At 40.3% G+C, this 72,089-nt stretch overlaps 1 pseudogene; it reads right to left on the bottom strand.

Moving 5' to 3' along the window:
- Positions 1-29,514: 29,514 nt before the first annotated feature.
- On the bottom strand, positions 29,515-50,223 carry LOC119800699 (annotated as a pseudogene).
- Between the last annotated feature and the right edge of the window lie 21,866 nt (positions 50,224-72,089).

Genomic DNA, 72,089 nt, shown 5'->3' with positions numbered 1-72,089 from the left:
AAACAGAAAACGGTGATTATTTTGAATTATACTTTGTAGGAGCTACTGCAGAGTACCCTTAAATAGAAAGCTTGCTGTGCATTTTAAAATAAGATTATAGCTTACAAAAAAAGAAATGATTCATTCATGAGTTTTCTGAAATGTAGTCTTCATATTAGGCTAGGTACATATTTACAGCTCTGTCTTCTGTTGATGCCTGGATGACTTTATAAACAAATAATCAGGAAGAATATGGAGCCTAAGCAAATCATTATAACAATATTCTCTTGCTTTGTGTGCTGCACCTCTCAGGCTATTTTATATCTTTATAAGACAATACTTGACATGTTGGGTGTTGGAATTGAAGCATTTGGCTAGACTACTAAAAATTCATAGATACCCTTCAACTGAGGGTTCTTTGCCTGTGTGTGTGAAAACCTTTGAGGTGTTAAGAGTTATGTACTGGAAATGTGGCCTTGGTAAGCGTCCCTACAGTCTCTGGTGCTGGCATCTTCTACTTCGCATATGACCCTACGACCTACTATGTGATTTCTCAAGATATGTCTGTCCTTCGTACTATCTTTATGTTGACCTACAACTATCCCTGATGCTCTTCCTTTCTTTCTTTCTCTTTCTTTCTTTCTTTCTTTCTTTCTTTCTTTCTTTCTTTCTTTCTTTTTCTCTCTCTCTCCTCTTTTTTCTCTCTCTTTCTTTTTTCTCTCTTTCTTTCTTTTTTTTTTTGATACAGATCAAAATAATGTCAATGTTCAGTAACAGAGATGGAGGAAGAGTGGACTTTTTCTACCATTCACTGGAAACCTAGAAGGTAAACCAGAAGCCGAATAACCTGAACTCTACAGGCAGTCGCAGAAGTCAGAGAAGAGCAGAAACAAACTATGCTTAGCAACAGTCCTCAGCTCTCCATGGGACTTCAGGGTAGTCCAGCTGTCCCAGGCTTCAGTTACTTGAGCTCTCAGAGTCTAACTTAGGTTACTTTAAAATGCTTAGCATTATGTAAAGCTTTTTATAGCCATACCTGGAAAAACAGTAATCTACCCTTTAGCAAGGATCTTATTTTTTTAATAAAAGGGGAGTGATGCTATATTAGCTATACATAATCTCTGCTTTAGAGAGTGCTAAAATAAATTAATTTAGTAATTTTACTTTATGAAAATTACTAGATGAATTAGATCTGTCTTTGAGCACAAATACAAGAGCCAAAAGAACAGAAATGTAATTTCAGTTTCATTCATCTGCCTTCAAAGACCGAGACAAACTTGGATCTCTTCCAAAGGACCAAAGTAAACAGAAAGGAAATGTTGGAAGGTTGAATCAGAGCCAGGATAAATGAGGATTTCCAGTGTTTAGGATGGATATTGCAAATGGATCCAAAACATAGTTCAAGGGCATACGTTTAGTTCTGGAAACCAGGCCAAGTTGCTTCAATTAGTACTTTTCAGAATTAGGAAATTAATTTGTATCAATATTAATCTGTATGGGATAATACCAAGGATATATAAAAAGGCACTTTAACTAATAATGTATTTCTCCCTATAGTGTCATTCCTTACCTTGGGTCAATCCATTAACGCCATGTAATTTTTTGGCATATTAATAAGGAGGCTGTACTTGGGACAACTCTATGATTGCTTCTTTTGGGTTTGTCTTTGATTCCAAATGAAATGCACAAGTTCTATTTTCAAGAGAATTTAGAAAATACCATACACATTGTAGCATAGGATATATATGTATATATCAAATTAAAGGGAATAATTATAAACGGGGTCAACAAATCATTAACCCATGTCTTGATGTGCGATGTTTAATTAGATCAATACAAAAACAAAGGACAAAGAAGGGTGATGTTATTGGCCATGTGACGACAGAGTTCTGAAAAAGCTGCCCTTGTTCTGATAATGAAGACTGACCCTAATTATTCAGGTTAGCATCATTACTTGTTTCTGGTCAGATTGACTTAGAGTCATTCCACATTAAGAAAAACATGTATTCTGGCTTGTAAAATCTGGCCAAATAACTAGGGACTGCAGTATTCCGTAACAAGGAGCAGAACTAATGGGCTGCTGTCCGGTTCAAAGAACGGCAGCCGAGTTGACTGGCATGCTCAGTGGTGTCTGGGCGGCTTAGTAAGAGCTCTTAAAAGCAATTAAACTTTGCGTTATTCTTGATTTTTAGAAAAGTGACAGAACCGTTGAGTGAATCAGATTTTAAAATGGCAAGAGAAAACATGCTGGATATTAAAATGTTCTTATGCCTGAGAGTTCTCTTGGACATCCAGGACTGAAGGATTTGAATTCTGGACTTAACAAAAGGTACCAACATTGCTTGCAAATGGGTCTGCTATTTGGCTAAAGAGGGGCTAACCAGATGCTCAACATGGATGAGGCTTATTTTAGGATGTTAAATTGTCAGTTGCAAATTTTTATTATTACATTTATATGTGCACCATGTGTGTGCCTGGTGCAAAATACAGAAGAGGTGGGCAGATCCTCTGCAATTAGAATGACGTAAGATTGTGAACTGCCACGTGGGCGCTGGGAACTGAACCAAGGTCCTCTAGAAGAGCAGTCAGTGGTCTTAATGACTGAGTCTCTGCAGCTCCCAAAGTGCCGGCTTTTAAATGCTAGTATCTGAAGATTTTAAGTAGATATTTCTTTACACTAATTACCACATCATTCATAGCAATGTTACCATTTAATGGAAGGCAGCCTGAGGTATAAATGTCAACTTCTTTCATTTGTTTAATAAATATTCAGTGTACCTCCTGTTGTGAGGTCCTGGGCTGGACGACAGTTTCTATTCTTTCCAGTCCTACTTTTGTTAACTATAAATTTATATTTTACTTTTCATTACAATTCACTCATTATGGTTCTTATTTTGTGCCAGCATTAAAAGGAACATTTTAAGGCATTTTTAAAAGATATGTTTTGAGTTACACTTCTCTGTTGTTTTAATTTCATTTATTTATTCATTTATTTACTTACTGGCATACTTTTACTTACGTTTGTGACAAGGCTGACTTTGTACTCATTTTGTAGGCCAGGTGGCCCTGAACTAAGAGATTTGCCCACCCCCACCTCCCAAGTGCTGGGATCAAATGTGATCCTACCACGCCTGGCTCACATTATGCAGTTGGCAAGCAGCTATTCCAGCAGTTTTGTCTGTGTTCCTAGGATTCTGACAGGCCCTGGGATCATTAGGAACTTGTAACATGGTGTACTCAGATGCAGAAGAAGGATGGTGTACTCAGATGCAGAAGAAGTAGTATCCCCTGCAAGTCTGTCTGTAGCATTATTTTATGCCTTCCTTATCAAGGCCAGGGCTTGATGCTCTTTCCGAGGTTTCCACTAGCAACAGAAAAGTAAATTTAAATGGCAGTAGAGCCTAGTATTCAGATCAACACCTTACCTGTGGCCTTGTTTTCCTCCCATGTCGGTATCCCCTCAACTGACAGTACTGATGTTGTAGACTTATAGACGTAGAACCTAAGACTAATACAGAAGTGGATTTCACAAACTGGAGAACCTGTGACCAGTCAGCACCTGCACATGGTTTCCCAGCAATCAGAAGACTCCTTTAAAGGAGCCGAACTGAACCTTGAGGTTGCAACCACACACTTGTGCTTGAACTGTTGCCATGTGACCTGAGAAAATCCCTGCTCTAAACACCAGCAGAAGGGAGAGCATAGTTTCAACTACATATCAGCGTCAGATGGACCATGCACAAAAAATGTTTATCACAGTGTTTCATCTGGTTCTAGAAACCTATTGATAAAAAAAAAACAACCTATACCTGACAGATTGTCCCTCAGCACCATCCTCCCATGTTGCCTGTAAAAAAAAGTGGAGCCCTACATGGTGGGAGACATATGAGGTAAACGCATAGCTTTCGTAAAAATCTATGTATCATTGAATGATACTGAATTCATTAATACATGTGCTCCCTTCTATTTATGAGAAGGATAAAATTTTTATAATTTTAAAGCATCTTTTCTTGGTAGAACCATGCAAGTTTTTGCTTTATATCGAGACACTCATTAATACAAGACTGCAGAGAGATTAATAGCAGAGCCCCTGTACTACCAGAGTGACTGGATTTTCAGGAAGCTGCCATCATTCACTGGCTGTGTGACCTTGGGCTGTTCACCTCTCTGTGCCTGTATCCTCATCTGAAAATAAGTAGGGAGTGGTGTGACTTTTTTTTCCTCAGTATTGCAAAGTCTAAATACTGAAATGTATGTAAAATTCTTAGAACACATAGTGAATACTCAGTAAATGCTGCCTATTACCAACATGGCTCATTGTGAGTGATTTAAATATAGCAACTGTGTGTATATATGTATGTATGTGTGTGTGTGTTGAAGCTTAGAATTACAAAGTGCTAAATCAGGAAAATAATATTAGCATTGGGTATTCCATACATTTATCTCTCCCAGTTTTAATAATATATCCAATAACTATCTATGTTCAGCAATATAGTGTTTAGTCATAGGGATAATGGTGTCAGGTATAAATGGCACAATTAAAAACACTACGGGAGCTAACTTACTCAGAAAGTTGCAGGGCGAATATTCCTTTCTAAGAGCCTCACAAATGCACAGTGAGGAAGAATGAGGGCATCTTATTTTATTCCCTGATGGGAATCTATCCACATCAAATATACAGCATAATTCTGCTGGTGGGCAACCTCTGCTGAGACTCCCTCCCTCATCATATAGGCCTTTTAGAGAAGGAAATAAATGGGCATTGATTTCAATTTTTAAGGAGTCAATACATTATAAGTGTAAGTTAAAAGGGAAAGGATACCATGTGGTTCTTAGAGATATTTCGGGCTATGTCTAGTTTAAGAATACTGATATTAACACAGATTTGGAGCTAACTTTATGTGTTATTGTCAAATGCTATTTTTATAGCATCTAAAATGTTTCAAAATGGCATTTATACACTTCATTTCAGGACTATGAAATTAATTTGTTCATTGGTTCATTAAAAAGACACCCATTAGGTACTCATGCTATGCTAAGCACTTTCTTAGGCACTGGGATAAAAAGATGACATTTTGCAGACCTCAGGGCTACCTCTACTAGGACAGAAGGGGAAAATAAAGTAACTTTCAAACAATAGACATTGAATTATATTTGTAAGGAAGGATCAAGAAGACAAGAGAGAGGTCTCTAATTAAAGCTAAGAGTGTGAGTCACTAAAAGCTTTCATGAATTGCAACACAGAGTGATGGCCCAGGGAAGTCAATAGGTGCTTGTGTTGGGCAATGGGCTATGGGCCAGTAGGGGAGAGCAGGCAAAGTAAGGTGAAGGGGATAGTGGCATGGGTATGAAATGGCTCAAACTTCTTGGGGAGCTTAAGTATTCCCCATGAATAGAACATAGGAATCACTTCAGTTTCTAGGTGATTCTTTAGTGGCAGAGCCCTGTTTAAAGATCTGCAAGGCCCTAGATTTAAACCCTAACAGATCAAAGTCTATGCTCCTCCCAAGCCTTAAGAAACTTGGGTGCTGTCTTAGGACACAGGGAAGCATTGAGAGAGCCTGGGATATGAGAGGGTGCGAAGAGCCTCCACTTTGAGCTACCTTGGGTAAAGCAAGCATTGTGCTTACAAGACATTCTTCTGTAGGGAGAAAGATGGTGAGCCAGACACATTTGCCATCCCAGAAGGGTTTGCACAGTAGACTTTTATAGGGTCCTGGCCACCTCCTGAATGGGTGAGAAGGGAGCTGTTAGGGGCAGTGAGCTAGCTCAGGCACAGAGCCTGTAACTAAACTGATGCTTTTGGACTGTGTCCCCAAAGCCTCGGAGAGTCATGGTAGGGAGTTTTAAGCAGGGCAATGGCACCATTAGACTTGCTTTTTTTTCTTTCTTTTTTTTTTTTTTTTCTTTTTTTTTTTGGTTTTTCGAGACAGGGTTTCTCTGCAGCTTTTTTAGAGCCTGTCCTGGAACTAGCTCTTGTAGACCAGGCTGGCCTCGAACTCACAGAGATCCGCCTGCCTCTGCCTCCCGAGTGCTGGGATTAAAGGCGTGCGCCACCACCGCCCGGCTTAGACTTGCTTTTTAAAAGCTCTTCTTGGCCACTGCATCTAGATGGACTGCAACTTTGTGAGCCTGAAAGGACTGGCTTGCAATGTTTCTAAGATGGTTGGTCACCCAGGCTGCTGAAGGGATTGCAGTGACCAAAGACGGGAAGAGATTATCTGAGGAGACCTGTAAGGTGGCCAGAGGAATTTTGCTGGTTGAAGGAGAGAAGGAGATGAAAAGCAGAACTATGAAGAATCCGTTCAGTCCTCACAGGGAACCGGCAGTATGATGGTGTGCAGGGAGGGCCTCAGAGTAGGTGCAGGGAAAGAAGGGCTGATTTCAGGGGAACTGGGGTTGATTTAGAGGACTCTGATATAAAGAGAAGTGGAGACACTTTAAATTCTGTTGAAGAGAGGTCTATGGTGGAAAGTGAGGCTCTGCAGTATCGAGTCACCAACTGTCAACTTGACACAAACTTAGGGTCACCAGGTAAGGGGAACCTAAGTTGAAGAATTGCTTTCATCAGATAGGCTGACAGGACATTTTCTTAATGTCTAATTGATGTAGGAGGGTTTAGCCCACTGTAGACAGTACTAAGTCTAGGCATGGGCTGTATAAGAAAGCTATTTTTTTTTTTTTGTTTTTTTGTTTTTTGAGACAGGGTTTCTCTGCAGCTTTTTTAGAGCCTGTCCTGGACCTAGCTCTTGTAGACCAGGCTGGCCTCGAACTCACAGAGATCCGCCTGCCTCTGCCTCCCGAGTGCTGGGATTAAAGGCATGCGCCACCACCGCCCGGCTAAGAAAGCTATTTGAGTCTTAGCTGGGGTCATCCTTGTGGATTCCTTGGAATTTCTCTTGTGCCAGATTTTTTTGCTAGTCTGGTTACCCCTGCCTGACAACTGGTCAATCAACATTATATTGATCTAGTATGAGTGACAAATCTTTACAGTGTACAAAAGCATTATCCCAAAGCAATTGATTCCCTAGTTGTCCTCTGACTTCCTTGTGTACACTGACATAAGCATTCATATATGTACACACACAAGCATACACATACATTATAAATAGATAAAACAAAAACTTTAAAGAAATATTCATGAAGAAACCTACAGAAGCCATCTCTATGGGGGAAGTAGAGGTAAGATAGAGAAGATTTATTTCTCCTTAAATGGAAAGACTTACAACTTTGTAGTGAGTTAACAGAGAGCTAAAGCTATAGCTATGGATAAATAATTAATGGAGAACTATGTAATTAGGAAGGGTTACATTGGTCCAGGCAGACGCTTATCAAGTATACATAGAAGGCACTTCTAAATTCTCTATAGCTAGAGACACAAGATATATAAAGATATTTGTAATCAAGCCAGGTGGTGGTGGTGCATGCCTTTAATCCCAGTACTTGGTAGACAGAGGCAGGTGAATCTCTGTGAGTTCAATTTGTGGTAATCATCCTTAAGAGCTGAAAGTTGATTTCAAAACAGACATTTATTACACCCTATAGTATACTGTTAAGAAACCGGCCATTGGTGGACTGCCTTTGAGGGAGTGGGATACATAGTATATGAATACTGATCTTATATTACCTCAGGCCATGGCCTTGTGCAATAACTCTACTGGCCTTGTTAGGATTTTGAATAGAGCAAGTTTAAATCCCTGTTTCATAGGAGGGATATGCATAGCTGGTCCCTTACTTCCACAGGCTCATTTGTAATGCTATTTCTTTTCTTTTTCTCTTTTTCCTTTCCTTCCTTCCTTCCTTCCTTCCTTCCTTCTTTCCTTCCTTCCTTTCTTCCTTCCCCCTTTTTCCTTCCTCCCTTCCCCCTCATTCTTTTTCTTTACAAGTCATAATGATCCTCTTTGGCTATGCATTATTTCATTGTGGTTTTTTTTTCTACCTATAAGCCCTAAGAGAATAATGGACTACCTGTTTTGTCTCTAGTGTACAATGCCTGGCAAATAGGCAATAGTCAATATGATTTTCAGCCAGAACGGGCCATTTAAATAGCAGTCAATAGGTTAACCATGTTTGTGCCATACTGTGCAATAGTTACAGCACTGTGAAGACAGGGATCAAGGAACACGGAAAGAAGAGACCACTGGGGAAAAAAAAGAAGAAACCACAGAATGGTACATTTGAGTCATAGAAGTGAAGGCTTCCATTGACAAGATTCTCTGGACAAGGAACAGTTCTTTGAAATACTGAATTCTATGCAAAAGAAACACTGAAAAATCACTTGTGAGTGAGTTTAGGTGTCATCATTTCTGCCTAAATTTTGAATAATCAAGAAAATCTTCTGTTTATTGAATTTTATCTTGATGAAATCATGATGATTCACTACAAACTTGTAACTGAAGTAGTTCGTAAGAAATCTGATTTCTGTGAAAAACTGAGAATTCTTGTTTGGTCTGTACCATGCATTTTTCCTGTGACCATAGTAGTAATTCCATAGCCAAGGTCATACCCAAGTGGCTTGATTGCTTGGTCATTTCAAGACACATCAGCCTGCATTAAACAGTGGGACTGCATGATATCACAGCATCTGTGGTTGCCTGTACAATCCCACACCACATCAGCCCAGTCAGTAGTACTCCAGCATGGACGTAGGAGGGCATTATGAGACTCTACGCTGGCTGTGCAGGTACTAACTATCATAGGCTGCTGGGCAAGAGTCAGTTTCCTTCCAGTGGGTCCCAGAGTAAGTCTACCAACTTCCAGGGTATAGGAGTACACTCGAGTATATGGACAGCACAAATTGGATTCCATGGGTTATTGAAAGAAAAAGACAGACAGAAAGAAAAAAAGAAAGAAAGAAAGAAAGAAAGAAGGAAGGAAGGAAGGAAGGAAGGAAGGAAGGAAGGAAAGAGAGAGAGAGAAAGAAAGAAAGAAAGAAAGAAAGAAAGAAAGAAAGAAAGAAAGAAAGAAAAGATAAAATTTATGGGCTTGGGGATGGATCTTATTGTAGTAGAGGTGAATATGATTAAAATGCACGGGATGAAGTATGTAATTCTCAATGAGATAATAAAAATATTGAATTTAAAAAAGCATTTGGGTTGGTCTTCATAGGTAGGATAATGGAAACCTACAAACTTTAACCAAGGATCAAGCAATCTAATTAAATGTTAGCAGTAAAAATAACCTCATTTTTTGGCAAAAAAATAAAATGGTAGATGGTAGAGGACTGCGGCATAAAAAGCAAGCAAGAGATATACTCACTGAACAAACGGGACTTTGTTTCTTATTAATTACTAGATTAAGGAAATGACATTTACTGAGGAAAATAGGAGATCATTTAAGAGAATTGCCAAAGGTCTTTTAAGCCTCCAGAGAAAGGAAGAAATGAGCTAAATGATCAAAACTAATGTTGGGAGCCAGGACTGTAATACTTGCTAATATTTTTGCTAATTTGACAAGGCATATGAGTTTCTAAACAAGATAATGAGAGAAAAGAACAAACTGTAGTGGGGGAAAATACTGAGTTCCTATCACTTAGGTTTTAATCACCTGAGGGTATCTCCCTACGGTGATGAAATCATCTTAATGAGAACTCTGTTGAAATGGATATCACTAGGTACATGTGAGGAGACAATTTTAATTTACTCCTTAAATTTAGGTATCTGAATAGAATATTATTTTATGAGAATATAATATTACAGCTTGCATAATTACTATCTGAAGCCAGTAAAAAACATCTTTTCTACATTGTAACACATTTAATAAATAGATGTGCCATGATGATGACTCTTACTTGTCAATTCTGAGGGATTTGGAACCAACATGGAAACAGTGTCTGTGAGGGATTATCCAGATCAGGTTAATGGACCCAAAAAGGCAGCCTGAATGTGGGCAGCATTATCCTGTGGGCTGAGATAGTAGACTTCACAGAGAGGAGGAAGTGAGCTAAGAGACAGCACTCATCACTATGCTTCCTGACGATGAGTAAGACAAGCAGCTAGTCCTAAATCATCGTGTTTCTAAATGCACACCTAGCATAGATATTTGTATTTCTGGGGAACAATAACAGTTTAAAATGTATATCTTTATCCGAAGTCCACTAAGAAACTGAGGCAATATTTGTTTCTAACTGTAAGTTGCAGGCATCTTAGCTCTTGGTGTTATCTCCTTCCTCACTGATGAAGCAAGAACCCCATCTGCCAAGGTCTTTTTAAGCCAAAATACATTTCAAAGACCCCTCTCATGGGTGTTGTTCCTTGAAGAAACTTGAAGGTAATACTTCTTGGGGAAAAAAAAAGAAAGGGGAATTTTCAGCTTCTGTTGGTGGGAGAACTATGCCCCCACTGCAGGGTCAGCAACTGTTGCTCACAGGCCAACTCTGTTCTGCTGTATTTTATTTAAAACAACAATTTGGATCTCATCACATCCCCTTGTTAAGACGACTTTGTTTAGACTATGCACACTAAGTTGAATAGGGGCTAGTGACCGTGTGACCTGCCAAATCTAAAGTGTTTCCTCCTCAGCCTACACAGAAAAAAGTTGGTAACCCTGATGTATTGCAAAGTTCCCCTAAATAGTCCCATATGAAAGGAGTTAAAGGGATTATAAAAGATGGGATTAGTCAAAGGTCAAATAGTTAGGGAAACATTTGTGTAAACAAATGTAATTTTTTCCTTATTGCAAGATTTTTCAGAATGATTACTGTACTATTGCACATCTTGACCTCCTGGCAGGAAATTACTTGATCATCTATCTATCTATATTTTTTTGTGGGCTATGCATGGGATTCATGATCTTTGAAATACACTTTAAGAAAGGTTCAAAAATTGTCTTTCATGGTTTTCTGTTTCTAAATTCACCTCTACCACTGGTGAATACTGTCAATTTCTCCTTTAGACATTGCGAGTCATTTAGGCTAGTCTAATGGGCACTCTGTGCCCACTACTTCAATACGATCCAAATATGGATTATTTTGATGTCTGACCAAATATTTTTAAAGAATTTTTTCCTTTTTCTTTTCATTCTTTTGAAGTAATTTAAACTTAACCCAAACACAGTATATTCTGAGTGATTATATAACTTCATGATTTCTTCCACACTGAAGTTAGAAATTATTTGAAAGTCAATTGTATAAATGAGCCACCCTGGGAATACTGAATGTATCTAGCTGTGGATATGTTCAGTCAGTAAAGTGTTCACTGTTTCAAGTGTGAGGACCTAGATTTGGAGTCCTGGACTTCATGTGAAAATCTGCATTTGGTGTCTTGTTTGTACAACCATGGTGCTGGGGAGGTGAGAGCTGGTCTCTGGGCTTGGCTGGTCAGCCAAATTCTAGTCAAACCAATAGATTCCAGGTTCAATAAGAGCTTCATCCCAAAAAGTAAGGTGGAAAGAGATTGAGGAAGACATCCAGTGTTGACTGATTGTCTCTATGTAGACTTGTACTTATGCACCTCCATGAATATGTTCATCAATCCACTGTCCCACACAAATTCAATGTATCCTTAGCATTTTGTCACAGAAGGGAATGTTTGGCATCAAACCACCTTCCCTTTTGTGGGAAAAACTGATGTGGGATTTCCCTCTGTATTCTATAATTACCACTGATGAATAAAGGAACTGCTTTGGGCGTATAGCAGAGTTATAGGGGAACAGAGCTAGCTGGGAGAAACTAAGCTAAATGCTGGAAGAAAGGAGGCAGAGTTGAAAAGAAGCCATGTAGCCCCCACCACCACCCCACGCCGGAGAGGGACACCAGAACTTTATCCAGTAAGCCACAGCTACGTGGCGATACACAAATCACTAGAAATGGGTTAAATTAAGATGTAAGAGTTAGGCAATAAGAAGCTAGAGCTAATGGGCCAAGCACTGATTTAATTAATACAGTTTCTGTGTGGTTATTCTGAGGCTGAGTTGCTAAGCTGCTGAGAACCAACAAGGAGTTCCTTGCAACAAAAAAAAAAAAAAAAAAAAAAAAGCTATTTACAAAAGAAAGAAATTCATGTGGGCAATACATTGTACATGTGGATATGTTTTTCAAGTCCCCCTTACCTTAAGAGTAAGAGATAACTGAGTCCAAGAGGTAGTGAGTTGCTCTTGTCCACTAAGCTGGTGGGGATTTAGTAGTTAGTGTTCATAAGAGGTCTAGTGCAAGGTGAGGATTGGCATCGGGTCTCCACAAGTACAGGGATAATCAGGTAGAGGGGAACTTCAGACATATCAATATTCACAAATGAAAGAAACCAGTGGCAGAGGAAGACCAAAGAACTGTGTTACTGCGGGATATGTATCATATAACCAAACAGAGAGGGTTGAAGAAAGCCTGTGATGTCCAAATGCTGAAGAAGGCACCAGAAAAATGATCAGAACAGGGTGAGGACTTTGGTGGCCTAGGGCTTTTGAGCCTCAGACATTCCTAAACTCTCTGGCCCCTTCCATTCCTGGCAGTGCCTTTCTATTTCCTGTCTCTGTTTTTCTGTATTTCTGCTCATGTATTCCCATTCCCCAAAGAACATGAAAATCTCAAAGGGCACCTATCTTAGAGTTTCTATTGCTGTGAAGAGACAGCATGACCACAGCAACTCTTATAAAGGAAAACATTTAATTGAAGGGGCAGTTTACAGCTTCAGAGGTTTAGTCCAATATCACCATGACAGGAAGCTGGCATCATGCAGAGAGACTTGGTGCTGGCTACATCTTGATCAGAAGGCAACAGGGAGTAGACTGAGTTTCACAGTGAATGAAGCTTGAGCAAAAGAGACCTCAAAGCCCACCCCAACAGTGACACGCTTTTTCCAACAAGTCCACACCTACTTCAACAAGACCAAGCCTTCTAATAGTGCTACTCACTACGAGATTATAGGGGTCTCTTAGATTCAAACTACCACATCCCACTCCCTAGCCCCCATAACTTGTAACAATATCACAAGACAAAATGCATTTAGTCCAACTTAAAAAGTTCCCATTTTCTTTCACAGTCCCAAACTTATTTAAAAGTCTAAAGTTCAAAGTCTCTTATGAGATTTATATAATCTCTTAACTGTAATCACCTGTAGAATCAAAATCAAAAAGCAGATCACATACTTAATGGCACAGGATATATATTATCATACCAAAACCTAGGGAAGGGAACATAGTGAGAAAATACTGGACCAAAACAAGATCAAAAACCAGCAGGGCAAACTCCAAACACTGCATTCCCATGTCTGATGTCAAAGCAGATATCCAACTCCTTTCATCTTTGTTGACTGCAACCTACTTCTCTCTTGGGCTGTTTCCACTACCTGTTAGCATCTCTCCTTGGCAGTTATCCCACGGCTCTGACATCTCTAACATCTTGGGCTCTCCAAGGCAATTCAGGCTTCAACTTCATAGCTTCTCACAATGGCCTCTCTAGGCCTCCATTCAGGGACACACCTGACATATGACAGGCCCCAGCAGCCTTCCTTAGGTGTGGAGGCATATTCCATAACCTGTTTATTCTATTATTAACTCCAAAGCCAGAACCATGTGGCCAAAGCTACCAAGTTCTGCTGCTTGCGTGGGTGGAACATGAACCCCTCAATTGCATCATCACCAGCTTTCTGTTTTCCTTCACTATCTAAGTTTGGCTATCCTTGAACTTGTTCTGTAGAACAGGCTGTCCTCAAATGTAGAGATCCACCAGTCTTGGCCTCCTAAAGAGTAATATAAAATGAGAGGAGACACCTCTCACACACAGTCTCATTCTGAGGTTCCTAAAGGCAGAATCGCCATTTTTGGACTGAGGTAGAGGTAAGAGCCAGTGGCTGGCTGTTTTGCTTTTATGACCTCCAGATTGAACCCCAATTTCTGTCTCTGGGTTTTTATTAATAGTGTTGCATCTCTGTGGCGACTTGTCACCCTTTTCCTTTTTGTAAGATGCATTGTTTTCCTATAATTCTTGCAAAAATTTATCACAAATTTAGTCGCTTAAGACAATGCGAATGCATGGTTCTGATGTTTAGAAATTTGCACTGTATTTCATTGAGCTAAGACCGATGCATCTTCTTTGTCATGTTCTTTCTGAGGCTTTAAGGTGAAAAGCAGTTCTCTGTTTTTGGTTTTTTGTTTGTTTGGTTGGTTGGTTGGTTGGTTTTCTGAGTTTTAGTTTTCCCAAGTTCTAGAAGTGTATTGCTTTCCTTGACTTGTGGCTTCTTCCTTCATCTTCAAGTAGGATTGTGCGGTATCTTCAAACCTCTATATGACTCTCTTGCTGCCATCACATCATATTCGGCCTTTGAACTATTTAGCCATGTCACCCAGAATATTCCCTCACATGCTTCTTACCACACTGAACTAAATATGTCTTATTCAACAGGCCCCTGATGTGTAGCTTCTCCACGGGAAACATGAATATATGTTACTCTAATCCTAGACAACAGGCCAGAGAAACAAGTCCACCCAGTCCAAAAGAGCTGATGAGTTTATTGGGCTTCCTTACAGCAGTAGAGCATGGGGGAGAGACTGCATGACGGAAGCGTAGGTGACCCCGAAGCAATTGTATCTCTAAAAGTCCCACTCCACATGGGTGAAGACCTTCCAAAGGCAGCATCAATGGAGAGGAGGAATTAATTAATCCTCCATCTTCTACATACGCAGCAAGCTTCTAAGACTGTAAGCAGCTGGGAGGTAAGGAGACAGGGCAGGTAGAATTAAAGGTAGGAATGGTAAATCTTCCTCCACTCCTTTCCTTATATTATGGGCTGTTAATAGCTCTGTTCTATCACCATAGAACCAAAGTTTGTTGCTTGCTTTAATGGCATGACTGTATAGAGTCAAACATTCTGTGGGTCTCCCAGTGCGGTCTCTACTCCATGCGGGCTGATGGCCATGCAAGGATTACAGAAATAACTCACTACAGCAGCACCTGTAATAAACTCCATGTGATAATAATAATTAGCTCTGACAGTAACACAGATGCTATACTGCTGTATACTATATCATATAGTGATGATCTAATTATAAAATACTTTATTTTGAAATATACTGATCAACATAATATCTCATTCATAAACTTGTGCAAGAATTAAATAAGATAATATAGAATTTAATGAATACAGTGGGATTTTCTAATAGGACCTATGAATGATATTATTTCTGTATGAGTAGTGCTTAGCACAAATATAGTGCTTAATGACTGCTAATTTGCCAGGCTCTTATATGGAGAAAACTCATTTTGTTTGAGAGCACAGAGAAGAGTTGTGTCTCTGTGTTTTAGCAATCTCTCGACTCTCAGGTCACCTAATACAAAGACCTTGTAAAAGTCAATCAAAATACAAGGTCAAGCTCTCAAAGTATGAAATAGACATATGTACCTGTTTATCAGTTAATTCTACTTCCCTCATTACCTTTGACATACCAGTCTAAACATTTATAATTTAATTAGCTTAGTGTTACTGGATCATTTACTTGAGAAATAAAAGTTTTAATTTGATAATTAAGGTAATAACACTACATTGGAAAACGTGGTTTGATTTAATATTTGAATTAAGCTAAACATTACAATTTATGGGTATTATCAATTTATTATGTAAATTATTGCTTAGCATGTGTGGGTACATGGATATGCATGGGCGTATGACAGTCAGAGACTGGTATTACCTTGTGGTTACTCTCAATCTTTGTTTCTTATATCTGGTTCTCTTGCTGAACATTGAGTTTGCCTATTCTGGAAAGCTCTCTAGTTAGCTTGTCCAGGAGATGGATGACCTGTTTATGCCTCTTTCAGCTCCATGACTACAAATATGTTACCCCCTCTTCAGTTTTCATGGGGGCAGTCGGGGTCTGAACTCCCAGCCTCAAGGTCTCTGAGCAAATACCTTAACCACTGAGCAATTTTTCCTGCATTAGCTTTTACTTTTCAAGTACTCAAGATAAAAGTCCATATGCCTATTTTAGTTTCTACTTCAGTATAAACTATGTTTAAATCATTATTAATTTTTATTTTACAGTTATAAGAGAAGCAGTTTAATAAAAGCAAATCTACTTATAAGAATAAACCAATATCATACACACAAAAATGAAACATGTACACAAATGTTAACAAACACACACATAGATATGCACACACATACAAATTCTCATGCATACTACTTAATGTCAATTTCAATAATTCTATCAAAGTCCTGTGGTTCTACTTTCTCTCATTCACATGCCATTGAAAATATCATCAATCTATGCAACTAAGAGCACTTAAAATATAAATTTTATATTTATATCTTGAATTCAGAGTTCTGCCTAGTTCTTTTATCAGTAGATTATTCTACTCATGTGTCAATTTTTCAAAGCTATCCATTTGTTCCATCCATACATGTTTTCTCTGTCTCACTTCTCATTCTTTAGGTCAATAGCCAATAGAATTAAAAAGGAAAGTATAATCTATGGTAATGATGATCCTAATAAGAGACATATTAACAACCTTTGCTTTTCTCGTAGGACATTGTATTTCAGTGAAGAACTTTTGGGAACATCATGGAAACCTCCCTGTTCCTCTTTATTCATTTGTTTTTGGTGCTGGATTTTGCACTTAGGGTCTTGTGCATGCTAAACACGTTTTGTACCATTGACCTCCATCCCAGACTGGCTCTTGCACTAAAACCTTGTCTGTTTCACTTACGAACTCAATCTGAGTGCAGCTATAATGATGGAGATGGGAAAACTTATAACCCTATTTTTTCCCTTGTAATTACAGTGCTGATGTCAGTAAGTGTTGATAAGTAGAGAAGGCTCTTCCTTAATTCTAGTTGTTGAAGTATGTAACTGGAATTAAGTTAAAACTTTTTGCAAAGAAGTTTATTGAATAAAGTATTTTTCCTTTTTGGAACAGACACTCATGTGTTGTAGTTAAAGTTGTCATGACCCTGCTTGATACTTCAGCCATAGATCATTTCCCACTTATGAGTATGTTGAATAACTACTGCACCATTTTCTCTTCCTACGAGAAATTAAGTGGGGTTTGGTTACTTCTCACAGCATCCCCAAGTTTAGTGATTTAAAGCTAATTCAAAAATGTCACCTTCAATGGATAGCTATTTTCTGTAGGATGACCTTGGATTTTCATTGTCTGTATCGTTCAGCAAGATGACAAGGAGTCTGTGAATCCTTACACAACCTCTTCTAGTAAGAAGACCTCAGACTGGCAAGTGCATTAGTTGCCATGGCCTTCCTTCTATAACTTAGAATTTAAAACATGCGACTATCTGTGGGGATGTCTGCCCAGCTTAATTCTACTATATTGTTAATAAAGGAATGTGTGTAGATAGGTGACTAGTAATCTTCATTGTAGAACAGTGCTGCCAAATTTTAACTATTATATTTTTTAATTCTTTGAGAATTCATATAGATATCATCTATCATTTATTATTAGGTCATCAGTTAGGGAGGGAAGTTTGGATGTTCTACTCCCTCTATGCTTGAATATTGAGTACATTTCTTATGTAGGCAACCAGAGTTGTTGTAATTTAATGCATATAATGGCACTGTCATATTCTGAAGACACTGTTTTATTCTGGCCTCCACAACATGCTGCCCTTTAAACTTTCTTGCCCTTTCTCTGCAGTGGTCCCCAAACATTGAGGGGATGGGCTTTGATCTAAGCATTTCCTTTGTGGCTGAGTAACAGACACTTAATCTCTGCACATTGATCAGTAGTGAGCTTTTGTATCAACTGTTACACTTCTTAAAGAAATTTCTTTGATTTTTGAGGGCTGTGTTAATCTAGGAGGCAGTTTGATATTATGCCTATTTAGAAAATTATAGCAGTGGATTTATTCTTGGGGCTTATTAGCTCCCTAGCAACGAGTTCTTTGACAAATTTGTAGTATTGGGCACGTGTTTTCTTCTGTGGAAAGAACCTTAGATATAATCACAAAGTGGTTGCTTTTATAACATTTGTGCCACTATAGCAATCCTGGGCATACCTTAAATGGTTGTGACTGTAACTCATAGCATCCAAAGGGAGATAGCACTCTTGATGATTGTCCCAGCAACTTCCCCAGCAACCTGCACAGCACCTTCTGGTACTATGAAATCTAGCCAACATGGAAGAAGCTTCCAGGTCAGTACCAACTTGTTTTCTCCATGTCCCATGACTTGGATAGGTAATGCCTTCAGCAATGGGGAGTTGCCATCAAAATGTGGTCCTGGCAAGTGTAACAGCAATAGCTTGTATTGTTTGCCAGTGGAGAGGGGCCTCTGGAACATCCATGATCCACAACCGAAGGGGAGGTATTTTCCATCTGGCACTAGGTTTTCGTTGGCAACTTATGGCTTCTGGGAAGAACATTATCCCTATGTACAATAATTTCAATTAAACACTTTTACATGGATGTACGTAGATAATGTTTACATACTTATACATATATGTATCTATATATATGTTTTCACATATATATGAAGCTTAAAAAATAATAGGTTTCCACATGGCTTCTCTAAACACCCATAGTGATAACTATCTATCTCTCCCTTCATCATGCTCCCTTCCCATCCTTCTGCTCACTTAAGCTTCCTTCCCCATTATTGTCCCCCCTTTCCTTTCTATATCATCTGTGAGGTTTTGTTTTGTTCTGATTTTGTAGTGTCTAAACCCAGGACCTCACACACCCTGTATTATCTGTTTGTTTTATCAGTCAATATAAGTGAACATAAACAGTATATCTCCCCTTTAAAAAACACAATCTTTCACAGATATAAATTTGCTCAGATTGTTTTACTTTTATAGTATCAATATTATATAAGATTATACTTGTATAATAATACTATATACATAATCAACATTATAATTATACCTATATAATATTTTATACACAAACACTGAATATATAAATATATTGTTTTATAGTCTGTTAAATCTATTTTGTGACCTCACACCTTTTTATTTTTTTCAATTTTATTTATTTATTTATTTATTTATTTATTTATTTATTTTTCAAGACAAGGTTTCTCATGTAGCCTTGGATGTCCTGGAACTCACAGAGATCCACCTGCCTCTGCCTCCCAAGTGCTGGGATTAAAGGCATGTGCCACCACTGTCTGGTGAACTCTCACCTTTTATAAAAACAGAATGTTTGTTTTATGGTTTTAACTGTGTAAACTTTTAATTAACCTCTAAGTTGTAGATCCAGGTAAATAGAATTACTGGTGGTTGTACAAAAGCTTACCTTCAGTATTCCTCAGAAACATGTAAAATGGGTTTTTAAATTGATTTTTATTGAGCGTTACATTTTTCTCTGCTCCCCTTCCTGCCTTTCCCCTTCAGCCCTCTGCCAAGGTCTCCACGCTCCCAATTTACTCAGGAGATCTTGTCTTTTTCTACTACCCATGTAGATTAGATCTATGTATGTCTTTCTTAGGGTCCTCATTGTTGTCTAAGTTCTCTGGGATTGTGATTTGTGGGCTGGCTTTTTTTGTTTTATGTTTAAAAACCACTTATGAATGAGTATATGTGATAATTGTCTCTTTGGATCTGGGTTACCTCACTCAAAATGATGTTTTCTAGCTCCATACATTTGCCTGCAAAATTCAAGATGTCGTTATTTTTTGCTGCTGTGTAGTCCTTCGTTTTGTAAATTAACCACATTTTCCTTATCCATTCTTTGGTAGAGGGGCATTTAGGTTGTTTACAGAAAGTTTTACATGCGTGTGCGTGCATGTGTGTGTATGTGTGTGTGTGTATGTGTGTGTGTGTATGTGTGTGTGTATGTGTGTGTGTGTGTGTGTGTGTTAAGAGGACAACTTGTGAAACTTAGTTTTCTCCTTTTACCCATGCAGGTCCCAGGTGTTGAACTCAGGTCATCAGGCATGGTGGCAAAACACCTTTACCTGATTAGCCAGCAACTCCTATTCCTTAGATTATATCCCTGTCTCATAAAAGCAGTCTGAATAGATAGCAGCCTATAGTAAAAATGGTCTAAAATCAAGCTTTTGATGGGTGTTGGGAATCAAACCCAGGTTCTCTGGAACAGCTTACAACAGCCTGTAACTTCAGCTCCAGGGAATCCAACTTCCTCTTCTGGCTTCTGTTGGCACCTACATCTGTCCAGACATAAACATACAAATATTTAAAAATAAACCTGCAAAAAGAAATTTGCAAAGCCATAAACCTTAAAAACTCCCCATAACTATTAAAACATCTTCATTAATGTTTTAATTAATTAATTAACATATTGCTAAATGGATTGTAGCTAAATTCAACTATCTACCTTGAATTTTATTTGCATGCAGTGATGTAACCTGTTTTCAGATATTGTTTGCAAACTGACCTGCAGGGTTTAAGAAAGCTTAGACTCACTGTCCACCTAGTTAACACAGGTTTCAGGTGGCATTTACCAGTTTTTAAGAATAAACCCAGTGAGCAAAATCCATGAACTGCTCACTTTTAAGCAAATAGAGTTGGCCATGCCTCTTTGTGGATGAGCAGTTCCTCTTGGAAGTGCCTTAACATTATCTGCTGAATTTTTAAACTGACTTATTAAAAGCAATGGCTTGAGTGAGAAAAATCATACAATTACAAAGCCGCCCTTCCCACTTAGTATTAAGCTAATAATGTAAGCATGATATTTAACTTTATTAACAATGCCCCCAAGTCAAAGGTTTGGGCTTAAATGAAAGCAACAAAAGGATTGCCTTATTGAAAACATTGTTTAATATTTCTAAAGAAGAATGCAAATCAAAGACCAGAATTAAAGCCCAAGAGAAAACTTTATTTTAGCATATTTGAATTTCTTTTGAGTTCCACTTAACCCTGAGGTTTTTTTTTTTTTCCTTCTCTGTCTCTTTCTTCCTGATAAACTTTTGTCTGACACCCCGCTGTGAGTAGAACAGAGAGGCTGCCACCAGGGGCCCCAGGAACTTGGTAAGTGACTCTCACTGAGTCATTATCCCCCTGCTTTTAGGAGGAGCGTGAAAAGTCCCCTTTCTGCATCTCCCACTGGGAGTCCTGAGCAAAGCATGGACCCAGTGGCCTTAGAGGGGACACCAGGAGGTTCCGCGGCCATCTGTCTGCATCGTACACGTTGAATGGAAAACATTAGTGCCCTATAAATTAACAGGGACCTTTCAGGCAGCCAATGCTCTTTCTTACACCCTGTAAGCCAAGACTCAAAGATCTAAGTCTTCATGAAGTGACAGCCCTCAGCCTGGCCTCTTCCACCATTCAAGGAGAGAGGGAGCATGAAAACAGCAGGGGCTTCCTTAGGCCAGGGGTCTGCTGATGGGCAGGAAAAACCTTTGTGTTTAGTTCTTTTTCTTAATCAAAAGAGAAGACAGAAAGAGGGGTGGGGGGATTCAAAAGTCAATTTAAAATAAGGATAGGATATTTGGTAATAGTATGCCACTTTCTTCTCTTTTCTCTCCTCCTTCTCTACTTCCCCCTCCTCCCCTCCCTGTCCTTCCCCCTTCCTTCCCTTTTCTCCCTCTTTCTCTAATCAGGAAGCCCGACTTTAACATTCAGGTGTAGTTTCTGTGTTTATTTGTGGGCTTCCTAGGTAATGAACCAAAGTAGGGATCAAGTCTTGAATCTGCAGAATAAAGCCCCTTTTACAAATCCCATGGTAATGAACCAAAGTAGGGATCAAGCCTTGAATCTGCAGAATAAAACCCCTTTTACAAATCCCATGAACTCTTACTAAGCGTACTCTCTCCCTCTCCATAAAGAAATCCAATGCTTTTCCAGTGCCTAATAGTCTTAGATGCATCCATTGCTTGTGAACAAATTGTGTATTTCCTTTTCTTATTTGGTCAAGTTATGGATTCAAAACAGAAACTGGAGGGGAAATATATATATATATATATATATATATATATAATATTTATATAGTATATGCCGTTATATAATGATATGTATGCAGATATATCATTATATAATATGACATGTAATATAAAATAGATATAATATAAAGTATATATATATATATATATATATCTCCCACCCACTCCTGGCATAATGTATGCAAGAGATGGTTTACATTATGAATCTTCAAGACAGTGGCTAGCTCTATTACCTGAGATGACAGACTTACAGTTAGTTCTCATGTCACCTATGATGTTACTTCTTGGTAGCTAATTATTTATGAAGGCTCGTGCTACATATTTGTGTAGATATAATATTTTCCTTTCTATAGTAAGACGTCATTGGTCTTTTATATTTCTCTTCTCGTTTCCTGAATTTCCTGAGACAGAAATGAAAAATAAAATAGCACTTTGAATAAATCTATTAAATGGCAGGCCTTTTGGCAGGTACTGTTTTTTTTTTTTTTCAACAAATACTATTCTTACTACAGAAACCAGGATGAACTTGGATTTCCTGAAAAGCAACTGTAATTTTGTGTGACTCAGAAAGGACAGAATCCATCAAAGATTATTATTATTTAGAGGAAGGGCTTGTGATGCTATCACTTAATTAGGAAATGCAGCATAAGCTTTGTTTACAGATAGTAATGCTTCTACTAGCTGAAGATGTCCAAGTACCTAGGAAGGTTCCTAACTCTGTTTTGCACTACCATAAGCAAATGCAGCATTGTTGATACCTGAATGATGTTTCTCCCTATCTGTCTCTCACCGCAAAAGTTTCATCTCAACATCACCTGTAAATGATATTCTATTTCTTCTGCGAAGCAAGTAACTCAGAATTTCATGGCCATATCCAAGCACAGTCAACAGAATGAAAATGGAAGGAGCTTTAAATGCATCAAACACTGTAGGTACAAAAGTCCAGGAAATGTGTAGCTTGGTACTCCTGTGGTCCACAGTATTGCTGTTAAAGCCAAGGTCCACAGTCGAAGATTGAACTTTGGATGATGAATGCTAGTTGTTGTTGAAAATCAAATTTATGGTAATTTATCTCATTTTTGTATGTTCACGTTTGTGTCAAATGTGTATGTGTGTGTGTATAGACATACTTGTATATGTATGTGAAGGTATGTATGCTGGTGAACATATAAATGTGTGTGCATGGTGTGCTTGTGGAAGCTACAGGTCAGCCTTGGAGGTATCCTCAGGAGCTCCACTACCTCTCTCTCTCTCTAAAAGGTCTTACTATCAACACCTGGCTGGCCTTGCACTTACTATATAGGCCATGCTCGCTTGTTACTCACAAATATCTAGCCTTTCAAGTGCTCGGATAAAAGTTTAATTGCCCCTTAACAAGCTTTTCTGAAAACATACCAAAAATTTGGAGTAATGAAAAAATTAAAAAGGTGCATAATGCCAGAAATATTTGTTACCTTTATTAAGGGAGATTGCATGTTTGCACAGGGCATTTTCTTCTCATGGTCATGCGAGTGCTGTGGCTGAGTTTTGGTGAGCTCTGTTGTACCCCACTGTCAATTACATAAATGAGGAGGCATCTTTCCCCACACACATTTTTTTTACTATATATCAAGAACATCATGGCCTCTATCAAGAATACATAATCAAATTCTTATTGATACATGATTATGTCCAATATTTTGTGAAATAATTCATGGTCACTCTCTACACAGCAGTTACATTTTATTATCTCCTTTAATAACTCAACAGATCTCCTTCAGATCAGATACTTTATATTGATACAATTAATCGCATGTCATCTTGCTGCTGTTGAGAACAAGATTTACATTTGTGTTGGGTTTCTGAGGCAGTGAACACAAAAGCAAAAGTTACCCCCTGCGGTGTCACTCAAATTCAAAATCAGGTAATCTAAGGTAGGGCCCTGCCTTTGCCATGACTTCCAAACAGTGACAGGCAAGTTACCCTCAAGTTTCCCAAAGCTGTCGTGAAGAACATGTGTTTTGCAAACCGTAGAGGAGTTACTTGAATTGCATGAGTCCAAGTGTATCAGCTGTGAACATGTGAAAGATTTCCAGCATTTATGAAGAAAATATTATTTCTTCCATAGGGGTGTGGTGAGAAGAGTCTGTGGCTGTGTAACTGGGAACTTGGATGGTGAGTCAAGGTTTCTTCCCAAGAGGATGACAAACATAAAAGTGGCACCAGGCCTCCCGTTAGATCTGTCCCACCGTCTCAATGGGTAAACGCACTCTTCAAGGTCCTGACTTCCTTGCTCATAATCTCCCTCCTTTTGCTCCTCATGGGGACCTTGGGATCTCAGTCCGGTGCTCCTCTGTGGGGCTCTGTCATTTTCTCCATCCAATGCCAGGTGAAGGTTCTATGGTGATATGCAAGATATTCATGAGTATGGCAATAGGATCTGTACATTTCTGGCACCCTCCAAGTCCAGTTGGAATGGGACTGATGGAACAGGGGACCAAACCGGACTCTCTGAATGTGGCTGACGGTGGAGGAGGACTGAGAAACCAAGGACAACGGCAATGAACATGACCTCTACAGCATGGACGGGCTCACTGTGAACCTTGTCAGTTTGGTTGCTCACCTTCCTGGACTTAGGGGGAGCTGGGAGGACCTTGGACTTAACATAGTGAAGGGAACCCTGATGGCTCTTTGTCTTGGAGAGGGGTGGAGTGGTGGGGGTATGGGTGGAAGGGAGGGGAGGGAAGGGGAAGGAGATGGAAATCTTTAATAAAAAAAAAAAAGAAAAAAAATAAAATTAAAAAAAAAGTGGCACCAGGCAAGATAAGGAAAAAGCCACAGATAAACATTTTTAAAATGTTGACAGAATGCAATTTTCTTGGAAAATAGATTTGATATTTTTTTATACACATGCCGCTTTCTGAACAGGTACTTATCAAACTGGGCTCTATTATGAAGATCTCCTGAAGAGCTTAACTGGAATGCAGGAGAGTGGGAGTGATTTCTAAGACCAGCAATGCATCTCGTGGCATGGTTTAGGTTTAAGACCTGGGGAAAGAGGTTCTGGGATTCTTCAGTTTGCTGAGGATACGGCTAAAAGTAGAAATGTGGGAATGCATAATAGAGCAAGGATAAAAGACATCTGTTTTCTGTATCTAAGTGAAATCCAAAAGGAACTGAGCTTAAGCTATAGGATAACAAATTTAAATTAGCGACAAGAAAGAATTTCCTGGCCTGGAGGGATGTCGGGCATACAAAAGCTCACTGGACTCTCCATTTCACATCTTCGAAAAGATGTTTTCATGAAAATGGAATGGTGTAGGTGTGGACCTTCCTGTTTGTAGGACAATGGATCAAATAAGTTTTAAATAACATCTCTGCATTTCCCCACATTGTTGAATATTGTTGCTCTAATAAAATAAAGGAGAGTACTGTTGAAACTAGGACATCGCTTACCACTTACTTAAAGAAGAAAAAATATATCTAGATCGTAGTCAGACTATACGATCTTATACTACAAGTAAATTTTCTTGAAAAGCTTTAGAATACAGAACACTATTTTTAAATCTCCTAAAAGACTCCATAGAAAGTCTCTACTTTCTTTTTCATTCTCTATGTTTAAATTCTTTTACAGTAATGTGAAAGATTCCTGGCTTCTCCTCTGCTAAATCCTGCTGATTTCCTATGCCCCTTTGTGTGATGCAAGGCCATGCCCTCGAGTTCCAGCCAATGGGATACACATTGACAGTTTTGTCCTGTGGGGAGCCACTTTCGGATCAATTCTCTTGAAGAGTCAATGTCCACTTCCACGCTACCATCCTGCCTGCAGGCTGACTGTAAAGAGGCATCAGGGTATGGTTGAAGTGATCAAAATCTTCAAGTTATAATGTGGATAGTCATTGACTAACCAGGGACATCAGGAACTCAACATTGTGTGCAGCTGAGAAATACAGTACTATTCTGATTGCATCTTCCTCCTACTATCTGTGGGTTTTTTCTTTTGAGCTTATTGACTTTTGAAGCCACATAGAGTCAGACTAGAATTTGGTTCTTCATTCTAGAGGATTTTTATTATACAAGATTCACACCTGGTAAAAGTTTTTGAGGACACACTTTATTGCATGCATGTACCAACACATGTAGTATATAGTAAAAGTATATAATAAATGAATTATATCGTGCAAACCTTAAACTTTAAAGGCTGGCTTCATTCTGAGGTGGTTTTGAAAAAATTTACTAACAGCATGGACCTCATAAACAACAGAACCAGAACGCCTGATTGGGTCTAGTCAAAACTTGAAGTGTCTAAAATCTTAACTTTTCGTAAGCTCATAGTTGATCCTGCTGCAGTTTTGTGGATGCTGGGAGGAACTTGAGATTCCTGGGTCAGAAATTTAAGAGTTCTACGTTCATCAAAAAAGCCATAGTCTCAGTATTTTCCTGAACCTCAATTCTTTCATATGACATGAAGAAGACCACAGGTCACCCCCGCAATTGTGAGCATCCATCTATAAGCAAAACCCAGAGCTCCTTTAACAAGCAGTATGATGGCAACTGCCTTGGTCTGTAATGTTACTTTCCCATCACTGTGAAGAACGCCTAAAACAACCAATGTTATCAAGAAGGATTCATTTTGTTCCCTGGGTTCAGTGTCTGCTGGCTGGCTCCAGGGTTAGAAAGAGCACCTTGGTGGGAAGGAGTTGGTGGAACATTGCTGCCCCTGAACTCATGAAAGCCAAGAAGCTGAGAGTAAGAGCAAACTGGTTCCAGCTCCGTTCTCTCTTCTTCTAGTCTTGTTCTATTTAGACCAAGATCTGTGGGATGGTACTCTCCAGATTCAGGGCAGGCTGTAAGTACTCCCCCCTCCTGCTTCTGAAACACATATTAATTGTCTCTGGTGACAACACCCTCACAGATACACCTAGGAATGTGTCTCACTTTTAAAAGGCGTCTGTGTCTCTCACTTTCTCTCCCTCCCCCATGGTGTGTTGTGTGTGTGTGTGTGTGTGTGTATCTGTGTGTAAATAGGTAGGTAGGTGTGTGCGTATGAGTTCCTTGGAATCAAGAGACATCTGATCCCCTGAAGCTGGAGTCACAAGTGGTTGTGAGCTGAACTGCCTCGCATGGGTGCTGGGAACTGAATTCTGGTCCATTGTAAGAGCATTTGAGCTGTTAACTTCAGACCTGTGTCTCCACCCCCCACTGCCTCATCATTGCTTCCATTTGACTATCAAAACGAACCATCATGCTTTCCAAGGTTGTTTGTGGCTGAAACACCCTTGATCAGAGCAGAATCGTGTCCTAGGGAGTTGTCTCCTGATGCACTTTGACTGTCCAGCTCCTATCATCAAACACCACATCACACTGGCTTGGGAGCCCGCTGCTGGTAGGAAGATATGATGTTGAAAGGGAGCTCTTTTCATAATATAATTTCTTACCATTGAAATGGCATCAGCAGTCAGCCCATTGCCTCCTAAGTGAAGTGCATATGGGGGCTACAGATGTATAATTGAGGATGATTTTCTAACACTTCTCTTGTCTTTAGGCATTTCTCTCCCTGACTTAGAAACTTACTTGAAGGAATGTTAGGAGAGAAAAGAGACTCAGTATGATTTGAAGGGTACAGGGTCTCTAGGCTCTAATATCACGAGTGTCAGGCTTTCCAGGTGCCTGCTAATAATGTCACTTGGGTCTGCCTGTTCACAATATGTAAAGAAAAGCGAGCTAGCAAGTCAGAAGAGTAGGGCCTTTAGCGTTTGGTCTCTGGAATGTGAACAAAGTGCACTTCCTTGAGGGTGTGTTTGGATTAGTTGTGCCTCTGTGTCTGGGGGGTTTGCTTGCTCTCAGGCAAGGGTGACGTTAGTCCCTAGCAAATAAGAAGGTTCAGTTACCGTTAACCACTGTTGCAGTTAAAAACGGAGCGGCAGCATGACAAAAAAGTAAAAAGTGGTACTAAAAGGCAATTCTAATACCAGGGAATCCCTCAAGGGATACCACGTTGAAATAAGACTGAGTATAAGACGGAGTTTAGCATGGGCAAGGTGCACATTTTATTATTTAAATATGAAGCAATACTGTTTATGATGTTAATGGTGAGCATTGAAACTCAAAGCCTTCCTGTCTGCAGCTTTCCTTTTCCTCCTCCCTCTTCTTTTACCCCTCAACCACTTAAGCTCCTGCTAAGTCCCCTGCTGTCCCATCCCAAGACCTTCTTAAAGGGCTTTCCCATCAAAGAACAGCTTCCCATTAAGGAGACCAATTAAAATTAAAATGGCGACCAATGCCCTCACTTTTCTTCCTCTGAGTTAACTGTATGGCATTCCTACAGGGTAAACACAAACATAGCATGATTCTGCATCTATCAGTTCTTTATTATCAGCTTTGAAAACTGTACCCCACTTATTCCCTCATCATTTTTCACATATGTATGCAAATGTCAGATTTCTTAAAAGAATACCATTTTTTTTTCCCCATTGGGAAATTTTCTCAGTCCTGTCTACAGGAGTTTCCACGGCAGAGTGGCTGTCAGTAATCTGGAATGATTTATAATGACTGTTCGCCTTCACTTGGGGCAGGCCCAAGAATTAGCTTTCCGGGTAACCGAATCCCCTCTCTCCCACAGAGAATGTGATTACACCAGGTAAAGTTCAGGGGCTTGCCGAGGAGGGCAGTGATGTGGGGCGGAGATCTGCTGTGATTGCAGCACCATGCTTACAGCCTGGGCCTTGAAGATAAATTAAGATCCCCCCACCTCAGCTTTGAGCAGTGTCCATCTTCCATGCTTTTTAAATACAATAGCCACACACTGAACTTTTCTCTCCATGTTGTAAAGCAGTTTTCTGAGAGTCTTGAGATGCATCCCAGCTCCCCACTTATGCAAGAGGGTGAGTTGGAGGCCAAGAGCTCTCAAGTCCAAGGGCACCAGGCACAGCTCTGCAGTGCAGAATCAGGGAACAAGTGAGGTACAAGTTCCACGAGGCCCTGTCTTGATAAACTGATGATAATTACTTTGTTTTTTTTCCCCTGATCATGAAAAAAACAAAGGTAATAGATCTAACTAATAAAAGCAAACTAATAAAATCATTTGATCATTTTGATTCACTGCACTTCCTGGTTGTAAGCCTCCCTGTTGGCTCACAAATTGTTGCTGTCATATCTTCTTACATTTGTTTCTTTTTGGATATGATTTAATGTCTCCTCCTCTCTCCCTTTGTTACTGTCCATCATCTTACTTCTACTTTCCAGAGAACAGAGGGATGATCAATGACCAGGACCTGAAACAAGTTATCCAGCAGATCGTATGGATGAGGGTTTTTTGTTTGTTTGTTTGCTTGTTTGTTTAAGGCTATGGATTATGCATTACCTGATACACTTTGATAAGGCATTTGGGAGGCGACTGCATCTTGATCCATTATGAATTACAAACTATAGTAGAAGATGGAAGGGAAATGACTTTCTTGACTTCTGAGATAATCAGAGAGGCTTATTTCTAACTCAGAATTGGATTAGTGCATTCCTGCTTTCAGGTTAGACCAGTTCTTCATTTCACAATGACCACTTGGCAGGTAGTGGGCAGGGGACGGGGAATATAGTCAGACTGCCTGTTTCCTAGTAATAATAATGCTAACTATTCTATCTTCATTCTAAGCACCTTGTGAGATATGTATGTATTTTCCCCATAATATCTCCTTCTTGTCAACTTTGTAACTTCCTTCTTCTCACTCTTAATTCCCCCTCTCTTTTACTTTTGGCTACATTTATTTTCTGCTGAATTTATTTCCATGCCATAAGTTTTTGTTTCTTCAGTTTCTTCTGGGATATTGTTTTCCCCTGTGCGCCTTCCTCCTCCTCTGGCTTTGAAACAATGTGTTCCTTTTCAGTGAGGACAATCTCAGAGTGGCAGGGGAGCACATGTACAGATTAATCCATCCACCTTGGGTGCTTTGCTCACCTGGATATATTCAATGACTAGAGAATCTACAGCTAAACCCTTCAGTTCAGCATCACTGTCTGCATCCTTAAGCATAGGTAGCAACAATTTAGCGCTCATTTCAGGCAACCAATTCTGCATCCAGCCCCACTGTCTGGCCTGGGTGGACCTGGACCCCACCATCATACCACCAGAAGGGCACACTCGGCTTCTTTAAAGAAGCATCTCTCAGATAATTGGTGGCCTTTCAGATACGTATATTCTTGATAGCTTGGGCAGTTTCAGCACAGGTGTTCTTAAAGTGAACATGAAGATTTGAACCTCTTGATTTGCAGGATTTTGTAGGGTTGTCTGGATCAAGAGCATCAAGATGGTCAAGCCCTCTTCACAGGTCACCTCAGTCTGTTCACAGGAAAAGGTCCGTCCCTTCCTTCCTTCCTTCCCCTTTCTTCCTTCCCCTCCCTCCCTCCCTTCCTCCCTCCCTTCCTTCCTTCCTTCCATCATTTTCCTTTTTTTCTTCCCTTCTTTCCTTCCTTTCTGTTTTTTCTTTCTTTCTGGTCTAGCCTACAAGCTCATAGTCCACCTGCCTCTACCTCCCAAGAGCTGAGATTACAGGTTTGTGTTACCATACTGGGCAGTTTTTCTCATAAATGCTCATAGACTGCTGGGCAACATACATCATCCTGTACCAACCCAAGGTAGATAATCTTAATTTGAGTGGTTCTTATTTGCCTGGATCTTTGCCAAATGTCATGAAAAAATTATGGTTACATACCGTTTCGTTAAATTTCCATAGCTTGAACGTGGCTGCTATGTGACTCGCAGTTACAGAGGAGAAAGTAGAAAATCAAAGACAGGAATTCTAACGTTGCAGAGAGTTGGTCTCTTAGCATAGTGAGGAAGGCACTGAGGATTCTGGGTTTCAGAGGCCATGAACCAATAGTCAGTGTAGCCACGCTTGGGCAACCTCAAGTGTATTACCCACCAGTTCAGCTTGTACTTGGGCTGTGGATTTTACACATCATCCCCCTGATTTAAAAAAAAAAAAAATCCCATTCATTTTGGAGTAGGAGATGATATTTTTATTTCTTCCAGGAATCATCAGTTTTTATACTTGAACAATTTTTTTTCTAACCTCTTAAAAGATTTTACCTCTACTAATTTGGAAACCAACTTGGCGTGTAGAGATGGCCAAGACCCAAGCCATATTCATTGCCATAGACTCTCCCTTGCCGTCTTTGCCATTGTTCTAAAGCAGTGAAGAGGCTCCATGGCCGCGACAACTCTTGCAAAGGAAAACATTTAGCTGGGGTTGGCTTATAGCTTCAGAGGTTAAGTCCATTACCAGTGAGGATGGAAGTGTGGCAGCAGATAGGCAGACATGAGAGTTCTACATCCGGATTAGCAGGCAGCAGAAAGAGAAAGAGACACTGGGCCTGGCTTGAACAGTTGAAACTGCAAAGTCCACCAGCCAGTGGCATATTTTCTCTGATAAGGCCACACCTACTCCAGCAAGGCCACTAACTCCTAATTCCTGGCAGGTAGTGCCATTCTCTAATGACTAAACTTTCAAATCTATTAGCCTGGGGCGGGGGGACACATTCTTATTCAATCCACCGCTTTCCACTCCCTGGCCCCTATATGTTTGTAGCTATACCATAATGCAAAAATGGATTCAGTCCAACTTCAAAAGTCCCCATAGTCTATAACAGTCTCAACACTGTTTAAAAGTCCAAAGTTCAAAGTCTCTTCTGAGACTCATGACAATCTCTTAGCTGTAATCTTTATAAAACCAAAATCAAAAAGCAGATCACATACTTCCAACACACAATAGCACAGGATATATATTACCATTCCAAAAGGGAGGAAAGGGAGCATAGTGAGGAAATACTGGCACAAAGCAAGATCTAAAACTGGCAGTGAAAACTCCAAATTCTGCCTCTCCACATCTGACATCAAAGTGCTCTTCAGATCTTCAACCCCTTTCAGCTTATTGACTACAAGACACTCCTTTCTCTTAGGTTTCACTTTCTGTTAGCAGCTCTTCTTGAGGTGTATCCCAGGACTCTGGCATCTCCAAAATCATGGGGTCTCCAATGAAATCCAGGCTTCCTTCTCACAGTTTCACAAAATGGCTTCTCTGGGCTTCCACGCAGGGACACTTCTGACATCCACCTGACCTCAGTGGCTTTCCTTAGCCATGGAGGAAGATTCTAAAACCTTTTTCTTGTATATTTGGCTCTATTGTCAGAATTGCATAGCTGAAGCTGCCAAGGTCCTTTGCTTGCTGGGGCCCCTTGTTCAAGTACATTTTCACCAGCTTTCTGTTTTCAATGATTTCCTTCACTGCCTAAGCTTGACTGTCCTGGAACTCACTCTGTAGACTATTTGGTCTCAAACTCAGAGATCATCGGCCTCTGCCTTCTGAGTGCTAGGCTTAAAGGCATGTGTCATCATGCTTGCCCCAAAACTTTTAAAATTCCTTTTCATAGCAAATTGGAAGCTTAGCTGGATGGGATCTTGCCATGAGTTCACCATTCCCTTTATTCCAATCATGCTTTTCTTTAATCTGTTTACCTTCCTGAGCACGATTCTTAGCTTTATTACTCTTCCTGGAGCCCCCTTTCTCCTCAAACCTACATTTTGTATTTTTCCTTGCTCAGTTTGTTCCTTCTCATTATATATCTGCATAAGACTGGCCACTAATAACCATGAGACAGTCAATACCAGATTGTTTTGAAATCTTCTTAGTCATTGCCATTAAACTCTAATTTAGCTTGAGCGAGAATTTTCAGACAGGGGCAAAAATCAGCCACATTCTTCTCCAACATATCCCAAGAATGATCTCTAGTCTAAAGACTAATAGTCTCCTCTGAAATCTATGAGCTGGGTTGTCATAATCAACATTGCTCTCAACACCTTTGTCTTCTCTGGTCCTATTAGTATGACCCATTGAGCCCAGCTTAAACTGTTTTACTAATCCAAAGTCCATATTCCACCAACAAATAGCATGGTTATGCCTGGCACAGCAGAGTTCCAGACCCTGGTACTAACTTCTGTCTTAGTCAATGGTCTGTTGCTGTGAAGAGATACCACAAACCATGCCAACTCGTAGAAAGAAAAACATTTAATTGGTAATGGTTTACAGTTTCAGAGGTTTAGTCCATTATCAGCATGGATCAGCATCGAGGGAAGGATGGCAGACATGGTGCTGGATAGGTAGCTGAGAGCTGAGAGTTCTACACCTGAATTGGCAGGCGGCAGTGAGAGGGGGAGAGAGAGAGAGAGAGAGAGAGAGAGAGAGAGAGAGAGAGAGAGAGAGAGAGAGAGAGAGAGAGAGAGAGAGAGAGAGAGACTGGGCTTAGCTTGAGAATTTGAAACATAAAAGCCCATGCCCAGTGACACATTTCCTCCCACTAGGCTATACCCCTTAAGCTCTGTTAGGCAGTGTCACTCCCTATTAACAAAGCATTCGATTCTTATTCAAACCACCACTCTTGCTTACTATAACTTCTATTTGAGTTACTCATCCACTCTTCCCTTAGTTTAATGAAGATTATAATATAATGCCCTCAGGGAGTTATGAAATTGACCCGCAAGCACTTAGAAACAGCATTTTTTGCACAGGAAACCCCCATAACCACTAATTATTTCATCATTGGTCTAAACACCTTGTGATATATGTTACTCAAATATTTTTTCCATATTATCACCTTGCCAACTTTGTGGAATTTGACATATGTGTAAAGCTTCCATAAATCAGTAACTGTAAGGCAAACTTCCTAAGGGTAAAAATATTGAAAACACCTGTTGAACAAGAAGTGGGCACAGCATAACATGGGGTGGAGCTCCGAGGTGAATTTCTTTCCTAGCATTGGGTTTGATCCCCAGGAACTAATCAACCCTCAAAATGGTAGACAGTTAACAGCAAATAGGCACAAACATTATAGCATTGTTAACATTTATATATAGAAAGACACCCAACTGTTCTTAAGAAATTTTAGTTTCTTCTTATCTAATATTCCGGGGTTTATATACCCCGGAGAAAGCAAACATCTGTGTTACACTTAGCCCTAATTGTTCAATCTCACCCTGCATTGGGGTCCATCTTTTAACAGTGAAGTAGAGAAGGCATTTTTATCTTTGAGGCCGTGCAGAGAAGCAGAAGTCTTACTAGATGGTCCTACTGCCCAGTCTGACCATTGGTATGGACACTCTGTCCTCACTCAAACCTTTACTGGCTATATTGGGAACCCTAGAACAGAGGCCGTATGGTACCTGCTTAACTACAACCTAGGCAACCACCCTGGGAGACTAGCTTGAGACAGGGAGCCACAGTTGAAGGGTGGCTCCTACATCAGTGGTAGGTGTATTATATGAATGACAGGCAAATACCATAGAGTTGGTAAGAAAAATGTGCTCAAAAGAAAATAGTAAGATTTATCACTCTGCTGAAAGAGGAAGTGCCATTGCTTTCCAATCTGAAGTAAGAGCTTCTTTTTAATTTTTTTCTTAGAAGAATGACTATCTAATTAAAAGCAAATAACTATTCCTATTGTTTTATAAGCCATTCATTTGTGTATATACAATTTTAATATTTGGGTCATCTAGTATGTGAATAGCCAAATCTTCATAGGTAATTTGACCAGGCTAAGATACAAAACAACAACAATAACAACAACAACACCCCAAAAAACCCAAACAAATTTTGTAAATATTCTTCTAAGAAAAATAAAGAAAAAAAAAGAGAAAAAGAAATTTCTATCTAAAAGCATGTCACTTTTCTGAGAGGAATAACCATACTGACTTGTACCTTGGTACTGGTCTCTGGGAACTAAAACTGGTTCCTACCACCCTGGTGTACACATGGTCTATGTCATTAAACCTGTGGTTGCCAATGAAGAAAATTACCCAGGTTGAAATGTACATGACAACGAAGAACACTATGACACTGGGACATATTTCTGACATATTCAGGATAATTGAATGTATTCTATCAATAACTATGGAAGACTGAAACTGGACAGCTCAGAAGTCTATATATTCCCAGTTCTCTATTGGTTCTGATGCACACTGCTGTCAAAAGACTCCTTTCAGTCACATGGATCTGACAGTGAGGAACTGAGAAAGATTCTTTATTTTCTTACAACCTCTCTGGTCATGTAAAAAGCTATTTAGATGAACAGGTGAATGTGGGTATGGTACACTCAGAAAGGGCTGGCTCTCATCAGCACCAGTTGGTTTCCAGAAGCTCTTAGTCTTGAGCTTGTGATAGCAAGGGTGGTGTTAAGCAAACTATTTGTGGGATGGCACATTAAAACACATTCTGCTATATTAGCAACTCAGAGAATATGGCAGTTGCTGAGATAACCCAGTAGCATACCTCTAAATTGGTATTAGTGCATGGTAGTGTGCACATTTAAGTTAAACATAAACAGCCCACCCCCAACTGTGGCAAGCTAGAATAACCAGCATATTCACTGACAGAGACACAGACAAATGCCAGCACCAAACAACCAAGGAAATCTAACCAAATCCTTCATGATCTATAACTGCTAAAAAATGCTCATAAAATAATTGCTGAGGCATGAGATGTGTCTTGAAAAGGAACTGCTTCTTCATCTAGAAGACCATACTCGGTGGCATCATGCCCAATAAATCTTTATAACTTTAAAGCATTAGAATATCTTTGGGATAGGGAGTACTCAATAAACGTTGGAGATAGAAGGGAAGTTTGGCAAGAGACTTTCAGATATGTTGGGCGATATTTGTAATCTAAGGCAAGGGAAAGTGGGTAAAGGGTCCCAAGAAAACATCTTCATTCAAAAACACAAGCAGAGAAACACAAAGTATACATAAGAGTCAAGTGCTGAAGGGGTTAAAAAGTCCATTAATAAAATTTTTCATGTCTCAATAACAAAATTTATCATGAAATATTATATCAATTAAAAATGAGTGATATGCTTGTCCTCTTTTTTCTTTTTTTAATTGATTTTATTGAGCTATACATTTTTCTCTGCTCCCCTCCCTCCCTCTTCCCTTCCCTTTCAACCCTCTTCCATGGTTCCCATTCTCCCAGTTTACTCATATCTTGTCTTTTCTTTCTTCCCATGTAGATTAGACCTATGCGTGTCTCTCTTAGGGTCCTCATTGTTGTCTAGGTTCTCTGGGATTGTGAATTTTAGGCTGCTTTTTTTTGCTTATATTTAAAAATCACGTATGAGTGAATACATATAGTTACCTCATTCAATATGATATTTTCTAGCTCCATTCATTTGCCCACAAATTTCAAGATGGAGTATGACACAGCAGAAAAAAAATAGTGACATCTTGTCCTCTTTTTAGAGTTAAATTTTTTCTCAACCTCCTTTCCCTCGGATTTACAAAAGGGAGGCCTTTGTTATGGACATTACACTAATAATATGGCAAAGTTGAGCTGTCCATCTAGATGTCATGCTTAGCAAACACCCAAAGAAGGAGCCGTGGATGGTGAGATTAATTTCCTCTCATCACATTTAATCTTTGTCGTGTGTGTAAAATCTTTGTTCCCCACCAGTAGGATTCTGCCATGCCAAGGAAGTGTGGCCAATCGGAATGCCAAGGTTGTCTGGAATGTGATGTGGGGTACCATTCATCCCTGGCGGACAGTGAGAGTCATGGCTGTGTCAGGGAGACACAAGTGCAGAGTCAGAAAGAAGTGGAGCAAAGGGACATAGATGCCTCAGGGGAACAGGAAAACCAAGGAGAACACAAAGACAATGCAGGGACCAGGACATTGAATTCCAAATAAATGAATAAACAGCAAAACTAATTTTTCAGATGGGGCTTTTCATTCAGGTATTTGTTTGATAGCGTGCTTTTTATCAAGCTAGGTTTTCACTGTTCTGAAAGCAGTGAAATTCAGTCCACAAGGAATATAAGCCTGCACCTGACTTGTATTAAGAGAGTCTTGATCTTGGACTCAGCCTCAAGGTTAATTTTTAAGCTTTCTTCCTCTTTTTTTCTTCCTTCCTTCCTTCTTTCCTTTTTTCTTCTGTCTCCTAGCTATGTGACCTTGGCAGAGTTATTTTAACCTGCTAGAATTTTATCATCATTTCTTTTTTGTAAAAATGGGCAGGATGGGATGCATTCAACAAGATTAGTGTAAAGATTTGTTGCTAAAAAAAATCATCCACTACTACCTATTATGCATTTCATAAAATTATTGTTATTATTATCATTATCATTTAGTGTGTGTGTGTGTGTGTGCGTGCGTGCGTGCATGCGTGCGTGCGTGTGTGTGTGTGTGTGTGTGTGTATTCTGTGCCAAGAGGACAAAATATGAGAGTTGGTTCTCTGTTTCACTCTGTGTATCTCAGGGACTGAACTCAGGTCCTTAAACTTGGAGGCAATTACCTTTACCCCCCAAGCCATCTTGATCACTCTCACCTACCACAGTTGCCAGAAAAACATTAGTTTCTCTGCTAACAACGAAATTAGATATTTAGGAGAAACCACTCTGGGGAAAGACAACTGATGTTTACACACGCTTTTATAGTTTCAGCAATATGTGATGCTGTGTGGCCAGATTGTATAACCAGGCTCTTGTATAAATTTCTGTCTGCAAGGATGTTTTGGGTAGCTTTGTTCTCAGGGGATGAAAATTCAAAATTATCTACATGCTCAGCATGGGATTTTAAAAACAGATTCTAGTGAATTTATTCAATGAAATGCTAATTAACCATTCACATTATCTTAAGACACCCCAATACACATGTAAAACACTGGAGACAGGCTGCTGGAACTCACTGGCTATCCATCCAGCAAAGCCAAACTGTTGATCTCCAGGTTCAGCAAGAAACCTTCCTTAAAAATAATGTGGAGAGAGACTGAGGAAGGCAACAGACATTGTTTCCTGGCTTGCAGAAGCATGGGCACACACACAGGCATCCACATCCCTCCCATCCACACAGTGTGTAACCTGCTACACACAAGTTAAATTAAAAAATATATCAAATACATAGGATGTGGAGTCTATAGAGGCTTAATATAGCATTTATAACGTAGCTTTAAACATTATGAAATGCTGTTAGGACAACACCATTCTCTCTGTTTTTCAGCCTCTTTTATACTAATCAAATCACACAACTAAAAGACAAAGAACCAGCTATGCATTTGTTTAAAACTGATTCTGTTAATAGCTTATAATAGGCCTTTGTTGTAAGGAAAACAATCCATTAGCCCCACTAGAATCGTGGGTAATTTGGAGAAATGAGGGAATCAGATTCCATTATGCATGAAAGTTGGGAAATCTGTTTGAGCCTGGAGTGAGCTGATACTTAGCACTATTTGTTGATGTCATAGGGCTCAGAGGATGGATGCTTTAGCCTTCTCCTTTAAGGCGGTTGAATCATCTAAAAGTAGTTTTATTTATACTATGTATATGATTGTTCTGCCTGCCTACATGTGTGTGCCTGATGCCTATGGAGTACAGAAGAGAGAATAATAATCCCTGGAAATGGATTTATAGACAGTTGTGAGCCACCATGTGGGTGCTGAGAATTGAACACAGGTCCTCTGTAAGAGCAATAAATGCCCCTAACTACTGAGCCAATTCTCTAATCCAAATCAAATGTCTTACAAATCTTTTCTTTAGGGCCTGGCAAGATCAATCAATGGATAAATGACTCACTGCGTGAGAACCTACATTTGGATCTCCAGCCTAGGAAGAGAAGTCCCGTCTACTGGTGTCACCTATAACTTATATAACATAGTGCCAGGGAAATAGAAATGTGGATCCTGGGGTCTCACTGACCTGTCAAGACAAAATGGCAAGCTTCATAAAAAGGATAACAACAGGAGAAGAAGATACCTAATGTTTATCTCTAGACTCACATACACACACATCCCAGATCCTTATATAAACACAGCTACTTATTCTTTCTCTCTCTCCCTTCCTCCTTCCAACCCATATGTTCCCCTAAAATTCCTCACAACTTGTTTTTGTAAAATTACTTGCAATGATCATTTTTCTTTAGTTATGTGTATTTTTGTGTGGGGATGTGTGCAATGAGCACATTGTGCACAGAGGCCCGAGGAGGGAGTCAGATCCTTTGGAGTTAAGAGTTACAAATGGTTGTGAATTCCTGCTTTGAGTGTTGGAAGCATAGTTATGGTCCTTTGGAAAACTGTGCTCACTCTTAACCCATGAGCTTCTCTGTAGCCCCTGCAAAATAATTTCTTTTATTGATATGTTCTTTAGAAAGAGAGGACACTTGGAACTCTTGGAATGTAGAATATTAAGGTAGTCCACAAGAGAGACTAAGGAATGTAGAATATAAAATGTTCTTATTAGATTTGATATAGGTGCAAAAGCAGATCTCATGAGACTCACCCTTGTAGACTCTACTCCCCTCAGCTGCCATAGATGTACTGGGATCAGGTGGCGCCTTGACCAAGAATTAAATCTTAACATTTGTGAAATTTTATGTATAATGTCTATATACTGATACAGACTTAATAAATTATTTTTGTTATAATTCAAAATTTACTTATTTTTCATCTTATAAGCAATATAGTGATGTTTGAGAAAAAATAAGAAATTCAACATAATGGAAAGAAAAGAAAATTGAAGAAAATCTTCATGGACAGGAAAACTCTACTGACATTTGGACATGCTCCTTTAATCTCTCACTCTTTCTTTAAATACAGATGAATACACACATTTATCAGTCTTATATGATTTCAGACAATATATACTACCATATAAATCTTTAATTCCCACTGTTTACCTCCACCTTATGTGTGTGTAGGATGTGTGTGTCTGTTCATGTGTGCGAGTGCCGGAATACACGTTTGGAGGTCAGTGGACAATCCTGAGTGTCCACCCCCGCTTTCCATCTTGTTTCAGACAAGGTCTCTTACTGTTTGTGGATGTGTGCCTCAGCTGGCTGGCCCAGGAACTACTGGAGAATCTACTGTCTCATCCTTCCATTTAACCACTGGAGCACTTGGGTTGCAGACACTTGCCGTCACACCCAGTTTTAGGTGCATTCTGAACTCAGGTCCTCACACACGCATGAAAAGCACTGTACCCACCGAACTATCGTCCCAGGCACTATAATACCTTTTATAGCTACAAAATATTGTATCACACACTGTATGACATTTTATGACACCATCTCATACTCTTGAAAGCTTAAGCACATAATTTTTCTACTGAACATTTTAATTGTGCGCAATGTGCCAGTTCTAAATAAATTATAAGTTACCTACCTATTTATTACAGTTTGATGTTTGTTGAACATTTTACTATCGTATTTAATCTTCTAATGAACATATTTTGCCCAGATGGTTGTCTATTTTGTTATTTGTTATTCCAAATTTTTATGTGCATTTGAGTTTGATTAACCATCTCTCCAGGCATACACTTTCAGTGTAGTGTGAATAACCTGGGAGATGTAAGAACCTTTTTGGAGTATATTTGGAATAGAGTGTTTGGCTTCTTCATCCTCAGGTGTCCATGTGCTGTCTGCTTGCGCTCTACCATTCTATGTGGTAGTGTCAGCTACTTCCTCTGTTAATTCACAGTGATGTACCAACACTCTTCTGATCAGAGTGGCCGTTCACCTCTATTCTGTAGATGCTCACAGTGAACTTGTATGAGCTCCCGTGATGTCTTCATGAACAGCAACATGATGCATTAACATCACCATTCTGTTCAAGTTCCTTCCTCCTCATGCTTCTGAGTTAGCTTTCCTGACTCTAAACTCATAGGTCCTCAAAGCCTGGCTGGTCTCATTTACCTCCAGCTTTAAATTTTATCTGTTTTCTAAAAAGTTGTCAAGTCTCCACCCATCTTTCTCTCATCTCCATACTTACCCGGCCTGCTGTCTGTGCACACTCCGCACTTGGATAGCTAATAGACGCCTCAAACTTGGTGCTTGCAGAGTTGATCGGCTCATTTCAAGTTTCTCTCCAGCAAGGCCTCTGAAAGTGTTCTCCTTACTCTTCATTCATCCTTCTAGTTCTTGGTGAGACTCTTGGAGACTGCATCAGAGAGAGGTTATAGTCCAGGCTCTGTGTAAGCCTGGGGTTGAGTTGCTGTTGTCCAGGCGTGTATGCCACAGCGCAGCTTACATTTTAGTGGAGTTCCTCATTCCACCTGCAAGTTCTGTTGACTCTGCTTTCCTAATATCCGAGTGCAGCCACCATGCATAAGTCGAACCAGTACCCTCTTTCTGTAGCACAGGTCTTCTATGCCCCTTCTTTTGTCTCAATAAGGTTTCTTGTCAACACATCCACCAGGGCAAGCCTCCTACTAGGTCATGTTCTTTGGTTTTAAACCCCAATTTCCAATGCCAAAATCAAATGCAAAGTCTTTTCTCTAAACTAGATGTTTCACAGAAACACAATTTGAATAAACGGCCAATGAAAATATGAGTTTCTTCCTTAGAGGTCGGTATACATAAACACCCAAATGGAGATCTCGCATCGAGATCAAGCTCATCTGTGCTGGGGGAGTTAACTACTCCCTTGATATTCTGAGCACTTGATTGACACATAGTCTAGAAAGATTCATGAACTCCCTGGGAAGAGTAGAAGATACCAGGAGAGGACATTGATTTTGCATAAAAGCTTCTCGTTTGGCTTGGCTAATTAGCTGTTTATATGTGTGTACTATGTGAGTAATTGGGTGAGGGGTTATGTAACACAGTGTGCCTGTGAATTTCAGAGAGCAGCCTCGGTGTCTGTCCTCCCTTTAGCTTTGCCTGCTGCAGGCTTTTTTGTTCTTAAGGGTTGTGTACTACAAGCCCCCTCATCCCAGAGCTACTGAGCTTTCCTGGATTCTCCAACTTTTCAGCTTCCCATCTCTCTGCAAGTGTGCAGACTACAGAAGTGTGGCAGTACATCTGGCTTTGCATGGGCTCTGGGAATTCAATGTGTGTGGCCTCATGCTAATGTGACTAGTACTTTATCCACTGACTCAGAGCCCTGTGTCCTGTCCTGTCCTCTTTTATGTAGCACTGGGACACTGCAAATTCAGATTCCCATACTGAGATTCAATGCATCCATATAAGACACATGAGTCATTTGAGACATATGGATCTACTGTCCAGTAGTTTTGGGTCCTAGTATTTCTGCACCCACTTCATCAATTATCTTTAACAGAAATCAGTTGACTGAGCTTGGCAAGGTACCCAGACTTTAATCTGTAAGTGGAAACAAGGGGGGAAAAATCAATTCTTTTTGGTTTATATGTGTGAAATTAAAGCTTCTCTACCATTTTTAAAAATAGAAACACTCATTACTATTTTCCTGCGTGCCAGTTGACCAGTGGCAACTTTCGCCTGGCACTATTCTGTATTAGCCTTAGTCGCTTGCTCAGTGGCTGGCTTTCCGAGGGCCATGTGCTGCTCCCTTTTTTAAAAAAAATGGGAGTAATTATTTGATCTTATGAGAGCGTTGGGATATACCGTCCACTAAAAATAGAAAATATTTTAAATTAGCCACAGGCAGATTAGAGCAGGGACAAGCCTATGAGCATTTCCTTTGACTGGCCTACCACTGACCTGCTTCTGGAGGGAACAGGCTATTTATTGGAGTGGATGACATATTGAGAGACCCCTTCGGTAACCTTGCTCCATGTCTCTTAAGCTCAAAATGCCAATTGAGGGCTAAGTCTGATGCTGTGTTTTGGTTCTGGAGACAAACCTATTAGAACCATAGCTGAGAGTAGAAAATGCATTATGTTGAGGCTGCTTGTTAAATCTGAGCCATAACCTTTGGACAGGGTAGAAATTTTGTGGTTTTTAATTCTACTTATGTTTCTTTGAACTTTAAGCTTTCTCTGTGCAAAGTTAGTATCAACTTATATCTTTACTGCTGAAGGATTTTCTAAATTAGCTAGTGCTATATGTAATTACTACCAAAAATACATATATTCATTTCTTCAAAAATATCTAAACCCAAAATAATCTAATCCATCTTTGGAGCAGAGAAAGGAAGAAATTCTCTCTCTCTCTCTCTCTCTCTCTCTCTCTCTCTCTCTCTCTCACACACACACACACACACACACACACATACACACACAACCACAGACATACACAAATGCAGACACACACATACTCACACACATATTCACAGACATACACACAGGACACACAGACACACGCGCACAGACACGCACTCAGAGACACACACACATAAAACACACACATACACACACACACTCACAAACACACACACATACACACACAACCACAGACACACATACTCAAATGCAGACACACACATACACACATATTCACAGACATACACATAGGACACACAGACACACGTGCACAGACACACAATACACAGACATACACTCAGAGACACACACATAGAACACATATACACACAAACACACTAGTGAGAGAAAAGGCTCTAAGTAAAATCACATTTAGTGATCAGGTTCGGATTCAGTTTTCCTGACTGCTGTTGCCAAGGCGTCTGTGATTATTATTATTATTATTGGTACATGGAAGCAGAGAGAGCTTGCACTTACACTGAAATCTAAGACTCACATGTGAGTGAGTAGGTGGAAGACAGGGTTCAGAGGGACAGATGTTCTATGAGTTATTAAATTTTCTTTAAATGAAATTCCATCCTCTGTATCTAATCACTGCATTGCTCTTCTTGCACAATCGCAAGTCAAAGCAGCTAAAATTGTTGAGCAGAACGGGAAGCATTCTGCAGAAGCCAGGGCAACTTTGACCATGCCAGGACTTTCTGTGCAAGACGTGTCCACCCTCAGTTGAGAGAGCTAGCCTTGACACTACAAAGTGGCTCTTCAAAAAGACGGGACAAGAATTTCCTGGCTGTGTAATTTCTATAATTCTTTCTCTGAAAGCCCCTGCAGAATTAAAGGGCTTAAAATAAGTAAGTACTCTTTGATTTGTTTGTCTTTGCACCAGCTAAAAGCTCAGTCTTCTTTACTTTTATTTTTATTTTTTTATTTTACTCTAGTGCCCATCATCTGAGCAAGCTTTTTTTTTTGTTTTCCCCACACACAAAATGAAGCTTCCTGTACCCACAGATTGGAAACTAAATGCTTCATATTTATTATCTTTAAGGTGCTGTGTTAATGAAAGAATTTTAATCATTGACATTGCTCTGTGAATTATGTATTACGAAACCCCTGCTGGTGAGTTAGACAAAATTAACCTACTATAAGGAGAATTGAAAAAAAAATCACAGCTAATTAGTAAGCCAACAGGAACAAAGAGAACAGAAGACAAAGATGTGGAGAAAAACACAGGGAGGAAAGTACCGCTCCCTCTGACAGCGGGCTCTTTCCTCGCTTCAGGCTGGATGTGGAGGAATCCCGCATCCCTGCTTTGGCCTCCAATCAGCTGTGTTCTTTTAGACCCCAGCATTCTTGTGCTTTGCTATAAGTTCCTGAAGCTGCAGCCTCATCGCTCCTTCAAGCCATAGAAACCCAATAGCTCATACTATAACGTAGGAGATACTTTAAATGCTTTAAAATTATTTCCCAGGCGATCTATACCAGAGATGCAAAGCGATGTGAGGCGATTATGACAGGAAATGATTTCCAGTGCTTTCCACCCTCCAGTCACTCTTTGTAATCATCAGACATCTACTATGCATTCCTGTAATTTAAAGGAGGAAAGCTTTGTCTAGGCTCCCTTTCGAAGGCGGATCCACACGGAGCAGACAAAACCAGGTGTCGGTTAAATCACAAGCTGAGACTCAGGGTCGTGCTTCTCTTTATCCCTCTGTTGATACCAAAGCTGGGATGAGACAACTGACTCTCACCAGCCAAGGGCCAAATGGACACTCACCAACCAGGAACTCAGTGGACACTCGCCAGCCAGGGACTCAGTGGACACTCGCCAGCCAGGGACTCAATGGACACTCACCAGCAAAGGATTCAATGGACACTCACCAGCCAGGGACTCAGTGGACACTCACTGCCAAGAGCTGATGCTGGAACTCCTTTGGTTGTCCTTGCTCTTTCTGAGTTAGAAGTAGTAAAGGAGAAACCTAATTGGGACAAGGAGATGCAAGACGCGGCTATCTATGTATTTCTAGTTTTCCTTGCTCAACGGAGGCCCCACGTAGTAAAAAGATAAGGCAGCCCTTGACCTTTTCCTTTTTCCTGGAATATTTCTTTTCATTTTCAGCATGGGGAGTTTCCTCCCTCCCCTAACAGCATCCCAGACCACTGTCATCCAGATGAAACAGTGCTGAGACATGTTTTTCTTTAGAGAGAGCGCCATTAATCTCTCCTCCTCCCGTGCTCCTGGTGGACCGTGGAACTGACTGCCAACACTTGGATGATTTAGAACCAAACGAGTTGAATATTTGTGCAAAATTCTTGCCTTTTTTGGAAAAAGGCAATTGGTCAAGGCATCCATGGCACGGGGGGTTCCTCTTTTTGAAGAGTAGAAGGGAACAGGCTGTCAGCAGCAGACTGTGATGGCTTTTTGTGACATTTTAGCTCCTGCTATTCATGGCTTTGAGTGGTAGCCATCTCTCGCATTCCCATCATTGCCTCTCGGGCATTTTGAGAACTGAGAAGACTGCATCACATTTCAGTCCTGTGAGCTCCTCCTGTTATTAAGTGCAGGGAACCTGTTTTGGAATGTGGTAACAAATTTGAATGTTCTCGAGGGGCAGAGTCTTCTCCTGCTTTCTATTTCCAGCTTCACTGCAAGAAAGGCTCTAAGGGACCTGTCCCTCCCTTTCAGCCCTCTGCTCAAATTCAAGTCACTTTCTTTCTTTTTTATACCAGTTTTCTCAGGACCCTTGGGTCCCAATTCTCTTTCTTTCTACCACACTGTACTACTGGCCCAACGATTCCCTTCGTGTCCTGATTCACGTTTCCCTTTCTATAGCTGAATAGCATAGACTAGGTCATTTCTAAGGAAGAAAGGTTTGCTCAGTGCACTGGCTAGTTTTATTTTTAATTTGACACAAGCTAGTGTCATCAGAGAGGAAGGAGCCTCAGTTGAGAAAATGTCTCCATAAAATCAGGCAGTACGCAAGTTTGTAAGGCATTTTCTTAATTAGTGATGCAGATGGAAGGGCATAATCCATTATGGGTTGGGACCACCCCTATGCTGGTAGTCCTGGGTTCTATAAGAAAGCAGACTGAGCAAACCACAGGAAGCAAACCTGTAAGCAACACTCCTCGATTGCCTCTGCTTCAGTTTCTGCCTCCAGGTTCCTGCCCTGTTTGAATTCCTGTCCTGATCTCCTTTGCCGATGAGCAATGATTTGGAAGTATATGCCAAATAAACCCTTTCCTCCTCAAGTTGCTTTGGTCTTGGTGTTTTGTCACAGCAAAAAGCTAAGACACATTGTTTGGTCTTAGACTGGAAAACTCAAGACTGGGCAGTTGCATCTGCTCTGATCTCTTGCTTGGAGGGAGTCTGCGTAGACCCAAGGTGACACAACCTCTTGCCTGGTGATATGGGATGTCATAGTTCTTGCCTCTCTTTTTATTCTAAAAAACAAAAACAAACAAACACCCCAGCTCTAGAAGATTTTAACACTACTTTGTGGTTAAATAACCTCATCTAGGGTCCTGCTTCCAAAGGTCATTCATACTTAGATTATGTACTCAGAGTCTTCTCAAATGGGATTACACTTCAACATGGATGTGAGCCCCATCAACTTTAGCACCATAGCAAGCCCCTCCCCTAGACTCTTGGTTCTTTACACTTGTGTAACTATTACATCTTTAGCAAAATATTCTAGAATCTTGACTTTATTTCCAAATACAGGCTCCCTCACAGCATTTCCTAGTCTCTACTTCCTCCCAGAGTTCCCACAGCCTCTGTCTAGCCTCCCACAGAGTCTCCTCAGCCTCTGCACAGCCTCCCACAGAGTCTCCACAGCCTCTGCACACCCTCCCATAGTCTCCACAGGCTCTGCATACCCTCCCACAGAGACTCCACAGCCTCTGCCTAGCCTCCCACAGAGACTCCACAGCCTCTGCCTAGACTCCCACAGAGACTCCACAGCCTCTGCCTAGCCTCCCACAGAGACTCCACAGCCTCTGCATACCCTCCCACAGAGACTCCACAGCCTCTGCATACCCTCCCACAGAAACTCCACAGCCTCTGCATACCCTCCCACAGAGTCTCCACAGCCTTTGCCTAACCTCCCACAGAGTTGCCACAGCCTCTGTATAGCCTCCCAGAGTCCCCATAGCCACGGCATAGCCTCCCACACAGTTACCTCCTGGCCCTTCTCTTTCCCTAGGCATCCCATCTTCTCTCACTGGTCAGGAGGTAAAACAGACACCCTCGTTCCTCTTGTTTAGTCCAGGTCAATCTGTTCCCTTTTACTATGAAAGTCTTCAAGTTTGACCTCAGTTCGCTAATGGCTCCCAAACTATTGCTTAAAGAACACAGCTGCTTCAGAGCTCTCTCCCTTGCTCAGAGACACTCCTATCACCTTAGTGCTTACTGAAGTATCACCTCAGGGCCTCAGGCTCTAGGATTCCCCCCTCCATAGAATTTGCTTATGCACAGAATTGATCCTTCTCAGCTTCTCAATTCCTCTGCAGCATTCTCTGCTCTAAGAATTTTCACTCTCACTGCTGGTTTGCCTTTTCCTGACAATGTCACATCCCTGCAGGCTACACCTGCTAATTCTCCCTCACAGCTTCCGCCCTGGAGTCTTCCTTCCTGACTCTCCTTGAAACAATACCTCCCCTCTTGCCAGATCCTACACTACCTCTTCTATCCTTAGTCCTCTTGTAGAACCAAGGTGACTTCTAATCTCTCAAGGTGATTACTCTGTGCCAAACCAGAGACTTCTATGACTTTCTCCCACAGCCTGAATCTTCCATCAATCAATCAGGTTGCCACAATCATCCTTTGCCAGGCTAGTTTGTTGAGTTTATCTGAGAAAAGTCACAACTTCATTATTTCCAAGTCTGAGGCTCCCTTATGCTTATCCTCACTCTGCTGTACATTTGAAATACACTGAAAACCTCCTGGAATTCTTTCACTGCTAATCTTCAACCCAAACCACCAAGAAGCCTTGGTAATGTGAATTCATGTGCCTAGATCATTCCTTGCTCACTGCCTTGGGCCAGACACACTTTCTCCTGTCTTGTTACCCACAATGCACTCCACCACGGCAAACTCCTGACATGTTCTCCCATCTTACTATTCTAAACATCTTACACTTTTTTACACTTCCCCAGGTTACCAGTGCTATGTTGTTCCGTGAATGTGGGTCAAATTGCACAAGGGATCTACACTTCAACTCTTTGTCTTTGTCGTTAGAGTTGGGTGAAGATTCGTTGAAAGAGTCTTTGTAAAGTCCTGGATAAATTATCTAAGTGGAGCTTAAAAAGAGTTGATCACTCCGTTTTTTTTGGTTCTGTGACGAGTTACCAGCGTAAGCATCTTAAAGGGGATACAGGTGTTTGAGAGCTCACAGTTTCAGAGGTTTGGGCACATAGGTGTCTAGGTCTGGTATTTGAGGAGTGAGACAGCACAAGGCATCATAGTGTAGGCCGAGAGTTTACCCTACAATACTGGGTAAGCAATGAAAGAGAAAGAGGCATTTCCTCTCTGATGACTTAACTTTATATTGGCATTTTTTTTTCTAGAAGTTCTATTGTAGGTCCGCAATTTGGTGGTCGAGTTGTTAACACATAATTATTTGGGATACACTTCCAAACCAAGGCCATTATTTTGTTACCACATTAAATTTTGTCTTGAAGTAGGACAAGATTTCCTTTCTGTGTTTCTGTAAATGATTACCTTAAATCCAAAGCATGAGATTGCCTTTCTGATTAATTCATTATTACTTCTGTACAACATACCATACAGGTTGTTCTTTATTGGTATGGATTGGTGGGTTTAGAATCAAAATGTTAAGTTTTAACCACTTCATAACCCTACGCATAAGTATATTAACTCCTCATTACCCTCTATATTCCCTAGCCCTTGCAGATTTCCCACTTTTCTTCCTAACTTGTCCTCATCTTAGATTCATGGTTCTCTCTCTCTCTCTCTCTCTCTCTCTCTCTCTGTGTGTGTGTGTGTGTGTGTGTGTTTGTGTGTGTGCGTGTGCGTGTGTGCATGCACGTGCATGCGTGTACGCTCGTGTTTTGGGGAGAGGAGGAGAGAAACTGAGTTTAAATAATATTCCTTATAGGAATATGGAGAAGGTCATTTACTAATCCATAGGCAACTTAATAATAGGCACAAAAAGTAGGGCCTAGTGATCCTCTTCTGCATTTTTTGATGAAATACTAAAGGGCACATTCTTGTGCAGATAGTTAGAGGAGTCGTGTGTTCATGATTGCAACAGCACGCCGTGTCCAGAAGTAGAATTTTATTGCATTTCTCTTACATTCTATCCACCCCTCTTACGTGGTGGTCTCTGGACTTTGGAAGATGCTTCAGCTAGGGCTAAGCTCTCAATAGTCAATCTTATTTTTGTTTTGATCAGGTAAGAGCCTCTGTATTAGCAGCCACTGCCCTCTTCAAAAATAGGCTGCTCTGACCAAGGCTGGGAGCAGTCTTTGTCCACTTGTCTGTGGGTATAAAAGTAAACATTTAGAAGACAAGTTAACTATATGTCCACCAAGCAAGGCAATAGTAGTAGGTCCTCCTTGTCCAGGGTCTTGGTTTGTAGCTCATGCTGTTCACAAACTCATGATTCTCGGGCATCAGTGTCCTATGTGCCACCATTAACACCTCTCATGTCTTTTGCTGTAGTCATTTTAGTGCCCTTTAGTTATTTTTTTTCCTTTGGCTTCCTCCCTTGCAAAAAGTATTTTCTTGACAATATCTCACTTGTATATCTAACTTAGCACCTGGCAAAAAAGACTCCCAAGGGAGTAAAAGAAGTAGTTAACATTTTTGGTAAGAGTACCCATCTTTATGTTTCCATATATTATCTAAAATTTTCCTCAGATAAGAAGTTACTTATGTAGAGAATTACTTGCAAGAAAAATCACAGTAAATTTGAATTTTGTATAATGTCCACATAAAAAGTCCATCTAATTATTTATGATAATTAACTGGGACTATCAGAAGGTCATGTAGCCCATATTCAGAGCTTAGGCCAGTCTCTCAGGACTCTATCGACACCACCCTGCTCCATGTTCTAAGTGACTGCTAACATGAGCTCCACCTGTAGTGTGTGTCGGAGACACTTTCCCCAGGATTTATTCTACTATGGTTTTGACACACGGAGGCTTAGATGCATCCAGTTGTAGACTTAACTCACATTTTCCCTATAAAAGCATCTGCTCTCTTCCCTCTTTGGAGTCCATGGTCTTATTCCTTGAAAAGAAAATCTTCTTAAAATTGTTCATGAACAAGGTGGGAAGATGGCTCAGCAGGCAGAGTGCTTATAGGGAAGAACTTAGAACCCATGTGTAGAAAGCTGGCATGATGGCACACACCTGTAATTCCATTGCTGGTGATGGTGAATCTAGGCAGATTCCTAGGGTTACTGGACAACTTGTCAGCTTGGATGAGCTCCAGACCAAAGAGGGACCATGTCTCAGAAACCCAAGTTAGACAGCCCATGTGGCTGAATTTTTTCCTCCACATGCATTTGCACACTTACACAACACACACACACACAACACACACACACACACACACGAAATTTGAAGATATGTCTAGATGTTGCCTGAGAAAGTGCTACCCACCTGCTATTATGTTTGACATATTTGTCCCATGCATTTCCATCATTATCTCTTCAGGAAGATTACACCATGGAAGGCATACAAACATGTCACGGATGCACGGTGCTGCTGAAACATGGGAAAAGAATATGCTGTTTGCTCTTAAGTAAAAGTCATCCCCACCTCTAGTTGGGGAATAATTGTTCTACAGCTTTAACTTACCCTTACTCTTTTTAATTTTAATCACCTGGGAGGTTGGCTCATGTACGAAAGATCTATTATTACCAGTTTGTGTTTGGACATAGCCCTTTTTAAAGAGGAGATGGGAGAACAATGGGGAAACTGTCTGCAGCTGTCACCACTTCTAAACACTCTTGCTCCAAGGTGTGAACGGTCGGGTGGAAGAAGATCTTTCTGTAAGTTCTCTGGCTTTCTAGCATACGGGCCAGTGCCAAGTGGTCACCTGAAACCTCAGGCATGCAAAAGTATAATGTATTTTTTTTTATATAGTTAGCACATTCCTCATCCTTTTGAAAGAGGAAAGTCCCTGCAAGGTCCTTCCCAGCTTCTATCTACACCCAGCCCGCTGGATCAAAAGCTATCTTAGGGCACTTTCTAAATCATAACACAAAGAAGTACTACACATTTGAAATGCTAGCAGGGTAATCATAGAGACCTGTGTGTTCATTTTGTCTCTTAATGATCCAGGGAAGGGGGCTGCATAGACTTGAACCTGCAGAGACCTTTTGATGTTTGTCTTTATGACTAATCGGCTAACCTGTCATCTACCAGCAAGGAGGTGAAGTACAAGCAGGTGTTCAACAGGCAGCCCTTTGTTACATGTAAATTGCTGACTTCTTCCATAAAACCAAAGTTTTTTTTGACAATGAATGTCAGGACATCAAAAAGACTGTTGAAAATGGACAGCAGAAACCCAGGGTGGTGTACAGACTTCAGACCTCTCAAAACTAATGCTGCACAGTTTACTTTTAAAAACTATCATTATTTACCAACTGGAGTCTAAGGACCAGCTCCTGTACAAACATTTAAAAGCATGACTTTATCTCATTTAATCCTTGGGGAGGTCGTTCTTTTGTTACCATGTCCAGAAGTGGAAACTGAAAACCACAGAGGTCAAGTCACTTACTGAGGTTGTTTGCGGAGTAGAACCCTGGACTGCAGCCTATATTTGCAGCATTTTCTATATCCCTGATTCCCACATTGACAGAATACAAGTCTGTTCTCTTTGTCTTTTTCTTCTTGAGACAGGGTTTCATTTATGTTGCCCTGGCTGGCCTAAACCATGATATGTAGATTATGCTGGCCTCTCAGAAATCTACCTTTCCCTGCCTCTGAGAGTGAGGATTACAAGCATGCACCACCATGCCCCACTACAAATTTGTTCTCAGAGCTGAAGACTGGGTGTGCTGAGTGGCCAGAGGATACAGCTGGGAGGGCAAACAACAGCACAACTCACAGTTGTGCTGACTTTTACAGCAAACCAACACTTGAACTTAACAAACTGGGTTGATTCCTTGCCTGAAAATGTGCAGAACTCTGCATGGGAGCCAGTGCTGTCTGTCAGAGAGCAAAGAATTCAGTCACTTTCCCACCTCACCCAGTTTTTCTCTCCCCAAAGGCTGCAGTTCTCATTCAGGTAGGAGGAAAAGAAGGCTAGCATTGAGTTACAGTCACCATTCCCATGTGTTCTTAACAGTACACTCTTTTGTAACTACTCTGATTTAGACAGTAAGTCACATGATTATCTTAAGTTTTATGCATTAGTATAGGGAAATGGGAATATTAAATAGGCTAAACAATGTTTACTTTCTCTTATTATTTCTTTCTATTTAGGAAAGAACTTAAGATAATGTGGGGAAATGCAAGCATATGTGGATCACGGAGACACTAGACAGTCTACAGTTCATGGTATCTGCCAGGGCCCACATCTGCCTCCCCTCCTGGCTTATTACCTTCTATTGTGAGTGTGGGCATTGCAGAATTTTGCATAACTGCTGGCTATCAAAACTCCATTAGGGACAGTGACTTTTAACGAAGGTAGGGTCTCTTGATAAAATGAAGTTTTAAGTCCTCTTTTTGAGAATTCACCCAGGCCTCAAAACTGATACCAGTTCTGTTTCTGAATAGGGTTCTGGCAGCATGTACGCACTTCAATGTAAGCAAGCAAGCAGCTAGGCACTCCACACTTTCCCCATAGCAGCTGATGCTACAGCTGGCCACTGGGAACCTTCACTGCTCCTCCACCTCCTGTACTGGGCAGTGGCGTCAGGTGGAAGGAGCTGGGGAGCTTTCTGGGCCCCTCACTTCTGGGCATCCTCTCCATTCTCACCCCCACTCCTCCATAAAACTCTGACGGAGCTCAACCGAGGCCACCAACTTAATTTCCAACTCTGCACAAACATGGGAATTTCATATATAAATGCTGCTGAATGAATTAAAACTTTAATTTAGTTTATGAAATTCCAAAATAGTGCTGGTGTTGCCAAAATGCCAGCTTTATTGGAGGCTTAGGTTGAAATGTCAGGATGCTATTTGCAGTCTGGGTGAGTATTTTGAACCGGGACTAAGTCACCTCTGTGACTGTTTTTAATGTGTCTTCGTAAAGCCTGGCAGAATTATATAAATAAAATGTCTTCAGATTTTCATCTTTGCTTGGCTGTGCAGCAAAAGGTGTAATCGGACTCCATCACAAGCACTATGGAAAAACACCACCCAGCTGACAAATTAGTGGTATTTGGTGCTAATATTACTAATTCAACATTTGGAAGGGTTACTCACTGGGGAAAAATAACACATTCTATAAGTCACAGGGGAAACTAGGGAGATAGTTAATGGGTGTTGGTTTCCAGGCACGCATGGCTCACAGTAGTTCTTCAAACCACCGCTGGATCCCTGCCAGTAGACATGGAAGTAATTGTCAGCAAGACTTATTGTTACTTTCACATTTACACAGTGAGAGAGGAAAGGTGGTGTGAGATCTGAGAGGTTCAGTCCTGGCTGCTCTTGACTACAGAATGCGCCCTGATTATCTCCAATGTGTGCTACAGAAAGAATTCTCGCGTTCTTTGATGCTTGGGATGTTACTTCTTGCCAGGAATGAATTCCCACTCACCTCCCTCCCCGAGTCATTTCTTTTTGGATCAATGAGCTGAGCACCAGTTTGATCCCCCCCCCCAACGGCAATTGGTTGTTTTGCACACAGTGAAGCAGAGTTCATCAGCGAAAGGATTAGGAGTTGGATTTAGACAGACAGCAACTAACCCCAGCCTGGGGAACTAACAAAAACTTAACTGGAGAAAGAGGAGGGAGATTTAAGTTTTGAAAGGGAAAGTTGCTTGCCAACTTAAAAGATATCCCTGCCCTCCCTGACATCTTATCTTAAGGTGATATCAACTTTGTTGATTATAGAATGTTCCCGAACTTATATAGTAGAATGTTTTTGATTGTTTGTTTTGTGCTGTCTGTTTTGATTCTATACTTGGGACAACCAGTTTGGGAAGTTTTATAAAGTTGCCTCTCTTGCTGGTTCAACAGTAACAAAATCGAGATGATTAAAAACCCCAATTTCCTTGGACGTGGATGTATTTTTCTAAGAGCAAAGGGCAAACAAGTGGGTGTCAAAAAACCCAGCGGCAGAGTGCAAGCTTCCTAGATCACACTCACAACTAAATGCCTCACCACCACACACAGATTATCTCGGCCTTGAATTTCACGATGGTATTTCCAGGCATGAGAAGCACCTGTCCGGAGAATTTCTCCCTGTAATGAAGGCCATCTGGCCAGGAGACAGAAGTACGGGCCGAGCATGGTGGTAAGTGCGCAGAGGGCCCCTGGTAGGAGTCAGGCACCAACTGCTCCGAGGACATGTGACAACTGGAGGACAGACATTTCACACAAGGAGGCATTTGTGTACGCACTGTTTACGGGGGCAGCAGGCACGTGAAAAGGAATGGGTTTGGATTATAAAACGTTTCTTCCCTTATGTGGAAAAAAAATAGGCATGCTTCGGGAAACGTGAGACCTGGCATTCAGGCTTGTCATTGGACATTTACCATGGTTCTTGTTTGGATACCTTCAAGCGCTTATCCCTTGATTGCTTTCAGAGAGGGGGAAGGAGAGCTACAAAGGGACCTATCATTTTAAAGCACTCTTTGCCCTTTACATGAAGGTAGAGCAGGATTGGTATGGACAAGTCACTCTGGGAATGGTAGACGTTAGAGGAGAACACAGTGCCCTCTGTATGCTCTAGGGAAGTGAACCCTTAGGCTTTGTGTTTTAGTCACAGAGTGCCAAAACCGAATATTTCCTTGGAGACCAAGGTGTGTTTATGTGATAGACACTAGGATGTGGGATGGGATGGAACGGTGTGAGAATGATTCATTATGAATTCATGGATTGTTATGTCCTGGATATGATCTCTCTGCTTTCTGTGTGCCATAGTTTTGCTAGAATTCGCTTAACAAATGCATAGTATGTTCCAGTGCTGTGCCAAGTATATTGCATTGGAAGCTACGGGTTTATCACTGTTCAGAAAAGGGATAAATCTCTATCTCTTAGCTTATATTCCAAAGGCAAGGTCATCCCATCCACAGTTATAAGGCAATTGATATTAATTGGTATGGGAAGAAGCATTTAGAGCTTAAGGAGAAAGACTGTAGGCATAACAGGCTGTTCAGAAAAGGCTTTGTTGAGAGGGTGAAAGTCTGAAGAGAGGGAAAAGGAAACCTTGTTGCACCTGGAAGAATGGCCAAAGTTGAGGGTAGAGGAGGTGCAAGGATCCTGGAAAAGGAGCAGGCTGAGTGCATTTAATGAGCAGCAAGGAGCTAACAGTGGTTAAGTAGGAGTGGATGGTGGGAATATCTGAAACCTGAGTGTATAACATCTTGTTGGACACCTAAAGGACACTGGCTTTTGCTGTCTGTGCAAAACAGGTTGTCAATGTAAGGTCTTCAGAAGAGACGGTTTATTTAAATCAGTGTTCTTATTGTGTTGAGAGAACTCTGTATGGAGGCAAGATTGGGTGGCGAGTGAACACAGGCTTTAGTGGAATAGTGCAGATAGAGAGATAACAGCGACCTGGATTAGGACCTTAGCAATGGAGGGAATGAACAGGGTTGAGTTTAAGATTAATTCTAAAGTTAATGGACCAATAACACTTACTGACTTATTGGATATAGAATATATATGAATATGTGTGAATGAATTAGTTTTAAATCTTTCCCCAGCTTTCACGACTTGATTTTGATTTGTTAGAGAAGTCTGCATCTTCTAATCTTTGACCGAATACCTGACATAAAGGACTTGAGTGAAGATGGATTCTTTTCCTTCCCAATTTGGTACTTTCCATCATGGTGGGAGAAGGCATGGCAGCATGCTGCTTTGTGGAGGAGAGATTATGTGTCTAGAATTCTCACGTTCTCAGATCTCTGTAGAGTAGGAAGCAGGGCCTTAAAAGTGGGAGCAGAGTGCACCTATTACCCTCAAGGCTTGCAAATCAGCACCTTACTTCCTCTATCAAAGCTGCATCACCTAAACATTACAGTCTCCCAAAGCAGTGCCACCAGGTCGGGACCAGATGCTTGAGCTTGTGGGGAACATTTTCTACTTCAACAGAAACATTAAATTTACCTTAGTTACAGCTCTCTTGAGCTTATCAATGTTGACTGTATTTTCCAACAATGAATGACCTCCTAGACAGAAGGCTTTGAGTACTGTCATTAAATAGGAATCCTTTATCCTTATAGTCTGCCCTGCTTTCTGATTCCCTCCAAGTTCACCATAGCAACATGTAGTGCAAGTCAACATGATAATCTAGAAAAAGCCCATTTATTGCTCTAGCTTCCCTTTTGCCTCTTCCCTTCTTAGGATGGCATTTAACATGATACAGATCATTCAATCTCCCTGTATATTCAGCTTTCTCTACCTACTGGGACGCATGACCATGTTTGGTCATCAGATTCTCTTCAATAGTAATAGTAATAATAATAGTAGTAATAGTAATAGCAATAATATTAAATCACATTTCATAAAATATAGTAACTCTAGATAGCAAGAATCTTTTGAGAACATCCCATTCTTATTTATTCATTTAATTTCACCACCATTGTTTGAAGTTGGTGCTAAAGGGAAGCCTGGAATTCAGAGTAACAGGTACTTTCTCTGGTGATGGGTTGTATAGTTCGTACTTTTCTGTTCTGAAATCTGTACACTGCCGTCTACACTCCTCTCTGTCATCTCTGTTGTGATGGCTAATTTTATGTGTCAAGCAATGTTTTCTAATTGTTGCTGTCTACAATACTGGAACATTTCTCCCATTAAAATATACAGATAAAAAATTATATCAAACCCCAAGTCCTTCAAAGGAATTATCCCCGATGGCACCCCAAGAGGAATTCAGGATAAATTTCTCGGGTAATTTTTTTTGTATCTCGTTCATGCACTTTAGATTTCCCAGGAAAAGGGTCTTCAGAGGTGACCAGTGTTGTGTTTGGATACTCTCCATGAAGAGCAGTGGTGAGAATTAAAATGAGAAAAGTCCACAAAGGAGGAGAATACTGTTGGGATGCATCTTATCTTCAAAAGAGTCTGTTATAATTACCGCTTTTATTTGTACAATTACATATATTGAGAAAAGGCATTCCCCCCCCCCCAATTCCATGTTAGTTCATTTAAAAATGCATTGACTTAATCAGTTGAGCTGACAAGTAAATTTAGTATAACCTTCCAGATATATAATGAACAAATATAATTTACAACAACAAATAATTCAAGCAAATGTCACAGTCTTGAGGTTAATGATACACAGCACTGTAACTTCTGAAGTCAGGGTGTCAGGAGTGAGTCACCATGTAAACATTCCAGTTGAATTTTAATTTCATAATGAGAAGACACAGATTAAGCACAAAACTGACGAAAAAGGCCTCCGAACCCAATCTAGCTGTTAATTATATGCTTCTGTCTTAAGGTGTCAGACTGCCATGCGGTCCCCAGCCTTCCTCTTCACTCCTGTAACAAGATGTAGAAGGCCAGCTAGGCGTTCTGTGTTTTCAAAGTATTTTAGTCAATCCAGCTTTTCATTCTCCCAAAGTTACTGTTATTGGAACTAATTATCTCTAGCTTCAACTCAATTAAACGAAAAAATATCTGGACCTTATTTTTAATTAGCGCAGGAACCCCGGCCTCGGGTAGCAGTCACACTAGATGCAGAAGCGAGGATGAGGTCCTTACACTGGGCACCTCACTGTTTCTCTGCTTTGCAGCTTCTGCACCACCCTCTGTTTGCCCACTTAACTTGCCTGGGCTTGGTTTCCCCCACTTTCAAGTCTGCTGGTATAATCTAACATGATTATCTCTGTTAGATTAAAGTGACATTCAAGGGGAAATGATGCAGGACTTTAACGTTGTGAGCATTGCTAACACCCAGAGGTCAGCAACTATAGCTCTGGGATCAACTTTGGTTCTCTGTTTGTAAATGAAGTTTTCTTGAAGCCTGGCCACACGTTTAGTTCATGTATTGCATGTGGCCATTCCGAACACTGGAAAGGCACAATTGAGGAGCTGTGGTGGGGACAATTGTCCTGCAAAGCCTAGAATTTGACCTCTCACAGAAAGCAGCTGCTAAAACAAGTAGAAAGATCACAATTAAGCCAATAATTGGCATTTCTTTTTTTAAATCATTCAAAGATTGCATAAGTTGGAAATAAAGATTGATACTTGAGAGAAACTGATTACATTTCTATAAAAACAGCAGGGATAAAGATGAAATAATAACAACCAAAAGCAAACTGTACCCCAGTCCCTACCTGTGCAGCAGTTTAGAAGGCATGTGGCTACAGGTGAAGAAAGTGAAAGCCTGGGAAGTTTAGCACTTGCTGTTAAATTTGGCATCACTGATTGTCAAGTGTTTCAGAATGCAACAAAGTGCCTTCCTCCGTAATGATGCATGTGTGTCCCTGCTTGAACAGCATGGCGAGCAAGGAAGGTGCTTTTCTGCACAGACATTCTTCAGGGAGAAAGTGAGCCCTCACACTAGCTTTCAGTAGATGGAATGAAAGAGAGAAAGGAAGAAAAAAGTGACAGAAAGATAGAGGGAGAGAGAGAGGAAGGAAAAAGAAAGGAAGGAAGGAAGAAAAAAGAGATGGGATGGAAGGGAAGAAGGAAAGGAAAGGAAAGGAAAGGAAAGGAAAGGAAAGGAAAAAAAGCATAAGACTCATGGCCTATTTCATTACATTTAAATCTGTTCTTTTCCTTTGACCCCATATCTCTTGTTCTTTCTCACATTTAATCCACCATTGCCTCAGGACACAGACATGTGTTGTTACAGACAGGTCTTTGCAGTTAACATGCTGGTTTCAAATCTTCCCTCTGTGGCACTTACCTCCTGTGTGACCTTGTGAAGTCACTTAACCTCTCTCATCTCCAGTTCTCTATTCATGCAATAAGAATAACAGGAGCCGGGCGGTGGTGGCGCCTTTAATCCCAGCACTCGGGAGGCAGAGGCAGGCAGATCTCTATGAGTTCGAGACCAGCCTGGTCTACAAGAGCTAGTTCCAGGACAGGCTCCAAAGCTACAGAGAAACCCTGTCTCAAAAAACCAAAAAAAAAAAAAAAAAAAAAAAAAAAAAAGAATAACAGGGACCCATCCCTTGTCTGAGATTCCTGGAAATATATATATGAATTAGGCTTTGGCACACAAGTAGCACAAAGACACAGTTTGCTATTGCTATTATTTCTGTCATCTGTCGCTTCGAGGGCATTGCCTCTAGTGTTTGTGACATTTTATATTATGTTCTTTGCTGAAATGTTGTTGATATTTTTTGACAGAGAGGAATTTGGTTTCTGTCAGTCGATATGGTTACTTCTGATCATCACACACACCCATATATATATGGGATGTTATTAAGCAAATACTGCCGCAGGTGGATGATAATTATCAAAACGACACAGTTCCGACTGCCAGATAAATAGCAGATCAGCAGAGGAGAGGAACGACACACACATGCAACAATAACGTCATTCTCGTTATCTCATCAAAAAGCTTCTACTTTTCGATCACCAGTTGCCAGATTTTAGACTTGCTAATTTACACTCATTACCTCAGTGAATTCTTATACATCAGTTCTGGGTTGAGATATCATGGGATGCTGGATATCCAACCCAGGTCCTCATGAAATGCTGGGCTTCTCAGTAGTAAATTCATGCCATCTACCATGAGCATCCTAAAGAAGGCCATGCTTGAAACACTCAGAGGAATTGCATAACTTGTGCAGCATTATCCATAGAGTATTACTTTATTATTGTGTAATCACTGAAAGGAAATGAATTATATTTCTTTCAATGTGTCTCAATGTTTTGGAATTAATATTAGTCTTAGCCAGGCTTGGTGAGGTACACCTGTATCATAACTTTAAAGCCAGTCTTGACTACATAGTGAGTTCCTTGTCAACTTTAGCTACCTAGCAAGATTCTGTCTCATGGAAAAACAGATATTTTTCTTCAAAGATGACTCCTGTTCATTTGAATGCATGAGGAGACTATTAGAAAATGTCAGTGACTTAGAGTCTGTCTTTTCAAATGGGATTATTAAACTCAATACAGTCAGGACCAAAATACATGATAGCAAATGATATTCTTTGCAACTTAAATAGAAAGAACACAGAGGCTTAGGGAAGACTGGGTAAACTTTCAAAGGATCAGTGCTGATTTTTTATATCACTTTAATTCTGTACCACTGTGTTCAGTGAGCTCAAAGACTGTGCTCTTGGAGAGCCTATACAAGTTACTCTGATCCTGGAGAGAGGGCTCAACAGTTAGGAGCACATACTGCTTTTGCAGGGAACCCGAGTTGTAATTCCCATTTGGGACAGATCACAGCTGCTGTAACTCTATCTCCAGGGATGGTATCCAAGGCCTCTGGCATCTGCCAGCACTTGTGCACACATGTACATACCCACACATACACAGAAATGTAACATACACATGCACACACACACATACCTGCACACATGCACAGCACAGTCATTCTGTTAGCCTGTGTGAATATATTTTGACTTATACAACAAATCCATTTAAAAAAAATAAATTTACCAATCTCTTGGCATGTGGCAGGTATTTGATAAACACTGATTTGTACAAAGAGAAAGCAGATATATTTATATCTTTACATTGAATTCACACTGTTTCCAGAGCTGCTATATTTCTGGTGGATTTTTAACTGGTCATGTTCTTTCCACCTTTACTTTAATTATGTCTGTTCCAACAGACTCTTTAGCAAGTAATGTCAAGTGAACACACAATTAATGTATGAGCACTTGCTAGCCAGATGTATCCTTTTGAAAAAGAAATCAGCTTGTTGGTAAAAAACAAGAAACTTGATTTATCTAATACTAATCTCTAGTGTTTTGCATATTTTACTTTCTCGATATCTATTTTTTTTCTAGAATTCTAAGAAGAAAGAGAATGCTCTCAGAATGGAGAAAATGTAGAAAAGCATATCTGTGTGTTTTTATGTGGGACACTTTTATTTATTTGGCTGTAAAAGATGTTTGTGAATGGTTGTGAAAATTTAAAAGAGAACTGCAATCATTTTTGTTATTTGTTGAGGATTTGGAATAGAGGGGAAGCAAACACTATCAGCTCCTGACTTAATTCTGTGTTGTTCCAGATGAGCTTTGATACACACCTGTTTGGGACCCCAGGAACAGCTATTAAGCTACACCTTGCCAGGCTCCACCTCAGCTAGTGGAATCAAGCAGATCTGGGATTAGGCCTCAAACATGTATTTCAACTAAAGTGCCGGGATATTTCAGTATTAAGATAAAAGAACTATTGATTCTGTTTTAAGGAAGGCAAATATTACCCACTCTACATTTCCTGAGACTGGTACTTGAATTGTAGATTTATACATATGAAATCTATGAGATAAAAGCATATATTTCTGGAACAGGAGAAATACAAGTGGAAAGGTAGATATTGGGAGTCACGGAGATGACACTGAGCGGCTAAAAAGCTTAAGATCCAGCCTTTGAATTGCCAACACCCAGGTAAAAACAAGGCTGATATGGTAGCCTGCTTGTTAAACCAAGTATCTGTCCATAGAGCAGGGATCCCTAAGTGAGCTGTTGGAGAGCTCAGGGTTCAGGGAGAGAATTTGTCTCAGTAAATACAGTGGAGAGCGATTGGAGAAGACACCAGATATCAACCTCAGCCTGTATCTCTCTAACATGCACACTCCTGCACCTGCACACATGGGAACATGCATGTACATACACTTGCACATCATACACCCGTACACATGTGTCGTAAGTTACATTTTGGGGTGCCTTCTGTCACCATCCAGTCACGATGGGTTTGTACGTTCCAGGGTAGGAGCGTGTGAATAGAAATGTTAAGTAGGAGGAACAGAGATATGAAAGAAACACAGAGATGTAGGATAGAATGAGGAGGGCAACTCAGTGGGTACTGAATGCTGAATTTTCCTGCATTTAAATTTTCCTATGCTTTTATACCCCGATACAAAAGTGAGGGAAGAAGGCAAAAGACAAAAAAAAAAGACACAAAGGACAACCAGAACAGCTACTTGCTTCAATACTTGAGACATCAAGCCACTATTTCCTGAGTAAATGCAGTGAACACACCCTAGACTAAGTATCCTGTAGGCAGTCACTCCCTATGTCAGGGTGGAGAATCCATTTCTTTGGGCCATATTAATGTCTAAAACACCAAGTAACCTCACCCTGGGGTCAGGGTGTATAGCCACGCCTGCTGTCAAGCTGTCAACAACTTTGGAAGAACAAAAATAAGCCCAAACTCTCTGACCTCCAGTCAAGGTGGAACAGGACTCACATCTGTGGGTCCCCACACACATGCAAACAAGGACATTTACCAAATAGATGCTCAGTGAAGACTGAATAATTTCACTGCAATGATGATATTAAACGTTAGCATGACAACAATTTAAAATCTTGTCAAATTTCAATGTTATTGACCTTCACTAATGTCCCCCCATGCCTTGTGGTGTGTGTGTGTGTGTGTGTGTGTGTGTGTGTGTGTAAGGAACAGGAAGTTTAATTTTGAAAGTGATAGGATTCTGTGTTTTTGAAATTTTCCACTTAAATATCTCTGGCCTATTTGGCCTCTTTACCTTCTCTTCATTGCTATTGTGCAATCTTTTGAAAGCCAAAAGCAATTGCAATAGGACTGCTAGTCAGAATGCAGACTCTTTCCTTGAAAATTCTGCCTTTGGAGACTCAGGGTTGTTTTTTTTTTTTTCCCACTGATATTTAATTTTCGTCCATCTCCAAATCAAAAGAGAAATTGACATTGATGCCATGGTTGCTTTTGATTTCAACATATATAAGTATAAAGTTCTCACAAATGTATCAATTTTTTTGATTTGTATCTTGTGTTATTTATCCTTCTTTTCCCCTTTTAGACCTCAAAATCAGTTTCATAAAAACATTATCCTAGGCTTTTGCAGTTGACAAAATGGCTGTTTACAGAGACTAAATAATTCATGATGTGTCATTTGGCTAGCAGCAGGGCTGTGGCATGAACTCAGGAACACCTGAGTCCAGACTCAGGGAGTCACCAAAGCATCTTGAGAGCAGCTGGTAACCTAATCATGATTTGGTAACATGGGTAATGGGGTAATGATAGGAGAATTTAATGAGCCAAACAAACAAACAAATAAATAAAAATTTACCCCATGTTGATTTCGATCCTCTTGTCTGATATTTCTGCCCCCGTGTCTCAGAAGATTATTAGTTTCATAGGCCAACCTGAGAAAGCAGCAAATGGCTTGCATGTTTGGTTTCTAAACTGCTGGGGCTTCGGGACACAAAGGCACATTCACCCCAAGGAAGATGCGAGAGCAGCCTCTGACATTTACTGGGACAAGCCTAGCAGACCGCAGGTGGTTTTATGCTAGATTCTGGACTCTGTCTACAGTGCACTCCCTCCTGAATGGGGGAAGGATGAGAGCTTCCCTGGGTCCAGTTCTTGTTTCTGCCTTATTCAGTGTGCTAGTTCCTGTCACAATGTTGAGAGCAAAACCACTCTGGAAGGGGGGTTTCAAAGAAGGCTTTTAACAGTCATCCTGAGCTTGTTCCAAATGCAATGAAGCAAGGGCTGATCACTGAGGGAATAAGATGCCAAGCAGAAGAGGAAGGGCTTGAAGAATTCAGCAAGCCATGGTTTCTGCAACAGGGGGCAACTGGATGGACAGGGAAGAGCTCTGTCTCCCAGTGAAAACAGAATGTGCAAGCTGGGCCAGAGCCTGAGTAAAGGCAAAGGAAATGAGCAAAACCGGGTAACAAAGAGAAGAATAAAATCACGTCAAGTGAGCAGGTAAATGGAAACAGGGTTTCCTATCTGAACGGTGATTTAGAACTATGAACAATAAAAATAAACAGACAATAAATAAGATTACGGAAAATTTTAAAAATGCACCTATTAGGAAATACAGGGTAGAAGCTTCTACTATCTTACGATAAAACATGTTATTGGACTTCAACATTAATAAACATTGATTTGTAACCAGTAAATTCAATATTTTCTTTTATTTTTGAGACCATAATAGTTACCTCATTTCTCCCTCCAATGCCCCCATAAATCCCTTCTTGATTTCTTTCAAATTAATATCCTCTTCATTTGCTAATTGCTAATAATTGCATATATATGAATATACATATATTTCTAAATATAACTCATTTATTTCTAAATACAACCTGGTTTACCTGTATACTAAGATGCAATTTTTGCAAGGATTACTCCCTTCACCTGAAAACACAAAGTCCCCATGCTGAAACTCAAAAAACTCAGTGCTTTGGAAGACCAGATGAGAATTTACACCACAGCAGATAGATAGTCCAGGGGACAGACATTGTTCACCAGCTTCTGGCTGGAGAGTGTCCCTGAGGCTCAGGGACACGGTTTACTGGTAGATATGTCAGATGTTATGTCTCTGAGTAATTTTCAGAAAGTAGCTTCTAGTCACATTCTCCCACTCTTTGAGAGGCTTGACCTGAGAAGTGACTTAACAGAGAATTTTCGGCGAGGAAGTTGGTTGTGCTGGGTTTTCCCCATGTGACTCTTGAGCCAAGACTGTCTTCATTCATAAGTGAATTTCCAGACAAAATTATGCCTGGAAAGTTGGTTATTTACGGGGAAGACAATTTTTAAAAGGAAACATCTGAATCTGATACTATTAATAGGGTTTGTATTTGCTGGACAGGTTTGCTAACATATATAACATTGATAGATCTATCTCTATTTATTTTAACTCTACATTCATCTTAGGTGTAACAACTGTATTTGATGGAAGGAAGGAATCATAATAAAAAGGGAGAATTGGCTACTTAAAGGGAACAAAGATAATATAAAAACTCAGTTAATTTTGTAGATTGATAATAAGCACAAGGTCATCAGATGGCTAAACACACATTTCTAAATTTTGCATTCACAACCTGGTGAAAGGAAGAGAAAATTTCAAAATCAAACAAGTAAATGGGAGAAAAACATTGTGGAGAATGAAAATAAATAAATAAAATAAGTACAAGTAGGCTGAAGGTTCTGGAACCCACAGGAGGTAGAGATTTGCTGAGTGATGGGGATCATTGGGGCAGGCTTTGAGGTTGTACAGTCCAGCCCCACTTCTCTCTCTCTCTCTCTCTCTCTCTCTCTCTCTCTCTCTCTCTCTCTCTCTCTCTCTCTCTCTCTCTGTCTTTCTCTCTCTCTGCTTTCTGTGTAGATGAAATGTGAACAGCCAGCTTCTTGCTCTCGCCATTATTCCATATCTTCCCCACCACTAATGGACTCTGGCCCTCTGGAACTTTAAGCCAAATAGACAGATCCTTTCGCCCCATAAGCTACACTTAATATTCATCAGAATATTTCATCTCAGCAACAGCAAACAAACAAGCACAGTCAAGGGAAGACTTAGGCTAAAGAAGAGACGCATACAAGAGAAGCTCACAGAAGAAATTTCAAGGAAAAGGATCCAGTTTGCTTTGTAGCTTCCTGGTGAGACAAAGGAATGAGTACAGTGGACCTGGTGTGGTGGACTTTGGATCACATTCTGAAAGGCTGTGTGGGTGAGGCTGATTCTTTCCTCAGGTTTACCTCTCCAAATGTCTCATTTCATTTACTGCAGAGTGAGTATGGGGTAGGCCAGGTTCAGTGCAGAAGATAGAATGATGGATTAGATTGACACCCGCACAAGGACAAGTGGGAGCATTCACTGTTGGGGGAGGCTGCTTGTACATTTCCCGGCCGCCAAGACTCCCAAAATAATCACTCAGAAATCATATTAATTATATTTTAATCATAAGGTTTGTGGCCTACTGGCAAGGTTCTAGTACATCTGTCCCCAGCAGTGGCTGCATGGCTTCTCTGTGACTCCACTTTCTTTCTCCCAGCATTCAGTTTAGTTTTCCCTGCCTAGCTCTACTATGCTCTATCCCAGGCCAAGGTAGTTTCTTTATTCATTAACCAATAAAACCAATACATATACAGAAGAACCTCCCACACCAACTCACCTTTTCTCTACCTCCTCTCCCAGAAAACAGAGAACTGGGATAATTTGTTCTATACCTCCTAATACCAGGTAGAAGACCGGAGACCATTTGTTTAAAAGAGCAGACTGGTCTTGAAGATAAAGCAATACAACACAACATAAAATAAACAGAACAAAATGCTTCCCTAGTTTTACATGTGTTGAATCTCTCATAATTGCTTTCCTCTGGGTACAACAGAAATGGATCAGCATTTAAAGAGAACATACTGCTTTTATAAAGGACCCAAGTTGATTTTCAGAACCCATGTTGACTGATTCACAGATGTCTGCAACTCCAGCTCCAGGGGATCTGATGCCTTCTAGATTTTCTATGCACCTGCAGTTACATGTGCTTGTGTGTGTGTGTGTGTGCATGCACACACACATAATTAAAAAATAATAAAAATAAATCTTGAAAATAACTTTTCTCACTTTTCAATGAATGTCAGCATTCAGCAAAAGGAACCTCTCTGATGTGGGAATCCCCTCTGTATGCTTTGAATACCTTTGGTTAATAAAGAAACTGTCTTGGGCCTGTGCAGGGAATAGAAGTAGGCAGGGAAAACTAAGCTGAATGCTAGGAGAAAGGAGGTGGAGACAGAGAGAAGCCATGAAACCACCACAGGAGACAGATGTGCTGAAACTTTGCTGGTAGGCCACGACCTCATGGTGATGCACAGATTAATGGAGATGGGTTAAATTAAGACATAAGAGTTAGCCAATAAGAAGCTAGAGCTAATGAGTAAAGCAGTGATTTAAATAATATAGTTTCTGTGTCATTATTTCAAGGCTAAGCAGCTGGGAACTAACTAGTGACCTCCTTACAACACCTCTCTTGATTACCTTAAAAAAACCTCTTTGTTGATTCTTTGTGGATTTCACACTACACATTCTGATTCCTCTCATATTCTGTTACCTCACCTCCATCCTTGTGATCACCCCAAAACAAAACATAAGATTATTTTACATACCTTGTGTTTAAGCACGTGAACATGGAGCTTATTAATAGGACCCCGTTCTGAGGTTGTAAGTTCACAGGGTTAGATAAGAAGAACAACATGGCCATTTGATAGTGATGTGGTCACTGGGGAGACTGTCCTGCCTAGTTAAACTCCTTAGAAGGCAATTTCCCATTCCTGTTTCACAGACAATAATTACCAGGGAAACTTTCTTTTTGAAGGTTATTAAAGGTTTAAGGAAAACAACATAAATCCCATCATAGGATTTAAGGAAGACAGTATTAAAAGACAGAAAGCATTTTTTTTTAACATGGATAAGGCACATGCTGTAAATACTGGGATATTAGTTAGAAAAATATTGGTCTGTGTGTCAAAAAATGATCCTCCCAAAATATTAAAAACCAGATGCTGTGTTAGGATTGTTGATTGAAGCATGAATTCAAACTATGGGGGCTTGGAGAGAGCCAAATTTAGCAAATAATTCATAGCCTGGGCTAAAATCCTAACCACATATGTCAGGAGACAGAAAGTTGTATTGAAGAATTTTTCTAGCAATGGAGATAAAGACACTCAGGGTTTCTAAAAAGTCTACTTTAGTGAAGTTTTTTTTTCTCCTTTTCTTTTGGACTAAAGAGCTTCCAATTCAAACCCCATCGAGATTTGCTCATCATTGGTTGTTAAGCCACCAATATATTTTGACAATAGAATGTAATAATGATTATTGTATTGTAGTGCTCGATGCGGGCTCAAGTAGGGTGCAGACACTGGGGGAGAGAAGCAATCATCCTGTGTATTTTATTAACACATTCATTATATGAAGTGACATTGGTTATATCAAGAATGTATAATAGTCTGTTCGAAAGTATGGATTTTCCCCATAAAACAGCATGAGTGTCTCATGCCAAAGTAATATGAACATGAAGAATATCCATCATAGATTAATAAAGGAAAGATGCAATCATTTTACCAAATGAGACACAGAACACATCTGCTCCAATAGCTACCAGTGGCTTCCTGTAAAAGTGCTCACACATATCAGGTTACTGTCATTTGTGTTCACGGTGACAGTGGCCTGGCAGCCTTGTGGGTGGTATGCCACAGGCACAGTGCTGTGCAGGATGAGGAAGCAGTTTTTGCATATATTAGTTCTGCCTGAAGCTGATGCTTGCTTCTTTACTGGGCAGCTTTGTTTATGGCATCACTTTATTTGACTCTGTACTGAAATAGGACATCTGCAAAGTGAGGGGTTTGGACCAAATCTTTCCCAAAGTTCAGAAAATCATTATACTGTCATTTGAAATAAAGATGAGGTAGGGTTGTACACACAATTCTGAAGCCTGACTCCTCAGGCTAACTAATTTCTGGTGATCTGTGTCTACCTACCATGAAATACTATGAACAATTCTGACAAACTATGTACAGAAAAACAAACAGTGACTCATGGTATCTGAGGATAATGAGGAGTATGTGAATCAATTGGCTAACCTTGGCAATGTTCTACTTTGGCGAGGTTGTTTAGGAAGCTCTTCAAAGATGAAAGAAACAGGAAGGAGGAGACCTTGCAATCAAGAAGGCTGAGCAAGAAAGAGAAACACACCAGACTTGTGTGTGTGTGTGTGTGTGTGTGTTTTTTTTGGTGTGTGTGTGTGTGTGTGTGTGTGTGTGTGTGTATACCTCCACATGTCCACAAAAGATCAAATGTAGTAACTCCTTTCCCTGGGTACCTGTGTGTACTCCTATGCTGACACAGGAAGGAGAGATTCTGCTAATTTGTGGCTTCTTTGCTTTCCCCATGTTGCCTTGCAGCTTTCAATTGGCTATTCAAAGCTGAGACATGAAGAGAGCCTTTTCTGGTGATGTGCAGGCACAGATAAAAGTTTCTTGTGGAGTCAAGGCTGTTGTTCTAATTGAAGGATTTTTTACAAGTTGACATTTGAAAGATGCCTAAAATTCATCAGCTGAGAGTTGTAGTTTCATTTTCTTTCTACTATATTAGGTAGGTGGGAGTATGAAATTAAAAGACTCATACCTTAGAAAACTATAGCCTAGAATAATAAACCAACTAAGAAATAAATGTTACCATCTGGAAAATAAATTGATCAGAGACGTGTTGCAATAGAGGTTATGTGAGTAACTTTGAAGTAGCACCTACAGCTACTTCAGAGCTTGGAAGATTATCAATAATTTGATCTTTAGCTATTTAAGCTTTAGAATCCAATGATCTGACTTGGAGAAAGAAGATTGTCTTCTCTCTCTTAGCACTGTGAAAAATAAGAGTGGTGAAGATATAAAATGTATTTGACACGAGGTCTAAACGAGCTACCAGATGAAACATCCTTCTAATCTTTCTAATGCTCACTTACACATAGCAGCTGCTCACGATCTCCTCTTTGCTCCTTCCTCTCTGTAGCAATAGGTTCAGAAAGGAAAAAGAGTTCCATTTGCTACTGATGTTGATGAATTCAAGTAGCTAAAGGAATGCCTCCTTACAATCCACCACGACACATAAAGGTTTTGTTTCAGCACTGTTTGCGGTTGAGGACAGTGTACCCTATGAAGCCACTAAGCGTCACAAGATCCTAGAATGCAAAGGGAGGTCTCATGTACAGGCTTTGGTAAGGGCAGACCTGCCTGAGAGGGTGAACTTGGGAGTTAGTGGAGTTTAGATCTTTGCAAACACTGTGAGTTTCACAACCCTGGCTCCAGATGCAGCTCGTTCCTTGTTCCCCCTCTTCCCTCCCCTCTCCTTTTCATCCCCATCTGCCCATCTCCTTGCTGCCTTCCCTTCCCTTCCCTCCCCTCCATTCTCACCAGAAGGTGATTTCAGCGAGGAAAAAGAAGAGCGGAACAGGCTGATCATGTCTTTTGTTGGGTGGGTATTTGTTGGATCTCTGTGTACCTTGAACATGCTTTCTCTGAAACCTTAGGATTCGATGAGATATTTCTAGAGCTTCACATTTGATTCAATATTTGAAACTTAGTCCATTTATTTCACAATCTATAACCCAAATGAAATAAAATTAAGCCTCCACAAAGCCAACAAAAGCAAGCATAAAATGTGCTACTTGCCAACTTCTGGCCCATCTGAGACTATGAAGCACTTTCTGTGCACCGTGATTCCTTGCTTCCACGCAGAATTCCTTCTGTTTATTTACACATATACACAACCTTCCCACAGATGTGTAATTGATTGGGAAGATGGGGGTTTGCTCTGGTCTTTGTTTGATTCAAGCCCGCACATGTCTGCTTTTATAAATTTATACAAGTGAGCTCACTAGTTCATTGTATGTGTGCTAAGCTCAGTTAGTTGCCAGGCAGGGCTTGGGCACATCTGCTCAGCTCCAGCTCTTATCATGCCTTGTTAGACAATTGTGCAGTAATAAGTGAAGTCCACGCACAGCACCATGACCACATTGTGAGAAAAATAGTGTCAGATGTCATTTGCCTAAATTAAACATATGCGTGAGTGTAGTCTGTAAAATTGAGGCGAAATAATTGCCACTTAAACTGGAGACGGATTGTTAATTAAAAACAGGAAGTTTCATGAGGAAATAAAATTTCATGGTAGATATCAGAAATCTTATGAAGGTCAGATGGCATAAGTGACGTGGTTCCAGTCCCAAGCATAGAGCAATCTACACAATGTCCTCATTGTGTTTATCAAATTAAATTCTGCAAAGTTCACTTCTCTGTGAATGCTGACCAATTCTGAAGTTATGAAAGAAAATCTTCCCCATAAAATTAAGACTCTCCACATCTGTGAGTGCAATCTGAGCCATTCAATATTCTTGAAAAAGTGTACTAACAGATGTAAATGTGTCAAGAAAATGTATAGTGTGGTTTGAAGCTACGGAGCTGTAAGTTAAAGGGATACACAAGCTATCAGGAAAATGCTCATTGGCCGCAGTGCTATGATGTGTGATGGTCCTGGTAGGTTAGCAAGCTGAGAATGCATACTGCCTGCCATTGCTGTAGACTCTATGCAAATGACCAAAGCACCAGCGTGAATAATTGCTTATTTTAAAAGATGGAACTATTGAAATTCAATTGTTTCCTTGCTGAATTTTATATATCACAAGTCTCTAGTTTTTGTAAGATATGACTATATTGATTAACACATGGGGACACATACACACACACAGGCACACATACACACATGGACAAACACGTATGGAAACATATACACAGAAACACAGAAGGGTACACATACACAGACACACACATATATACATGCATACATAAAAACACATATGTACACATAGGAACAAACACACACAGACACACACATACAGACACACGCAGATGGGGACACATACACCACACACACACAGACACACAGACACACACACACAGACACACATACACACAGAGTTCCTGGGTACAGGGATTTTTTTCTGTTGCTGTGATGAAACCCTAACCAAAAGCAATGTAAGTGAGAAAAGTTTATTTGACTTACAACATCAGGTTACAGTCCTTGACGAGGAGCAACCCAAATTAGGAGTCAGACAGAAAAGTTAGTCACATCATATCCACAGCCAAGAGCAGAGAGAAGCTAATACAGCTAGACAGCCTGCTTACTTTGGTCTCCTTTTAGACTGGCCAGAACCCAGCATATGTAATGGTGCCATCCACAATGGACTGGATATATTTCTACTTCAGTTCATACTCAAGACAACTCTCCATAGACATGCCTCTCATGATCCAGATAATCAATAATAAAGTATATTCATTATTAAGGCAGAGCTGTCGCAAGTATGTCAATCTGATCCAGACAGTGCTTTACTTAGAATTTCTTCCCAGGTGACTCTAGGCTGCTTCAAGTTGACAATTAAAACTGACCAACATGCTCACCAAAACCATTTAAAGACATGGAACAGAACAAGTGTTTAAGCCTTATGTTAATTTTTAGAACAAGACACTAAATGACTTTCCAAAGATGTGGAGAGTTGAAATTAACATTGAGCAAGTAATGACTGTAAAACTATCCAGGCATTTTGATTCCTGTAAGAGAAATTGCCAAAATAAGTTTAGACAACTGTGGCATGTTGCATAGATAACACTTGCTGTAAAGCAGATAAATGAGCATCTTTCAGAAGAGTGTTCAGTTTTTCTGCTGAGTATTGCCAATGTTTAAGGTATATTCTTTACAATGGAGAATTTTTAGTAGTGTCTGTGGTTTCACATTGGGGTTCCAGAATTCACTTTTCAATTGAGGTTACTTGTTTCTGCCAA

The sequence above is a fragment of the Arvicola amphibius genome, chromosome 14 (assembly GCF_903992535.2).
Source record: "Arvicola amphibius chromosome 14, mArvAmp1.2, whole genome shotgun sequence".
Taxonomy (NCBI): Eukaryota; Metazoa; Chordata; class Mammalia; order Rodentia; family Cricetidae; genus Arvicola; species Arvicola amphibius.
This window is presented reverse-complemented; position numbering and strand designations above follow the sequence as displayed.